The sequence below is a fragment of the Triticum urartu genome, chromosome 2A, assembly GCF_056163025.1.
Source record: "Triticum urartu cultivar PI428250 chromosome 2A, HENAU_Tu73, whole genome shotgun sequence".
NCBI lineage: Eukaryota > Viridiplantae > Streptophyta > Magnoliopsida > Poales > Poaceae > Triticum > Triticum urartu.
In genome coordinates this window covers 574724901-574795905 of record NC_141874.1, presented here as the reverse complement: position 1 = coordinate 574795905, position 71005 = coordinate 574724901, and the positions used below count along the sequence as shown (strand labels likewise).

Here is a 71005-nt window from a genome sequence, read left to right as displayed (position 1 = left end):
AATGCTAAGCTGACGGAATGGGTCAAGTCAATCACATCATTCTCTAATGATGTGATCCCGTTAATCAAATGACAACTCATGTCTATGGCTAGGAAACTAAACCATCTTTGATTTAAAGAGCTAGTCAGGTAGAGGCATACTAGTGACACTTTGTTTGTCTATGTATTCACACATGTACTAAGTTTCCGGTTAATACAATTCTAGCATCAATAATAAACATTTATCATGATATAAAGAAATATAAATAACAACTTTATTATTGCCTCTAGGGCATATTTCCTTCAGCACCATATTGTTGGATGAGCGCATCGAGACTGAGCTCTGATGTTGTCTCCTCTGCTCCTCGCACGGACGGGTACACAGGGCTTGTAGGCACATGGCCCTTTGCACATTTTGTGCCTGAGCCCCAGCAGATTACACAACCACCTCCATGAACTCATACATGATCTAAAGGTGGTATTTTTCCCTAAAGAATTAAGGATGGATACATTCTTTGGTTGATTTTTGGAGTACATGGGAACCTGAAAATTTGCAAGATTTCACGATGCAAAGTGAAAACATGCAATTGATGAAGAATTTCATGCTCTCATGAAGAATGACACATGAAATCTTGTACCTTGTTCAGAGGTGATGTAATATCACTGACAGTAAGTGGTTCTATTGACAGGTACAAAGCATGTCTCATTGCCAAATGGTTCAAGCAAAGGCATGGTATTGACTACGAGGACACTTTCAGTCCAGTAGTCAAGGCGACAACTATTAGAATAATTCTTTCAACTTTTGTATCAAATGGATGGTGTATGTCATAATTAGATGTGTCCTTCATGGTGTTCTGGAAGAGGAGGTTTATATGAGGCAACCACCATGATATGAGGTCCTAAGAAACCAACATTCTTGTGTACAAAGGGCGCCGCATCACTCTCAATGGCATTCAAGAGAATCATTCATGTTGTCCAATCTCCGTCCGTAAACTGCAAGAGTTGCTGAAAGGGGTGATGTTAGCCAAAATAGATATAGCATTATACTGGTTGAAACAAACACCACATGCATGGTACTCTCGTCTATCCACCAAACTCCAGACACTTGGCTTCACTCCCTCAAAGGTAGATACCTCTTTGTTATTTTATAGAAGAAATGAAATTACCATATTTATGATTATTTATATCGATGATATTATTGTCAAAAGCCCATGTTCGAAGGCAGTTGATGCACTACTCCATGATTTGCGTGGAGATTTCTCATAGAAAGATTGAGGAACTTGCATTACTTCTTGGGACTAGAAGTAACACCACCACACAATGGGATTATTTTGTCTCAAGAAAAATATATGGCAAACATAATAAAAAGAGTTGGCATGAAGGATTGTAAGCAAGTCACTCTTCAGAAAGATTATCCTTGACAAAGGGTGAAATACTTGGGGGAGAGACTCCACCAGGTACTAGCTCCTTATTGCCCTTTTGGACACTGACCAGACCTGATATATCTATCTCAGTAAATAAGGTGTGTCAGTTTCTGCATGCTCCTGCAACTGTTCAATGGTCAGCGGTAAAAAAGAATCATTAGATACCTTAGATATACATCTTTCTTAGGACTCAAACTTAGGAAGTCAGACCCATCTCTTGTAACACTAGTAGAAAACGGAGCTTTAAAACCGGTTCGTAAGGGCCTTTAGTGCCGGTTCTGTAACCGGCACTAAAGTGTGGGCACTAAAGCCCCCCCCTTTAGTACCGGTTCGGCACGAACCGCCACTAAAGGCCCACCACGTGGCGTGAGCTCGCGCCGTGGCATGGGGGACCTTTAGTACCAGTTGGTGTTACCAACCGGTACTAAAGGTTTTTTTGAAAAAAAAATTGAAAAATTTGAAAAAAAAAATTGATTTTTTTCTATTTTCAATTTTCTGAATTGAATTATTTGATGATTTAGTCTCTAATCACCCCTCTTAACTGCTCAAGTGTGGATCACTCATTCCAAATCGTCTAACTTACCGGTCGGTCACCCATCCTCTCACTCCCCCAGCCTGAGCACGCTTAACTTCGGAGTTCTATTCCCCCTACTTTCCAAGTCTGCACTTGTTATTTTCCTCACAAACGTAAGCTGTCAATCCTATTAACCCTCAGCAGTTTAGCTTGAGCATTAGGTCACTCGTTTCACCATTTGAGTTTGAAACTATTATTCTAAAAAGCAGTAATTATTTAGTAACACTAATATTTCTTGAATAAGTTTGACCAGATATGACCAAAATTCAAAAAATTGAAATAATTATTTAGTAACACTAATATTCTTGAATAATTATGTAGTAACATTAATACTTCATGAATAAGTAGTTTGACCAAAATTAAAAAAACTGAAATTTGAGCATATCTTTTTTTTCCTTTTGGAATTTGAGGATTCTAAAAAAATTGCAAACAGGTCGTAGGCCGTCAAAATTGGATGCGGATTTTCGTGCTGAATTTTTTGATATATTATATGTTTTTTTCCGACATCGTATGCAAAAGTTATAGCAGTTTTACATTTTCCCCACACTTTTTGCAAAACATGTCCAAATTTAAGTTTTCAAATTTTCATAACTAGTAGGTGTAGTAATATAACTACCTCTCGAAGATTTTATTTTCTGAAGTTTTTATCATTTTCTTTTGATTTTTTCAAAACTGAAATGGTGATACACGGGGGGGGGGGGGGGGGTAGAGTTTGAAAATTGCCCTATAGTCCTGGTTTGTGTCTCCAACCAGGACTATAGTCAGACCCCTTTAGTCCCGGTTCATGGCACGAACCGGTACTAAAGGTTAGCCCTTTAGTACCAGTTTGTGCCACGAACCGGTACTAAAGGTGATCATGGGGCCCCGACCTGATGCCAGCCTGCCACCACCCCTTTAGCACCGGTTCGTGGCACGAACCGGTACTAAAGGTTCAACACGAACCGGCATTAATGCATAGCCGTTCGAACCGGCACTAATGGTGCCATTAGTACCGGGCCAAAATTGAACTGGGACTAATGTGTCTCACATTTGGTCCTTTTTCTACTAGTGTAAGTGCATTTTCTGGTGTTGATTGGGCAGGTTATCCCGATGATAGAAAGTCCACTCGAGGTTTTGCCACATTTCTTGAGTGTAATCTTGCCTCATGGAGTACAAGAAAATAACTTATAGTATCAAGGCCCATCACTAAGATAGAGTACAGGTCTCTTGCAAATGCAACAACGGAAGTAATTTGGATACAATCGTTGTTACATGAACTTGGTATTAATCAATCACAGACAGCGACTTTATGGTCTGATAATCTTGGTGCCACTTATCTACCAGCAAATCCGTGCTTCATGTCGAACCAAACATACTGAAGTTTATTATCATTTTGTCCAAGAAAGAGTAGCAAATAATTTACTTAATATTCAGTTTATACCCACATGAGATCAAGTTGTGGACGGGTTTACTATGTTGGGGAACGCAGTAGTTTCAAAAAAATTCCTACACACACACAAGATCATGGTGATACATAGCAACGAGAGGGGAAGAGTGTTGTCCACATACCCTCGTAGACCGTAAGAGGAAGCGTTCTGACAACGCGGTTGATGTAGTCGTACGTCTTCACGATCGACCGATCCTAGTACTGAAAGTACGGCACTGATAACCCACAAGTATAGGGGATCGCAACAGCTTTCGAGGGTAGAGTATTCAACCCAAATTTATTGATTCGACACAAGGGGAGCCAAAGAATATTCTCAAGTATTAGCAGTTGAGTCGTCAATTCAACCACACCTGGAAACTTAGTATCTGCAGCAAAGTGTTTAGTAGCAAAGTAATATGATAGTGGTGGTAGCGGCAACAAAAGTAAAGACAGCAAAAGTAATGTTTTTGGTATTTTGTAGTGATTGTAACAGTAGCAGCGGAAAAGTAAATAAGCGAGAACCAGTATATGGAAAACTCGTAGGCACCGGATCAGTGATGGATAATTATGCCGGATGCGGTTCATCATGTAACAGTCATAACATAGGGTGACACAGAACTAGCTCCAATTCATCAATGTAATGTAGGCATGTATTCCGTATATAGTCATACGTGCTTATGGAAAAGAACTTGCATGACATCTTTTGTCCTACCCTCCCGTGGCAGCGGGGTCCTATTGGAAACTAAGGGATATTAAGGCCTCCTTTTAATAGAGAACCGGAACAAAGCATTAGCACATAGTGAATACATGAACTCCTCAAACTATGGTCATCACCGGGAGTGGTCCCGATTATTGTCACTTCGGGGTTGCCGGATCATAACACATAGTAGGTGACTATAGACTTGCAAGATTGGATCAAGAACTCACATATATTCATGAAAACATAATAGGTTCAGATCTAAAATCATGGCACTCGGGCCCTAGTGACAAGCATTAAGCATAGCAAAGTCATAGCAACATCAATCTCAGAACATAATGGATACTAGGGATCAAACCCTAACAAAACTAACTTGATTACATGATAAATCTCATCCAACCCATCACCGTCCAGCAAGCCTACGATGCAATTACTCACGCGCGGCGGTGAGCATCATGAAATTGGTGATGGAGGATGGTTGATGATGACGACGGCGACGAATCCCCCTCTCCGGAGTCCCGAACGGACTCCAGATCAGCCCTCCCGAGAGGTTTTAGGGCTTGGCGGCGGCTCCGTATCGTAAAACGTGATGATTTCTTCTCTCTTATTTTTTTCTCTCCAAAAGCAAATATATAGAGTTGGAGTTGGCGTCGGAGGGCATCCAGGGGGCCCACGAGGTAGGGGGGGCGCCCCCCACCCTCGTGAGAAGGGTGTGGGCCCCCAGGTCTTTATCTTTGGCGAGGATTTTTTATTGTTTTTTCTAAGATGTTCCGTGGAGTTTCAGGTCATTCCGAGAATATTTGTTTTCTGCACATAAAACAACACCATGGCAATTCTGCTGAAAACAACATCAGTCCGGGTTAGTTCCATTCAAATCATACAAGTTATAGTCCAAAACAAGGGCAAAAGTGTTTGGAGAAGTAGATACGACGGAGACGTATCAACTCCCCCAAGCTTAAACCCTTGCTTGTCCTCAAGCAATTCAGTTGACAAACTGAAAGAAAGAAAGAAAAACTTTTACAAACTCTGTGTGCTCTTGTTGTTGTAAATATGTCAAGCCAGCATTCAAGTTTTCAGCATAGATCATAACTAACCACATTTGCAATAATTCTCAGGTCTCACAATTACTCATATCAATAGCATAATCAACTAGCAAGCCATAATAATAAATCTCGGATGACAACACTTTCTCAAACCAATCATAATATGATATAACAAGATAGTATCTCGCTAGCCCTTTCTGAGACCGCAAAACATAAATGCAGAGCACCTTTGAAGATCAAGGACTGACTAGACATTGTAATTCATGGTAAAAGAGATCCAATCATAGTCATACCCAATATAAATTAATAGTGATGAATGCAAATGACGGCTGTGCTCTCCAGCTAGTGCTTTTTAATAAGAGGGTGATGACTCAACATAAAAGTAAATGGATAGGCCCTTCGCAGAGGGAAGCAGGGATTTGTAGAGCTGCCAGAGCTCGGTTTTGAAATAGAGATAAATTGTATTTTGAGCGATATACTTTCATTGTCAACGTAACAACTAAGAGATGGCGATATCTTCCATGCTAAACACGTTATAGGCGGTTCCCAAACAGAATGGTAAAGTTTATACTCCCCCTCCACCAACAAGCATCAATCCATGGCTTGCTCGAAACAACGAGTGCCTCCAACATACATCAGGTCCCAGGGGGAGTTTTGTTTGCAATTAATTTTGATTTAGTTTGCATAAAGCATGGGACTCGGCATCCCGGTGACCAGCCATTTTCTCGTGAGTGAGGAGCGGAGTCCACTTCTCTTGAGAATAACCCGCCTAACATGGAAGATACAGACAACCCTAGTTGATACATGAGCTATTCGAGCATACAAAACATGATAGTTAATTGAAGGTTTAGAGTTTGGCACATACAAATTTACTTGGAACGGTAGGTAGATACCGCATATAGGAAGGTATAGTGGACTCATCTGGAATAACTTTGGGGTTTAAGGGATTGGATGCACAAGCAGTATTCCCGCTTAGTACAAGTGAAGGCTAGCAAAAGACTGGGAAGCGGCCAACTAGAGAGCGACAACAGCCATATACATGCATTAAAATTAATAAACATTGGATGCAAGTATGAGTAGGATATAATCCACCATGAACATAAATATCGTGAAGGCTATGTTGATTTTGTTTCAACTACATGCGTGAACATGTGCCAAGTCAAGTCACTTAAATCATTCAAAAGAGGATACCACCCCATCATACCACATCATAATCATCTCAATAGCATGTTGGCATACAAGCTAAATCATTATAACTCATAGCTAATCAAGCATGGCACAAGCAACTACGATCTCTAATTGTCATTGCAAACATGTTTATTCATAATAAGCTGAATCAAGAACGAGTGACTCATCATATTTACAAAAACACAAGAGGTCGAGTTCATACCAGCTTTTCTCATCTCAGTCAGTCCATCATATATCATCATAATTGCCTTTCACTTGCATGACCGAACGGTGTGAATAATAATAAGAGTGCACGTGCATTGGACTAAGCTGGAATCTGCGAGCATTCAATAAATAGGAGAAGACAAGGCAATATGGGCTCTTGGTTAAATCAACAATAGTGCATGTAAGAGCCACTTCAACAATTTAATTATGGTCTTCTCCTACCGACCCCCAAAGAAAGAAAAGAAATAAACTATTTACATGGGAAAGCTCCCAACAAGCAAAAGAAGAACGGGAAATATTTTTGGGTTTTCTTTTTAATTATTACTACTACAGCAGAAAAATAAACTACTACTATTTTTTTTGGTTTTTCTTAAGGTTTAACAAACACACAAGAAGAAAACAGGAAAAAGAAAATAAACTAGCATGGATATTACAGTGAAAAAGTATGAGCACCGACATCTAGCAATGAGTGTGTGTGAGCATAAATGTAATGTCGGTGAGAAATACGTACTCCCCCAAGCTTAGGCTTTTGGCCTAAGTTGGTCTATGGCCACGGCTAGCCTGGCGGATATCCATAATAATAGTTGTTGGGGTCGTACTGTGATGAAGAAGAATAGTTGGGATCATACTGTAATGAAGAAGAAGACTCTGACTGCCACTGGCTGACAGTCATCTCTGGATCCCAAGAATAAATAGATTGTCGTGGAGGCTCATCTTGTGGTTCCTGTTCCGGGGCTGGTGCAGGATTCTTGTAAGCTTGGACGACAGCCCACGTAACGAGGTAGGGTCCTACAAAATTAAACAAAGAAGGAGCAGGCAGGGTAATAGTCTCAGGATGATGTTTGTTAAAGAACAATTGACATTTAAGCTCTCCTACCCTATTCTTAACAATAAAATCATGTGCCACCATACTTTTATGATATAGATAAACACGGGGCAGCACATTTTCTTCCTTCTCAGCATGCCTAATAGGTATGTTAAAATGTGCAGCTAGGCGTGTGGCATAGACGCCTCCAAAGATGGGCCCTTTAGTACGGTTCATACTTAACCGTCTAGCAATAATACCGCCCATACTAAAAGTGTTATCACTGTATAAACCGTGGTGAAAAATAATTATATCAGGGATACTAAGGTTTCCACTGTTTCCGCATCCAATTAAACAACGACTAGCAAATAATGCAAAGTAACGTAAAACAGGAAAATGTATGCTAGTGATTCGTGCATCGGAAACCTTTCTAGTTTCTCCTACAGTGATAGTATCAATAAACCCAGCCACATCATCGTGATGTGGTTCTTCTGTCTTGCCCTCAAAAGGGATTAAACAAATCCGACAAAAATCATAAAGTGACATCTCCTTATGCTCATCATATAAATGAAACTCCACCGTAGGTGGCGAGTTCCTAGAATGAAAATGAAAGTTTTGCACAAAAGTATTTGTGAGTAAGAGATACTGATCGCATTGGTCGTGGAGGAAAGCGGTGAGGCCTGCATTGTGAGCCAATTCATGAAAATCTTCATAGATACCGGCTGCTCTCAAGAAATCTTCAAAAGGCCATTCACACGCCCGAATCTCCGCGGTGCGCGGCAAATTATACTTAGGCTTCGGTGCCTTTTCCTTCGAGCTTTGGCTCGACGAGCCCCTCAAAACTATCCTCATTATTTTTCTGAAACAATCTGAAATTTTTAGTAACTTCAAACAAAAATGAACCAACTTTAATAAAACTGATAGCAACTACTCTTATAAGTGCCTAGAGCCTATATCAAGCATTAGAACTACTTAGAACCATATAAATTTGACATGCAAGCTCAAGAACATGGTCACCTATGCAGCACAAATTTTCAAAGAATAAAGCACTAGAACAAAAACTAATTGGACCAATAGAGGAGTCACATACCAAGGAACAATCTCCCCAAGCAGTTTTGCGAGAGGTGCTTTGAGCAAGGAGATCGAAAATCGCAGCAAAAGTGGCTGGAACTCGTGCTTGAGTTGGTTTTCGGGTTTGTGTGAGATAGAGGAAGAAGATGGGTGCTGGGATAAGTGGAGGAGGGCCACCGTGGGCCCACGAGGAAGGGGGCGCGCCCTATAGGGGGGGCGCCCACCACCCTCGTGGCCAGGTGGCAACTCCTCCCGCGATAATTTTTGCATAGTAAATCCTCAAATATTCCCGAAAAAATCATATTAAATTGGCATGGCATTCTGAGGACTTTTATTTTTGGGATATTTTTATATTGCACGGATAAGTCAGGAAACAAACAGAAAATACTATTTTTACTTTATTAAATATAAATAACAGAAAGTAAAAGTGGGGTACAGAAGTTTGTGCTTCTAGTTTCATGCATCTCATGCTCATTAAAAAGAATCCACTAACAAGGTTGATCAAGTCTTGTTAAAAAACTCATTCCGATAATCATGAAACCGGAGAGATTTCAAATAACACTAAGTTACCTCAACGGGGATATGCACATCCTCAATAATAAGAATATCATATTTCTTCTTGATAGTAGGAAGAGGAAATTCAAAACCTCCAAATATAATCGATGGAATTTTTCCAATAGAGTTGATACTATGAACTTGAGGTTGTCTCCTCGGAAAGTGTACCGTATGCTCATTACCATTAACATGAAAAGTGACATTGCCTTTGTTGCAATCAATAACAGCCCCTGCAGTATTAAGAAAAGGTCTTCCAAGAATAATAGACATACTATCATCCTCGGGAATATCAAGAATAACAAAGTCCATTAAAATAGTAACGTTTGCAACCACAACAGGCACATCCTCACAGATACCGACAGGTATAGCAGTTGATTTATCAGCCATTTGCAAAGATATTTCAGTAGGTGTCAACTTATTCAAGTCAAGTCTACGACATAAAGAGAGAGGCATAAAACTAACACCGGCTCCAAGATCACATAAAGCAGTTTTAATATAATTTCTTTTAATGGAGCAAGGTATAGTAGGTATTCCGGGGTCTCCAAGTTTCTTTGGTATTCCACCCTTAAAATTATAATTAGCAAGCATGGTGGAAATTTCAGCTTCCGGTATCTTTCTTTTATTAGTAATGATATCCTTCATATATTTAGCATAAGGATTTGTTTTGAGCACATCAGTTAATCTCATATGCAAAAAGATAGGCCTAATCATTTCAGCAAAGCGCTCAAAATCCTCATCATCCTTTTTCTTGGATGGTTTCGGAGGAAAAGGCATGGGTTTCTGAACCCAAGGTTCCCTTTCTTTAACATGTTTCCTCGCAACAAAGTCTCTTTTATCATAACGTTGATTCTGTGATTGTGGGTTATCAAGATCAACAGCAGGTTCAGTTTCTACATCATTATCATTACTAGGTTGAGCATCATCATTAATATTTTTACTAGGTTCATGTTCATTACCAGATTGTGTTTCAGCATCAGACATAGAAATATCATTTGGATTATCAGGTGGTTCAGCAATAGATTCACTAGAAGTTTTCACAGTTCTATCATTTTTCTTCTTCTTCTTTTTAGAAGAACTAGGAACATCAATATTATTTCTTTGAGAATCTTGCTCGATTCTCTTAGGGTGGCCTTCAGGATACAAAGGTTCCTGAGTCATTCTACCAGTTCTAGTAGCCACTCTAACAGCATAATCATTTTTCTTACTATTCATTTCATCAAGCACTTCTTTTTGAGCCTTAAGTACTTGTTCTACTTGAGTGGTAACCATAGAAGCATGTTTGCTAACAAGTTTACGTTCACCTTTAATATCAGCCATATAATCACCCAAGCGTCTAATCATATAAGCATTTTCTTTTAATTGTCTACCAAAATAAGCATTGAAGTCGTCTTGCTTAAACATAAAGTTATCGAACTCATCCAAGCACTGACTAGCAATTTTAGTAGGAGGAATTTCAGCTTTATCATATCTATAGAGAGAATTTACCTTTACTACCTGTGTCGGGATATCGGGATCAGGAGGTTCTACAGTAAATAAATAATTAAGATCATGTGTTTCTTCAACAGGCGGTGAATTAAGACCATGTATTTCTTCAGTAGGAGGTAAATTCTTAACGTCTTCAGCTTTAATACCTTTTTCTTTCATATATTTCTTTGCCTCTTGCATATCTTCGGGACTGAGAAATAGAACACCTCTCTTTTTCAGAGTTGGTTTAAGAATAGGCTTAGTAATTGGAGCAGGAGCTGGCTCAGGAGCTGGCTCAGGAGGTGCCCAATTATTTTCATTTGCCAACATATTATTCAATAGAATTTCAGCTTCATCCGGTGTTCTTTCCCTGAAAAGAGAACCAGCACAACTATCCAGGTAATCTCTGGAAGCATCGGTTAGTCCATTATAAAAGATATCAAGTATTTCAGGTTTCTTAAGAGGATGATCAGGAAAAGCATTAAGTAACTTGAGAAGCCTCCCCCAAGCTTGTGGGAGACTCTCTTCTTTAATTTGCACAAAGTTGTATATTTCCCTCAAAGCAGCTTGTTTCTTATGAGCAGGGAAATATTTAGCAGAGAAGTAATAAATCATATCCCCGGGACTACGCACACAACCAGGATCAAGAGAATTAAACCATATCTTAGCATCACCCTTTAATGAGAACAGAAATATTTTGAGTATATAAAAGTAACGCGATCTCTCATCATTAGTGAACAGGGCAGCTATATCATTTAACTTAGTAAGATGTGCCACAACAGTTTCAGATTCATAGCCATAAAACGGATCAGATTCAACCAAAGTAATTATATCAGGATCAACAGAGAATTCATAATCCTTATCAGGAACACATATAGGTGAAGTAGCAAAAGCAGGGTCGGGTTTCATTTTTTCTCTAAGTGATTCTTTGTTCCATTTAATTAATAACCTCTTAAGCTCATATCTATCTCTGCAAGCTAAAATAGCGGCAGAAGATTCTATATTAAAAAGATAACTCTCAGGAATAACAGGCATATTTTCATCATCACTATCATCATCGTATTGAGATTCAATAATTTCTTTTTCTCTAGCCCTAGCAATTTGTTCATCAAGAAATTCACTAAGGGGCATAGTAGTATCAGGCATAGAAGCGGTTTCATCATAAGTATCATGCATAGCAGAAGTGGCATCATCAATAACATGCGACATATCAGAACGAATAGCAGAAGCAGATGTAGGTGTCGCAAACTTACTCATAACAGAAGGTGAATCAAGTGCAGAGCTAGATGGCAGTTCCTTACCTCCCCTCGTAGTTGAGGGATAGATCTTGGTTTTTGGATCTCTCAAGTTCTTCATAGTGTCCAGCAGATATAAATCCCAGGTGACTCAAAGAATAGAGCTATGCTCCCCGGCAACGACGCCAGAAATTAGTCTTGATAACCCACAAGTATAGGGGATCGCAACAGCTTTCGAGGGTAGAGTATTCAACCCAAATTTATTGATTCGACACAAGGGGAGCCAAAGAATATTCTCAAGTATTAGCAGCTAAGTTGTCAATTCAACCACACCTGGAAACTTAGTATCTGCAGCAAAGTGTTTAGTAGCAAAGTAATATGATAGTGGTGGTAGCGGCAACAAAAGTAAAGACAGCAAAAGTAATGTTTTTGGTATTTTGTAGTGATTGTAACAGTAGCAGCGGAAAAGTAAATAAGCGAGAACCAGTATATGGAAAACTCGTAGGCACCGGATCAGTGATGGATAATTATGCCGGATGCGGTTCATCATGTAACAGTCATAACATAGGGTGACACAGAACTAGCTCAAATTCATCAATGTAATGTAGGCATGTATTCCGTATATAGTCATACGTGCTTATGGAAAAGAACTTGCATGACATCTTTTGTCCTACCCTCCCGTGGCAGCGGGGTCCTATTGGAAACTAAGGGATATTAAGGCCTCCTTTTAATAGAGAACCGGAACAAAGCATTAGCACATAGTGAATACATGAACTCCTCAAACTATGGTCATCACCGGGAGTGGTCCCGATTATTGTCACTTCGGGGTTGCCGGATCATAACACATAGTAGGTGACTATAGACTTGCAAGATTGGATCAAGAACTCACATATATTCATGAAAACATAATAGGTTCAGATCTAAAATCATGGCACTCGGGCCCTAGTGACAAGCATTAAGCATAGCAAAGTCATAGCAACATCAATCTCAGAACATAATGGATACTAGGGATCAAACCCTAACAAAACTAACTTGATTACATGATAAATCTCATCCAACCCATCACCGTCCAGCAAGCCTACGATGCAATTACTCACGCGCGGCGGTGAGCATCATGAAATTGGTGATGGAGGATGGTTGATGATGACGACGGCGACGAATCCCCCTCTCCGGAGTCCCGAACGGACTCCAGATCAGCCCTCCCGAGAGGTTTTAGGGCTTGGCGGCGGCTCCGTATAGTAAAACGCGATGATTTCTTCTCTCTTATTTTTTCTCTCCGAAAGCAAATATATAGAGTTGGAGTTGGCGTCGGAGGGCATCCAGTGGGCCCACGAGGTAGGGGGCGCGCCCCCCACCCTCGTGAGAAGGGTGTGGGTCCCCAGGTCTTCATCTTTGGCGAGGATTTTTTATTATTTTTTCTAAGATGTTTTGTGGAGTTTCAGGTCAGTCCGAGAATATTTGTTTTCTGCACATAAAACAACACCATGGCAATTCTGCTGAAAACAACGTCAGTCCGGGTTAGTTCCATTCAAATCATACAAGTTAGAGTCCAAAACAAGGGCAACAGTATTTGGAAAAGTAGATACGACAGAGACGTATCAGGCACCTCCATGATCTGCACACGTTCGGCTCGGTGACGTCCCACGAACTCACGATCCAGTAGAGTGTCGAGGGAGAGCTTGGTCAGCACGACGGCGTGATGAAAATGATGATGATGCTACCGGAATAGGGCTTCGCCTAAGTACCGCTATGATATGACCGAGGTGGATTATGGTGGAGGGGGTACCGCACACGGCTAAGAGATCAATGATCAACTTGTGTGTTTATGGGGTGCCCCCCTCCCCCGTATATGAAGGAGTGGAGGAGGGGAGGGCCGGCCCTCTACTATGGCGCGCCCTGGGGAGTCCTACTCCACCGGGAGTAGGATTCCCCCCCCCCCTCCATGTAGTAGGAGTAGGAGAGAAGGAAAGGGAAGAGAGAAGAGAAGGAAAGAGGGGGCGCCGCCCCTCCCCACTAGTCCAATTCAGACTAGGCCTTGGGGGGGCGCGGCCTGCCCTAGGCAGCCCCTCCCTCTCTCCACTAAAGCCCATTAGGGCCCATATACTCCGTGGGGGGGGTTCCCGTAACCCCCGGCACTCCGATTAATGCCCGAACTTACCTGGAACCATTCCGATGTCCAAACATAGTCATCCAATATATCGATCTTTATTTCTCGGCCATTTCGAGACTCCTCGTCATGTCTGTGATCATATACGGGACTCCGAACTACCTTCAATATATCAAAACACATAAACTCATAATACCGATCGTCACCGAACGTTAACCGTGTGGACCCTACGGGTTCGAGAACTATGTAGACATGACCGAGACATGTCTCTGGTCAATAACCAATAGCGGAACCTGGATGTTCATATTGGCTCCCACATATTCTACGAAGATCTTTATCGGTCAAACCGCCTAACGATATACGTTGTTCCCTTTGTCATCGGTATGTTACTTGTCCGAGATTTGGCCGTCTATATCTCAATACCTAGTTCAATCTCGTTACCGCCAAGTCTCTTTACTCGTTCCATAATGCATCATCCCGCAACTAACTCATTAGTCACATTGCTTGCAAGGCTTATATTGATGTGCATTACCGAGAGGGCCCAGAGATACCTCTCTGACAATCGGAGTGACAAATCCTAATCTCAATCTATGTCAACTCAACAAACACCATCAGAGACACCTATAGAGCACCTTTATAATCATCCAGTTACATGGTGACATTTGGTAGCACACAAAGTGTTCCTCCGGTATTCGGGAGTTGCATGATCTCATAGTCATAGGAACATGTATAAGTTATGGAGAAAGCAATAGCAACAAACTAAACGATCATCGTGCTAAGCTAATGGATGGGTCAAGTCAATCACATCATTCTCTAATGATGTGATCCCGTTAATCAAATGACAACTCATGTCTATGGTTAGGAAACATAACCATCATTGATTCAACGAGCTAGTCAAGTAGAGGCATACTAGTGACATTCTGTTTGTCTATGTATTCACACATGTACTAAGTTTCTAGTTAATACAATTCTAGCATGAATAATAAACATTTATCATGATATAAGGAAATATAAATAACAACTTTATTATTGCCTCTAGGGCATATTTCCTTCAGTCTCCCACTTGCACTAGAGTCAATAATCTAGATTACATTGTAATGAGTCTAACACCCATGGAGTCTTGGTGTTGATCATGTTTTGCTCGTGAGAGAGGCTTAGTCAACGGATCTGCAACATTCAGATCCGTATGTATGTTGCAAATCTCTATGTCTCCCTCCTTGACTTGATCGTGGATGGAATTGAAGCGTCTCTTGATGTGCTTGGTTCTCTTGTGAAATCTGGATTCCTTTGCCAAGGCAATTGCACCAGTATTGTCACAAAAGATTTTCAGTGGACCCGATGCACTAGGTATTACACCTTGATCGGAAATGAACTCCTTCATCCAGAATCCTTCATTTGCTGTTTCCGAAGTAGCTATGTATTCCTCTTCACACATAGATCCCGCCACGACGCTTTTCTTGGAACTGCACCAACTGACAGCTCCACCATTTAATAAAAACACGTATCCGGTTTGTGACTTAGAGTCATCCGGATCAGTGTCAAAGCTTGCATCGACGTAACCATTTACGACGAGCTCTTTGTCACCTCCATATACGAGAAACATATCCTTAGTCCTTTTCAGGTATTTCAGGATGTTCTTGACCGCTGTCCAGTGATCCACTCTTGGATTATTTTGGTACCTCCCTGCTAAACTGATAGCAAGGCACACATCAGGTCTGGTACATAGCATTGCATACATGATAGAGCCTATGGCTGAAGCATAGGGAAAACCTTCCATTTTTCTCTCTATCTTCTGCAGTGGTCGGGCATTGAGTCTGACTCAACTTCACAACTTGTAACATAGGCAAGAACCCTTTCTTTGCCTAATCCATTTTGAACTTCTTCAAAACTTTATCAAGGTAAGTGCTTTGTGAAAGTCCAATTAAGCGTATTGATCTATCCCTATAGATCTTGATGCCCAATATATAAGCAGCTTCACCGAGGTCTTTCATTGAAAAATTCTTATTCAAGTATCCTTTTATGCTATTCAGAAATTCAGTATCATTTACGATCAACAATATGTCATCTACATATAATATCAGAAATGCTACATAGCTCCCGCTCACTTTCTTGTAAATACATGCTTCTCCAAAAGTCCGTATAAAACCATATGCTTTGATCACACTATCAAAGCGTATATTCCAACTCCAAGAGGCTTGCACCAGTCCATAAATGGATCGCTGGAGCTTGTACACTTTGTTAGCACCTTTTGGATCGACAAAACCTTCTGGTTGAATCATATACAACTCTTCTTTAAGATATCCATTAAGGAATGCAGTTTTGACATGCATTTACCAAATTTCATAATCATAAAATGCGGCAATTGCTAACATGATTCGGATGGACTTAAGCATCGCTACAGGTGAGAAGGTCTCATCGTAGTCAACTCCTTGAACTTGTCGAAAACCTTTCGCAACAAGTCGAGCTTTGTAGATAGTAATATTACCGTCAGCGTTAGTCTTCTTCTTGAAGATCCATTTATTCTCTATGGCCTGCCGATCAACGGGCAAGACAACCAAAGTCCATACTTCGTTCTCATACATGGATCCCATCTCAGATTTCATGGCCTCAAGCCATTTTGCGGAATCTGGGCTCATCATCGCTTCCTCATAGTTCGTAGGATCGTCATGGTCAAGTAACATGACTTCCAAAACAGGATTACCATACCACTCTGGTGCGGATCTCACTTTGGTTGACCTACGTGGTTCGGTAGTAACTTGATCAGAAGTTTCATGATCATTATCATCAGCTTCCTCACTTACTGGTGTAGGAATCACTTGAACTGTTTTCAGTGATGAACTATTTTCCAATAAGGGAGCAGGTACAATTACCTCATAAAGTTCTACTTTCCTCCCACTCACTTCTTTCGAGAGAAACTCCTTCTCTAGAAAGGATCCATTCTTAGCAACGAATATCTTGACTTCGGATCTATGATAGAAGGTGTACCCAACAGTCTCCTTTGGGTATCCTATGAAGACACATTTCTCTGACTTGGGTTCGAGCTTATCAGGTTGAAGCTTTTTCACATAAGCATCGCAGCCCCAAACTGTAAGAAACGACAAGTTGGGTTTCTTGCCATACCACAGTTCATAAGGTGTCATCTCAACGGATTTAGATGGTGCCCTATTTAACGTGAATGCAACCGTCTCTAAAGCATAACCCCAAAACGATAGCGGTAAATCAGTAAGAGACATCATAGATCACACCATATCTAGTAAAGTACGATTACGACGTTCGGACACACCATTACGCTGTGGTGTTCCGAGTGGCGGGAGTTGTGAAACTATTCCGCATTGTTTCAAATGAAGACAAAACTCGTAACTCAAATATTCTCCTCCACGATCAGATCGTAGAAACTTTATTTTCTTGTTACGATGATTTTCCACTTCAATCTGAAATTCTTTGAACTTTTCAAATGTTTCAGACTTATGTTTCATTAAGTAGATATACCCATATCTTCTCAAATCATCTGTGAAGGTGAGAAAATAACAATATCCGCCGCGAGCCTCAATGTTCATTGGACCACATACATCAGTATGTATAATTTCCAATAACTCTGTTGCTCGCTCCATTGTTCCGGAGAACGGAGTTTTAGACATCTTGCCCATGAGGCATGGTTCGCAAGTACCAAGTGATTCATAATCAAGTGATTCCAGAAGTCCATCAGAATGGAGTTTCTTCATGCGCTTTACACCAATATGACCCAAACGGCGGTGCCACAAATAAGTTGCACTATCATTATCAAGTCTGCATCTTTTGGCTTCAATACTATGAACATGTGTATCACTACTAGTAAAAATAGACCACTCATCAAGGGTGCATGACCATAAAAGATATTACTCATATAAATAGAACAACCATTATTCTCTGATTTAAATGAATAACCATCTCGCATCAAACAAGATCCGGTTATAATGTTCATGCTCAACACTGGCACCAAACAATTATTTAGGTCTAAAACTAATCCCGAAGGTAGATGTAGAGGTAGCGTGCCGACGGCGATCACATCAACTTTGGAACCATTTCCCATGCGCATCGTCACCTCGTCCTTAGCCAATCTTCACTTAATCCATAGCCCCTGTTTCGAGTTGCAAATGTTAGCAACTGAACCAGTATCAAATACCCAAGCACTACTGCAAGCATTAGTAAGGTACACATCAATAACATGTATATCAAATATACCTTTCACTTTGCCATCCTTCTTCTCCGCCAAATACTTGGGGCAGTTCCGCTTCCAGTGACCGGTCCCTTTGCAGTAGAAGCACTCAGTCTCAGGCTTAGGTCCAGACTTGGGTTTCTTCACTTGAGCAGCAACTGGCTTGTTGTTCTTCTTCAAGTTCCCTTTCTTCCCTTTACCCTTTTTTTGAAACTGGTGGTCTTGTTGACCATCAACACTTGATGCTCCTTCTTGATTTCTACCTCCGCGGCTTTTAGCATTGCAAAGAGCTCGGGAATCGTCTTATCCATTCCTTGCATATTATAGTTCATCATGAAGCTCTTGTAGCTTGGTGGCAGTGATTGAAGAACTCTGTCAATGACACTATCATCTGGAATATTAACTCCCAGCTGAGTCAAGTGGTTGTGGTACCCAGACATTCTGAGTATATGTTCATTGACAGAACTATTCTCCTCCATCTTGCAGCTGTAGAACTTATTGGAGACTTCATATCTCTCAATCCGGGCATTTGCTTGAAATATTAACTTCAACTCCTGGAACATCTCATATGCTCCATGACGTTCAAAACATCGTTGAAGTCTCGGTTCTAAGCCGTAAAGCATGGCACACTAAACTATCGAGTAGTCATCAGCTTTGCTCTGCCAGGTGTTCACAACATCTGGCGTTGCTCCTGTAGCGGGTTTGTCACCTAGCGGTGCTTCCAGAATGTAATTCTTCTGTGCAGCAATGAGGATAATCCTCAAGTTACGGACCCAGTCCGTGTAGTTTCTACCATCATCTTTCAACCTAGCTTTCTCTAGGAATGCATTAAAATTCAACGAAACAACAGCACAGGCCATCTATCTACAACAACATAGAGATGCAAAATACTATCAGGTACTAAGTTCATGATAAATTAAAGTTCAACTAATCAAATTACTTAAGAACTCCCACTTAGATAGACATCCCTCTAATCATCTAAGTGATCACGCGATCCATATCAACTAAACCATGTCCGATCATCACGTGAGATGGAGTAGTTTTCAATGGTGAACATCGCTATGTTGATCATATCTACTATATGATTCATGCTCGACCTTTCGGTCTCAGTGTTCCGAGGCCATATCTGCATATGCTAGGCTCGTCAAGTTTAACCCGAGTATTTTGCATGTGCAAAACTGGCTTGCACCCGTTGTATCTGAACGTAGAGCTTATCACACCCGATCATCACGTGGTGTCTCGGCACGACGAACTGTAGCAACGGTGCATACTCAGGGAGAACACTTATACCTTAAAATTTAGTGAGAGATCATCTTATAATGCTACTGTCGAACTAAGTAAAATAAGATGCATAAAGGATAAACATCACATGCCATCAATATAAGTGATATGATATGGCCATCATCATCTTGTGCCTTTGATCTCCATCTCCAAAGCACTGTCATGATCACCATCGTCACCGGCTTGACACATTGATCTCCATCAAAGCATCATTGTCGTCTCGCCAACTATTGCTTCTACAACTATCGCTACCACTTAGTGATAAAGTAAAGCAATTACATGGCGATTGCATTTCATACAATAAAGCGACAACCATATGGCTCCTGCCAGTTGCCGATAACTGTGTTTACAAAACATGATCATCTCATACAATAAAATTTAGCATCATATCTTGACCATATCACATCACAACATGCCCTGCAAAAACAAGTTAGACGTCCTCTACTTTGTTGTTGCAAGTTTTATGTGGCTGCTACGGGTTGAGCAAGAACCGTTCTTACCTACACATCAAAAACCACAACGCGTTATAGTGATTGCATTTTGATCTTCAGAAAGAACCCTGTTCATTGAATCCGATTCATATAAAGTTGGAGAAACTGACACCCACTAGCCACCTATGTGCGAAGCACGTCGGTAGAACCAGTCTCGCGTAATGTCGGTCTGGGTCGCTTCATCCAACAATACCGCCGAATCAAGAAACAACTAGTGACGGCAAGCAATATGTATATACCCACGCCCACAACTCCTTTGTGTTCTACTCGTGCATATAACATCTACACATAAACTTGGCTCTGATGCCACTGTTGGGGAACGCAGTAATTTCAAAAAAATTCCTACGCACAGACAAGATCATGGTGATGCATAGCAATGAGAGGGGAAGAGTGTTGTCCACATACCCTCATAGACCGTAGGCAGAAGCGTTATGATAACGCGGTTGATGTAGTCGTACGTCTTCACGGTCGACCGTTCCTAGTACCGAAAGTATGGCACCTCTGCGATCTGCACACGTTCGGCTCGGTGACGTCCCACGAACTCACGATCCAGTAGAGTGTTGAGGGAGAGCTTCGTCAGCACGACGGCATGATGATGATGATGATGATGATGGTGATGATGATGCTATCGGAACAGGGCTTCGCCTAAGCACCGCTACGATATGACCGAGGTGGATTATGGTGGAGGGGGGCACCGCACACGGCTAGGAGATCAATGATCAACTTGTGTGTCTATGGGGTTCCCCCCTCCCTCGTATATTAAGGAGTGGAGGAGGGGAGGGCCGGACCTCTACTATGGCGCGCCCTGGGGAGTCCTACTCCCACCGGGAGTAGGATTCCCCCTTCCATGTAGTAGGAGTAGGAGAGAAGGAAAGGGAAGAGAGAAGAGAAGGAAGGAGGGGGCACCGTGAAGGAAATATGCCCTAGAGGCAATAATAAAGTTATTATTTATTTCCTTATATCATGATAAATGTTTATTATTCATGCTAGAATTGTATTAACTGGAAACATAATACATATGTGAATACATAGACAAACAGTATGTCACTAGTATGCCTCTACTTGACTAGCTCGTTGAATCAAAGATGGTTAAGTTTCCTAGCCATAGACATGAGTTGTCATTTGATTAACAGGATCATATCATTAGGAGAATGATGTGATTTACTTGACCCATTCTGTTAGCATAGCACTTGATCGTTTAGTTTGTTGCTATTGCTTTCTTCATGACTTATACATGTTCCTATGACTATGAGATTATGCAACTCCCGTTTACCAGAGGAACACTTTGTGTGCTACCAAACGTCACAATGTAACTGGGTGATTATAAAGGTGCTCTACAGGTGTCTCCGAAGGTACTTGTTGGGTCGGCGTATTTCGAGATTAGGATTTGTCACTCCGATTGTCGGAGAGGTATCTCTGGGCCCTCTCGGTAATGCACATCCCCTAAAGCCTTGCAAGCATTGCAACTAATGAGTTAGTTGCAAGATGATGTATTACGAAACGAGTAAAGAGACTTGCCGGTAACGAGATTGAACTAGGTATTGAGATACCGACGATCGAATCTCGGGCAAGTAACATACCGATGACAAAGGGAACAACGTATGTTGTTATGCGGTTTGACCGATAAAGATCTTCGTAGAATATGTGGGAGCCAATATGAGCATCCAGGTTCCGCTATTGGTTATTGACCGGAGACATGTCTCGGTCATGTCTACATTGTTCTCGAACCCGTAGGGTCTGCACGCTTAAGGTTTCGATGACAGTTATATTATGAGTTTATGAGTTTTGATGTACCGAAGGAGTTCGGAGTCCCGGATGAGATCGGGGACATGACGACGAGTCTCGAAATGGTCAAGATGTAAAGATCGATATATTGGACGACTATATTCGGACATCGGAAAGGTTCCGAGTGATTTGGGTATTTTTCGGAGTACCGGAGAGTTACAGTAATTCGTCGGGGAGTATATGGGCCTTATTGGGCCATACGGGAATAGAGGAGAGAGGCCAAAATGAAGGAGGCGCGCGCCCCTCCTCTGGTCCGAATTGGACAAGGGGTGCAGCCCCCTTTTTCTTGTTCCCCTCCCCCTCTTTCCTTCTCTCCTACTCCAACAAGGGAAGGAGGAGTCCTACTCCCGGTGGGAGTAGGACTCCCCCCTTGGCGCGCCCTCCTCCTAGGCCGGCCGCCTCCCCCCTTGCTCCTTTATATACAGGGGCAGGGGGCACCCCATAGACACAACAATTGATCTCTTGATCTCTTAGCCGTGTGCGGTGCCCCCCTCCACCATAATCCTCCTCGATCATATCATAGTGGTGCTTAGGCGAAGCCCTGCGTCGGTAGAACATCATCATCGTCACCACGCCGTCGTGCTGACAAAACTCTCCCTCAACACTCGGCTGGATCGGAGTTCGAGGGACGTCATCGAGTTGAATGTGTGCAGAACTCGGAGGTGTCGTGTGTTCGGTACTTGATCGGTCGGATCGTGAAGACGCACGACTACATCAACCGCGTTGTTATAACGCTTCCGCTTTCGGTCTACGAGGGTACGTAGACAACACTCTCCCCTCTCGTTGCTATGCATCACCATGATCTTGCGTGTGCGTAGGAATTTTTTTGAAATTACTACGTTCCCCAACAGTGGCATCCGAGCCTAGGTTTTATGCGTTGATGTAATATGCACGAGTAGAACACAAGTGAGTTGTGGGCGATATAAGTCATACTACTTACCAGCATGTCATACTTTGGTTCGGCGGTATTGTTGGATGAAGCGGCCTGGACCGACATTACGCGTACGCTTACGCGAGACTGGTTTTACCGCCGTGCTATGCACATAGGTGACTAGCGGGTGTCAGTTTCTCCAACTTTAGTTGAACCGAGTGTGGCTACGCCCGGTCCTTGAGAAGGTTAAAACAGCACTAACTTGACAAACTATCGTTGTGGTTTTGATGCGTAGGTAAGAACGGTTCTTGCTCAGCCCGTAGCAGCCACGTAAAACTTGCAACAACAAAGTAGAGGACGTCTAACTTGTTTTTGCAGGGCATGTTGTGATATGATATGGTCAAGACATGATGAGATATAAGTTGTTGTATAAGATGATCATGTTTTGTTGAAGTTATCGGCAACTGGCAGAAGCCTTATGGTTGTCTCTTTATTGCATAAGATGCAAGCGCCAAATAATTGCTTTACAATTATCGCTATGCGATAGCAATAGTTGCAAGAGCAATAGTTGGTGAGACGACCATGTGACGACACATTGATATAGATCAAGATGATTCCTCGTGCCCAGACACCACGTGATGATCGGGTGTGATAAGCTCTACGTCCATCTACAACGGGTGCAAGCCAGCTTTGCACACGCAGAATACTCAGGTTAAACTTGACGAGCCTAGCATATGCAGATATGGCCTCGGAACACTGAGACCGAAAGGGCGAGCGTGAATCATATAGTAGATATGATCAACATAGTGATGTTCACCATTGAAAATTACTCCATTTCATGTGATGATCGGTTATGGTTTAGTTGATTTGGATCACGTGATCACTTAGAAGATTAGAGGGATGTCTTTCTAAGTGGGAGTTCTTAAGTAATATGATTAATTGAACTTTAATTTATCATGAACTTAGTCCTGATAGTATTTGCATATCTATGTTGTAGATCAATAGCTCGCGTTATTGCTTCCCTATGTTTTATATGTGTTCCTAGAGAAAACTAAGTTGAAAGATGATAGTAGCAATGATGCGGACTGGGTCCGTGATCTGAGGTTTATCCTCATTGCTGCACAGAAGAATTATGTCCTTGATGCACCGCTAGGTGACTGACCTATTGCAGGAGCAGATGCAGACGTTATGAACGTTTGGCTAGCTCAATATGATGACTACTTGATAGTTTAGTGCACCATGCTTAACAGCTTAGAATCGGGATTTCAAAGACGTTTTGAACGTCATGGACCATATGAGATGTTCCAGGAGTTGAACTTCATATTTCAAGTAAATACCCGAGTTGAGAGATATGAAGTCTCCAACAAGTTTTATAGCTAAAATATGGAGGAGAATAGCTCAAGTAGTGAGCATGTGCTCAGATTGTCTGGGTAGTACAATCGCTTGAATCAAGTGGGAGTTAATCTTCCAGATAAAATAGTGATTGACAGAATTCTCTAGTCACCATCACCAAGTTAGTAGAACTTCGTGATGAACAATAATATGCAAGGGATAACGGAAACGATTCCCAAGCTCTTCGTGATGCTGAAATCGACGAAGGTAGAAATCAAGTAAAGCATCAAGTGTTGATGGTAAAACCACTAGTTTCAAGTAAAGGGACAAAGGGAAGAAAGGGGAACTTCAAGAAGAACGGCAAACAAGTTGCTGCTCAAGTGAAAAAAACCCAAGTCTAGACCTAAGCCTGAAACTGAGTGCTTCTACTGCAAAGGGACTGGTCATTGGAAGCGGAACTACCCCAAGTAATTGGCGGATAAGAAGGATGGCAAAGTGAACATAGGTATATTTGATATACATGTTATTGATTTGTACTTTACTAGTGTTTATAGCAACCCCTCGGTATTTGATACTGGTTCAGTTGCTAAGAGTAGTAACTCGAAATGGGAGTTGCAAAATAAATAGAGACTAGTTAAGGGTGAAGTGACGATGTGTGTTGGAAGTGGTTCCAAGACTGATATGATCATCATCGCACACTCCCTATACTTTCGGGATTAGTGTTGAACCTAAATAAATGTTATTTGGTGTTTGCGTTGAGCATAAATATGATTGGATCATGTTTCTGCAATACGGTTATTCATGTAAGTTAGAGAATAATTGTTGTTCTGTTTACATGAATAAAACCTTCTATGGTCATACACCCAATGAAAATGGTTTGTTGGATCTCGATCGTGGTGATACACATTTTCATAATATTGAAGCCAAAAGATGCAAAGTTAATAATGATAGTGCAACTTATTTGTGGCACTGCCGTTTAGGTCATATTAGTGTAAAGCGCATGAAGAAAATCCATGCTGATGGGCTTTTGGGATCATTTGATTATGAATCAGTTGATGCTTGCGAACCATGCCTCATGGGCAAGATGACTAAGACTCCGTTCTCCGGAACAATGGAGCGAGCAACAGATTTGTTGGAAATCATACATATACTGACGTATGTGGTCCGATGAATATTGAGGCTCGCAGCAGGTATCATTATTTTCTGATCTTCACAGATGATTTGAGCAGATATAAGTATATCTACTTGATGAAACACAAGTCTGAAATATTTGAAAAGTTCAAAGAATTTCAGAGTGAAGTGGAGAATCATCGTAACAAAAATAAAAGTTTCTACGATATGATCGCAGAAGTAAAATATTTGAGTTACGAGTTTGGCCTTCAGTTAAAACAATGGGAAATAGTTTCACTACTCACGCCACCTGGAACACCACAGTGTAATGGTGTGTCCGAACGTCGTAACCGTGCTTTATTAGATATGGTGCGATCTATGATGTCTCTTACCGATTACCACTATCGTTTTGGGGTTATGCATTAGAGACAGCTACATTCACGTTAAATAGGGCACCATCTAAATCCGTTGAGATGACACAGTATGAACTGTGGTTTGGCGAGAAACCTAAGCTGTCGTTTCTTAAAGTTTGGGACTGCGATGCTTATGTGAAAAAGTTTCAACATGATAAGCTCGAACCCAAATCGGAGAAGTAAATCTTCATAGGATACCCAAAAGAAAATGTTGGGTACACCTTCTATCACAGATCCGAAGGCAAGATATTCATTGCTGAGAATGGATCCTTTCTAGAGAAGGAGTTTCTCTCGAAAGAAGTGAGTGGGAGGAAAGTAGAACTTGATGAGGTAACTATACCTGCTCCCTTATTGGAAAGTAGTTCATCACAGAAATCTGTTCCTGTGACTACTACACCAATTAGTGAGGAAGCTAATGATGATGATCATGTAACTTCAGATCAAGTTACTACCGAACCTTGTAGGTAAACCAGAGTGAGATCCGCTCCAGAGTGGTACGGTAATCCTGTTTTGGAGGTCATGTTACTTGACGACGACGAACCTACGAACTATGAGGAAGCGATGATGAGCCCAGATTCCGCGAAATGGCTTGAGGCCATGAAATCTGAGATGAGATCCATGTATGAGAGCAAAGTATGGACTTTGATTGACTTGCCCAATGATCGGCAAGCCATTGAGATTAAATGGATCTTCAAGAGGAAGACGGATGCTGATAGTAGTGTTACCATCTACAAAGCTAGAATTTTCGCAAAAAGGTTTTCGACAAGTTCAAGGTGTTGACTATGATGAGAGTTTCTCACTTGTATCTATGCTTAAGTCTGTCCGAATCATGTTAGCAATTGCCGCTTTTTATGATTATGAAATTTGGCAGATGGATGTCAAAACTGCATTCCTGAATGGATTTCTGGAAGAAGAGTTGTATATGATGCAACCGGAAGGTTTTGTCGATCCAAAGGGAGCTAACAAAGTGTGCAAGCTCCAGCGATCCATTTATGGACTGGTGCAAGCCTCTCGGAGTTGGAATAAACGCTTTGATAAGTTGATCAAAGCATATAGTTTTATACAGACTTGCGGTGAAGCCTGTATTTACAAGAAAGTGAGTGGGAGCACTACAGCATTTCTGATAAGTATATGTGTATGACATATTGTTGATCGGAAATAATGTAGAATTATTCTGCAAAGCATAAAGGAGTGTTTGAAAGGAGTTTTTCAAAGAAAGACCTCGCTGAAGTTGCTTACATATTGAGCATCAAGATCTATAGAGATAGATCAAGATGCTTGATAAGTTTTTCAATGAGTACATAACTTGACAAGATTTTGAAGTAGTTCAAAATGGAACAGTCAAAGAAAGAGTTCTTGCCTGTGTTACAAGGTGTGAAACTGAGTAAGACTCAAAGCCCGACCACGGCAGAACATAGAGAGAGAATGAAAGTCATTCCCTATGCCCCAGCCATAGATTCTATAAAGTATGTCATGCTGTGTACCAGACCTATTGTATACCCTGCCCTGAGTTTGGCAAAGGAGTACAGTAGTGATCTAGGATTAGATCACTAGACATTGGTCAAAATTATCCTTAGTGGAATAAGGATATGTTTCTCGATTATGGAGGTGACAAAAGGTTCGTTGTAAAGGGTTACGTCGATGCAAATTTTGACACTGATCCAGATGACTCTAAATCTCAATCTGGATACATATTGAAAGTGGGAGCAATTAGCTAGAGTAGCTCTGTGCAGAGCATTGTTGACATAGAAATTTGCAAAATACTTACGGATCTGAATGTGGCAGACCCGTTGACTAAAATTCTCTCACAAGCAAAACATGATCACACCTCAGTACTCTTTGGGTGTTAATCACATAGCGATGTGAACTAGATTATTGACTCTAGTAAACCCTTTGGGTGTTGGTCACATGTCGATGTGAACTATGGGTGTTAATCACATGGTGATGTGAACTATTGATGTTAAATCACATGGCGATGTGAACTAGATTATTGACTCTAGTGCAAGTGGGAGACTGAAGGAAATATGCCCTAGAGGCAATAATAAAGTTATTATTTATTTCCTTATATCATGATAAATGTTTATTATTCATGCTAGAATTGTATTAACCGGAAACATAATACATGTGTGAATACATAGACAAACAGTATGTCACTAGTATGCCTCTACTTGACTAGCTCGTTGAATCAAAGATGGTTAAGTTTCCTAGCCATAGACATGAGTTGTCATTTGATTAACGGGATCACATCATTAGGAGAATAATGTGATTTACTTGACCCATTCTGTTAGCATAGCACTTGATCGTTTAGTTTGTTGCTATTGCTTTCTTCATGACTTATACATGTTCCTATGACTATGAGATTATGCAACTCCCGTTTACCAGAGGAACACTTTGTGTGCTACCAAACGTCACAACGTAACTGGGTGATTATAAAGGTGCTCTACAGGTGTCTCCGAAGGTACTTGTTGGGTCGGCATATTTCGAGATTAGGATTTGTCACTCCGATTGTCGGAGAGGTATCTCTGGGCCCTCTCGGTAATGCACATCACCTAAAGCCTTGCAAGCATTGCAACTAATGAGTTAGTTGCGAGATGATGTATTACGGAACGAGTAAAGAGACTTGCGGGTAACGAGATTGAACTAGGTATTGAGATACCGACGATCGAATCTCGGGCAAGTAACATACCGATGACAAAGGGAACAACGTATGTTGTTATGCGGTTTGACCGATAAAGATCTTCGTAGAATATGTGGGAGCCAATATGAGCATCCAGGTTCCGCTATTGGTTATTGACCGGAGACGTGTCTCGGTCATGTCTACATTGTTCTCGAACCCGTAGGGTCCGCACGCTTAAGGTTTCGATGACAGTTATATTATGAGTTTATGAGTTTTGATGTACCGAAGGAGTTTGGAGTCCCGGATGAGATCGGGGACATGACGAGGAGTCTCGAAATGGTCGAGATGTAAAGATCGATATATTGGATGACTATATTCGGACATCGGAAAGGTTCCGAGTGATTTGGGTATTTTTCGGAGTACCGGAGAGTTACGAGAATTCGCCGGGGAGTATATGGGCCTTATTGGGCCATACGGGAATAGAGGAGAGAGGCCAAAAGGAAGGAGGCACACGCCCCCCCTCTGGTCCGAATTGGACAAGGGGTGCAGCCCCCTTTTCCTTGTTCCTCTCCCCCTCTTTCCTTCCCTCCTACTCAAACAAGGGAAGGAGGAGTCCTACTCCCGGTGGGAGTAGGACTCCCCACTTGGCGCGCCCTCCTCCTAGGCCGGCCGCCTCCCCCCTTGCTCCTTTATATACGGGGGCAGGGGGCACGCCATAGACACAACAATTGATCTCTTGATCTCTTAGCCGTGTGCGGTGCCCCCCTCCACCATAATCCATCTCGATCATATTGTAGCGGTGCTTAGGCGAAGCCCTACGTCGGTAGAACATCATCATCGTCACCACGCCGTCGTGTTGGTGAAACTCTCCCTCAACACTCGGCTGGATCGGAGTTCGTGAGACGTCATCGAGTTGAACGTGTGCAGAACTCGGAGGTGTCGTGTGTTCGGTACTTGATCGGTCGGATCGTGAAGACGTACGACTACATAAACCACGTTGTTATAACGCTTCGGCTTTCGGTCTACGAGGGTACGTAGACAACACTCTCCCCTCTTGTTGCTATGCATCACCATGATCTTGCGTGTGCGTAGGAAAATTTTTGAAATTACTACGTTCCCCAACACTCCGCCCCTCCCCCTAGTCCAATTCGGACTAGGCCTTTGGGGGCGCGCAGCCTGCCCTAGGCAGCCCCTCCCTCTCTCCCCTAAAGCCCATTAGGGCCCATATACTCCCAGGGGGGTTCCGGTAACCCCCGACACTCCGGTTAATGCCCGAACTTACCCGGAACCATTCCGGTGTCCAAACATAGTCATCCAATATATCGATCTTTATGTCTCGACCATTTCAAGACTCCTCGTCATGTCCGTGATCATATCCGGGACTCCGAACTACCTTCGGTACATCAAAACACAAAAACTCATAATACCGATCGTCACCGAACATTAAGCGTGCGGACCCTACAGGTTAGAGAACTATGTAGACATGACCGAGACATGTCTCCGGTCAATAACCAATAGCGGAACCTGGATGTTCATATTGGCTCCCACATATTCTACGAAGATCTTTATCGGTCAAACCGCATAACGATATACATTGTTCCCTTTGTCATCGGTATGTTACTTGCCCGAGATTCGATCGTCGGTATCTCAATACCTAGTTCAATCTCATTACCGGCAAGTCTCTTTACTCGTTCCATAATGCATCATCCCGCAACTAACTCATTAGTCACATTGCTTGCAAGGCTTATATTGATGTGTATTACCGAGAGGGCCCAGAGATACCTCTCCGACAATCGGAGTGACAAATCCTAATCTTGATCTATGCCAACTCAACAAACACCATCGGAGACACCTATAGAGCACCTTTATAATCACCCAGTTACATTGTGATGTTTGGTAGCACACAAAGTGTTCCTCCGGTATTCGGGAGTTGCATGATCTCACAGTCATAGGAACATGTATAAGTTATGGAGAAAGCAATAGCAACAAACTAAACGATCATCGTGCTAAGCTAATGGATGGGTCAAGTCAATCACATCATTCTCTAATGATGTGATCCTGTTAATCAAATGACAACTCATGTCTATGGTCAGGAAACATAACCATCATTGATTCAACGAGCTAATCAAGTAGAGGCATACTAGTGACATTCTGTTTGTCTATGTATTTACACATGTACTAAGTTTCCGGTTAATACAATTCTAGCATGAATAATAAACATTTATCATGATATAAGGAAATATAAGTAACAACTTTATTATTGCCTCTAGGGCATATTTCCTTCGTACTAAGCCCCTGACACTACGACAACAAGAAGCTTTTCGGCACAATCTTAACTTAGACAAGTTGTGGTTGAAAGGGCATGTTGAAATACATATGCATTTCATGTGTGTACCACAACGTTTGTTAAGACAGTTGTTATAATCTGGTCACGAAGTTGTACATATTTGATCCTATCTCTTGTATAGCCATCGTAGGGATCAAGTACTGGTACACAACCCGAACCGACCCTTGTAATCCCATCTATTATATATACATGCACGAGTCTCATCACGTGACACATGTGATAAACAGTCCAAACTATTCAAAAAATATATACGCATGAGTCCCTGTACCGGAATAGCAAACACTTCCACCATCATAAATATTACATCCAGGAGCAGCCTCGTCTCAGGAACATCATCCGACCATCCAACTCGTTGACTGTTGGCCGCTAACAGCACAAACTCGAACTTGAAGACTCGGAATGCAGTCCTCCGTTAGTCGATGTAGATATACTTCATGATGACGCCGAGGAAGCCGGGAAAGTGATGGCCACACGGCTTCACTGGAGCTCTTCGGGCGGGCTTCATCAGCTAATTGGAGAGGGCTCAAGGTCAGGGACCTTTGGGGGTGCTCTGTGGTGGAAGAAATTCAACCCTGACACCGCGCATAGTTGTTACAGTTGCAACACTGCTTCCTCTTCGAGGGTGCCTAACATTGGGTCCGAACTCCGGCGCTTGTTGCAACACGCTAGGCGACGTCACGGCAACAGGTTGGGCAGGGGTGGGGCGGGCGAGCAGAGGCCAGCATGCATGAAGACCGTGTGAAGGTGCCACCCGTTCCTGATCGCCGGTGTCGCACAGGGAGGGAGAGGGGTTGGTTAGGCGTCGGGATGGAAGGGACTAGGTGAGGGTTCGGGGAGGATGGTGGGAAAATGAGCGCGGGAGGAAGGGGGGCTAGGTGTATATGCCAAGGTGACGTGGCTACCAAGTTGGTTGCTGACTAGCTGTAGGCGGTCAACTCTCCAAAACCGATAAAAATAGTCTGGTGCCCACGAAATTGGCTTGAGGAGAGGAAATTGATATATGTCTGGTTTTGTGAGTTTGTAAAATAGAAGGTTTTGAAGTTTGGTCCTTATTTCTTAGACTTAGTGACAATTCAAGGTTGAAATATGGACTTCTCCAAAACCTAAAGTTAAGCCAAATTTACAAGGTTGAACTGAATCTCTGCCAAATCTAAGATACACCTGTGACCTGTGATATGAACGGAGATTCTGCGTTTCTGCTTGCTGCTTGAACTCAGACCACTTCGAGGACCGCACCTTTCTACAGGCCCAACTGAAGGGAACCGTTTGGGAATTATTTCCCTCCTCTCATACGCGATAAGAAAGCCACCACGGCGAAAAAGTGGCGGGTAGATAAGCAGCCATTCTCGAACCATTCGCGCCTATTCCGTTACCATCTCCTGATCTCCGTTCGCATCTCCGATGCCTTCCATGGGCATGGCGTCCACTTCCCTTCTCGCCCCCACCTCCTTCGCCCCGGCCGCCGTCGCCGCCACGGCTCGCCGCAGCTTCTTCAGCCACCGCGGCCCACCTTCCAGTCTCCCCGCGGTCCGCCTCCGCCTCCCCCGCACGTCCTCGCTCGTCGTCTCCGCCTCGGCTTCCCCGCCGCGGTCGCTCGACGCCCTGATCTTCGACTGCGACGGCGTCATACTGGAGTCGGAGCACCTCCACCGGCAGGCCTACAACGACGCCTTCGCGCACTTCGGGGTCCGCTGCCCGCCCGCGGCCGACGCCGACGCGCCGCTGTTCTGGGACGAGGCCTTCTATGACGACCTCCAGAACCGCATCGGCGGCGGGAAGCCCAAGATGCGATGGTACGTCACGCCCGCAAGCTCGAGGCTTCCTTTCGCCTTTCGCGTGTGGCAGTCTGCCTTTTGCGCAATTCCTTCGTGTGCCCTGTGATTGCTTGCTTGGTATTTTGCCTCAGTAATTGCGCTGTGATTGAGTGTTTCTGGCATTTCGATTTCACAATCTGAATTCTTGCTTATCTGCATTGTACGCAGGATGCAGTTGGTCATTAGAATGGTGTGCAAAGTTTAATGTGGCAAGTAGTTACCATTCGAAAAAAAATGGGGCAAGTAGTCTGAATGGGAATAACTGATTTTGCAGGGCAGGGCATGCTAGGGTCCACATGCTGTTTAAGTAGTTGATGATTAGCGTGTGGATATTGGTTCTGAATTGGTTTGAATCTGTTACAGGTACTTTGGAGAAAATGGGTGGCCTTCTTCAAAGATATTGGAGACAGCACCTTCAAGCGACGAAGACAAGGAGAAGTTAGTTGACGTTATTCAGGTCAGATTCTTTATGTCCTTGGTTCTAAATCAAATGCATTAGCTCCTTATTGTCCTTTTTCAAGAGGTACAAATGCTTCGAACCATGTCTAAGAATCCATGAATTTTACAGAAGTACTCTTTTGCAGGACTGGAAAACAGAGAGGTACAAAGCAATAATCAAATCTGGAACTGTAAGTGAAATGTATACATTGAGAAATTCTTACTCATCATCTCATACTGATTTTCAGCTCTGTATGCTAGGTGGAGCCTAGACCTGGTGTTTTGCGGCTGATGGACGAAGTTAAGGGTGCGGTAATACTTATTGCAAGATCTATTTTGCTTTGTGCTAGTGTTTTCCTCATACTGTAAACTGATTTCCAACATAGTATATTTCATTTAATCCTTTTTGTAATGTACACTAGGTGAATTCTTATTTAATGTTCCTATTGAATTACAATAGTATGGGGCTATTTTGAAAGAAATGAGGTGACTTTGGTATATTGGTGTAGGGCATCAAGCTTGCAGTTTGCTCTGCGGCAACTAAAAGTTCAGTGGTGTTGTGTCTTGAAAATCTTCTTGGACTTGTAAGTTGCATTTGACTTAAGGTTGTGTTTCTTATATTTCTGACATGAATTTTATTTCCTCGGTTGAGATTCCATTTCTTTACCATTGTATGGTTTTATAGGAAAGATTCAATGGTCTGGACTGCTTCCTCGCTGGTATAGTTCTGGTTGTTTTTGCTTGTTTCTGATCATGTTTACCATGGCTGTTTTGGGGTTAACTGGCAACAATCACCAAAATGTAAATCAGCGTGCAGGATTGTCCTTACAAAGTTTTCGTACCAGTCATCCTAGTTGTTTTCTTGTTTTATAATTGTGCATTAGTAAAAGTAAAATATGGGTGTGGCTAGGTGTCAGTCGACTGAGACTTAACCAAGTCTCAGTCAAGTGGCATAACATGTAAGAAAGAAAGAAACTTTTTTTTGCATGGATCTCGATTCAAGATCTCAGGAATATAGCATCGATTGAGGCATAACCAAGTCTCGGTCGACTGAGATCTAGCAAGACTGATAAAATATTACAATGGCTAGTGACAAGATCGAGAAAAAGAAGAAATCAGTGAAATGAATAATATGAAGTCTAGTAACAAGTTGAGATGTGTTTTAGCTTACGTTTTTCACCCGGCTAAGGCCAGATCCTATTTAAATGCACTTGCAATTATTTGTTGTTTGGTAGGTGGTTATATTCTGAAAGCTATGATAAGTGATTCCACGGCATTCAAAATTCTTGATCGTTTCATGTTGCAGGCGATGATGTTAAAATGAAAAAACCCGATCCATCGATATATATTACAGCAGCAAAGGTAGTGAGCACAATTGGAGCAGATCATGTCAAACTTTACTTGAGAATTATTTATTTTTTAAATTCGTTGTGTTAAAGACTTAATTGTTCGATGCAGAAATTAGGATTAGAAAGCAAGAACTGCCTTGTGGTAGAAGACAGTGTCATTGGACTACAGGTAGGTCTTCCAAGTTTTTATTTATCAACTAAACTTATACTCCCTCCGTACTAAAATATAAGACTTTTTTGTAGTTCAATTTGAACTGCAAAAATGTCTTATATTTTGGTACAGAGGTACTAGTACTTTTGAACTCGAGAGATGACTTTCTTTTGACAGGCAGCAAAAGGAGCAGGGATGTCATGTATAATAACATACACACCTTCAACTTCTAACCAAGTAAGATAGAGCTTAGCTACAAAATATTGTTCAGTCTAACAGTCCACATGCTGATCTTCTGAATTTTCTGTAGGATTTCAAGGATGCAATTGCAACCTATCCTGATCTCAGTAATGTGAGGTATGTAATGTCTTATAGTACATTTTAGTTTGTTTCATCTGGTAAAAAAAAACCACACCTGTTAATTCTTTACAGGCTTGAGGACCTGAAGCTACTGCTCCAAGAATCTCTCGTCACTGGATAGTGGAATTTCCTGCTACCTGTTAAACAACACCTGTTAATTCAATCCACCCAGGGGTTGGGTGATCCCCACCCGTCACCCAATCCCCACTAATTCCTTCACCCCCACAATCCCTCTACTAAATCACTGCTCGGTTAAACCTCTTGCCCCTCGGGGAGATTTAAATTGTGCATTGCTGTCACAGTGTAGCGGCAACGGTGAAACATTTGGAGTTACAACAACGGCATGCCCAACTGAATTTACAGTAGAACACATGTACTGAACAGGGGCACATATTCAGCATTTCATACGCAGAGAAGCGATTTGAAAAGGAGAAGTGTGAAAACGTAACATTCCAGCTGATTACAGTGATACTGTTGCAGTGAATTATGATCAATTTGATTTGTTCGAAGGAAGCATCAACAAAGCACAATGTTAAGCCTGTTGTCACGCAACTACTATCATTCTCAGCAGTCATTTTCCACTACGGGACGCATCAGCGGAGCAACCGGCGAGCATGCGGGTGCGAAACGCTGACGAGCGAGACGTCGTCGACGACGGGCCCGCAGAGCGTGCCGCTGCTGTCGGACGTGGTGTGGTAGCCGGTGCTGTAGAACACCACCCGGGTGCTGTTCCCCTCGGCCTTGAAGTCGAGCTTGTCGCGCACGAACCCGCCGGTGCCGCGGGACTCGTACGAGACGCGCTTGCCCCCGTACGCCGTGGCCACCTGCACGCTCATGGGCGACGCCGCGCACCTGTTTCCCGCGTCGCCCACCGAGAACTGCAGCCTGTAGGACCTGCCGGGCACGGTGGCCACCTCCTGCACCAGCGCCACCTCCACGCCGGCCACCAGCTCCACGGCGCGGGAGCCGTGCGGCACCCGGAAGTGCGCCGCGTCGATGTACTTGACCACCTTGGAGTAGGACATGATCGCCCACCCCGGCAGCGGCGACGTGGCGTCCTCGTCCATGGGCGGCACCAGCACCCCCCACGGCGACCCCGGCGTCATGTACGGCCCCTCCTCGAAGTCCCCGTTGATCAGCATGTTCTCTGCAGCACAGGTGCAGAGTAGAGTAAGAACTCCGTAACGTGATGAGATTTCGTGGGCGCGGTTAACGACGAGATCGTGTGTGTCTTACGGTGGGTGGCGTGGGGAGGGTTGAGCGTTCTAATGGCGACGGCGTCGACGATGGGGCCGCAGGCGGGGTCGTCCACCTGGTCGTCGCCGTGGTGGATGACGAGCGACACCACGCCCTGCCGGGCCTTGAAGGCCCAGGCGTACGAGTCCCAGCCGCTGCTGGTGTACACCGTCTGGACGGGGAGCTCGCCGCCGGAGGCGTCGCCGGGGACGATGGACACGCTCAGCCTCTCGGACTGGGCGCAGGTGCGCGCCGCGCTGAAGGTGACGGAGTAGTACTTGCCCCGCGTCACGCTGAGCTGGTGCTCGATGGAGGAGTCGGTGCCCAGCCGCACGGCGTGCCTGCCCTCCGGCACCACGAGGACCATGTGGTCCTGCTTCGCCCCGCACTCGATGTACTCCACGAACCCGGTGGCCTTCCAGTGCGGGATCGCGTACTTCCCCGTCACCCTCGAGCCGTTCATCTGGGACCTGTTCGGCGCCTGCTCGAAGTTGCCGTTCAGCAGCGGGCCTGCAGCTTGCATGACAGCACGTATGTCAGGTTAGACGACAATGTAGTAGCTAGCGAGATCCGTAAGAAGATCAAGGAGTAACAATGGCTCTCACCGTCTCCGCCGGAAGCGGCAGCTCGAGCAGCCGCGCAGACGATCAAGAACAGAACGCCGTTGAGCACCATCTCTCCAGCTGCGAGCCTAACCGGCGTACAGCTCTCTTCTCGGCTACGGGGCAGGTGCTCTCGATCACGGAGTTGCTTAACCGGGAAGGTGCCATCTGGCTCCACTTATAGGCCGACCGTTGAGGCTTCCGGTCAGTTGGGCTGGCGCCGCGAAATGCGGCGGAGCACGAGCGGAGGGGGCTTCGCCTCGCTGGTCCGTCGGCGACGCGCGTGGTGAAATCTGCAGCTGCGGCGGCATTCCCCCTACGTGCGACCACGTGGACTTGAGCGGCGTCTGTGATGATGTTCTGGTTGCCGCGATCACTGCCGCATATGGACGTCGGAGCGGAAGGTTCCGTTTATTCGCTTGGTCGGCCGGCCGGTGCACGCTGGCTCGCCCACGCGCAAGATCGAGGAGGCTGTCAGTGGTGTGGCGCTGCCGCGGGCATCTTGCCAGAGGCGAAACGGGGAGACCGATGCAGCTCGTTCTGGGCAGGATCTCAACTGGGAACCATGGCGACTGGGGAGGGCACACCTGCGCGGACTCTGCTCACATGGCCATTCCGTTCCTTTGTCAACGCTCCTCCGTGCCGCGTGTCGAACAGGGTCGGCCGGGGATCAGCCTCAACTGGCTGGTGGCTACTATTTTTTTTTTTTGAGAAAAGGAAACAAATAACCCTAAACAAGCACAGTTTACATTGTGGTGATAGCCGCCAAGCCGCCAACTGCTTCTTGAGTAATGTCTTCGTTTACAGGGTCGGACGAGATCAGGCTCAGAGAAGGCCGGCTTCCTTCTTTCTTTAAGTCAAAGAGAGGCCGATTTCATAAAAATTAAGGAAAAATTGAAATACGTACAGTGGTTATCTACAAAGAAAAAGAAACGATTAATAAATAGCCCTAAACAAGACACGCTTCAGATTGGGGTGCTAGCCACCAGCCGCTTTTTGAGTAATGTCTTCTTTCACCCATGAAAGCAACATTAAAATATAGGAGTTTTGAAAATGGGGTGGTTTCTGATCCACATTTTGATCTGGATATCAGACTCATCGGACCCTAGAAAGATTTTCTTTTTCAAAATGGAGGCAAATTTTTTAAAATGAACCCATGGCAACAAAGACAGATCGATGAACGCTCCCAATACACTAGGTCTCAACATCGCAGAGGTAGCCCCATTGGTTGGCTACAATGGTCTTCTTTGGTTTAGAGGAATTTCATAGGAAATCTATAGGATAGGAATTTCGTAGGAAAAATTCTTTTGGAGTCCTTTGATTTGTAGGAATGGATTCTTATTCCTATAGGATATGAATCCATCCCTCACATTTCAAATGAAACAAAATGGCCTAGACTCAATGGAAAAATTCCTAGCATATGCATCAAATGTCGTCTCTTTCTTTATAGGAATTGAGATACATGTCATCTCAGGCCTCTTTTGGTTCATAGGATAGGATTATCGTAGGAATAGGAAATTTGTAGGAAATGAGATTACGGTCTCCTTTGGTTTAGAGGAATCTTGTAGGAATTTCATAGGATATGATTTATATAGCTCATTCGGTTTGGAGGAAATCTAAACGTAGGAATTTGAAGTAGTATAGGAATTTGACAGGATGACACTTGCCACCCTAAGGAATTGACTTGCCTCGTTCCTACGCATAAAATGAGCTTTGAGTGGATGTGTAGTTTCCTCCAAAAGCATAGGAAATGAATAGTATTCCTACGAAATTCCTTTACGCATTTCCTACAAACCGAATGCATATATAGGAAATTTTCCTCCGGAATCCTTGTTCCCATATTTTTCCTATAAAAATCCTCCAAACTGAATGAGGCCCGGAAAAATTCCTTTAGGCCTCTTTTGGTTCATAGGATAGGATTATCATAAGAATAAGAATCTTGTAGGAAATGAGATGACATGTATGTCAAATCCTATGAGTAGGAATAGGAAACAAGATGTCATTTGGTTGACACCAAAGGAATTTTTCCATTGAGTCTAGGCTCTTTTTTATTTTCCTATGAAATGTGGAGGATAGGAACCAATCCTATGTAGGAATAGGAATCCATTCCTATGAACCAAAGGATTCTAAAGGAAAAAAATCCTATAAGAATCCTATCCTCTAGAATTCCTATGAAATTCCTCTAAACCAAAGGAGGCCTTAGAGCCCTTTGGTTTGTAGGAATGGAATCCTATTTCTGTGGAGGAATTCTTCCTATCCTCCACATTTCATAGGAAAATAAAGGCTCCTTTGATTCAAAGGATTTGCATAGGAATTTTGGAGGATTAAAATCCTTAGGAATTTTTCCTATGTTGGTTATTTGATTCATAGGTTTGAATCCTATAGGAATTTTTCCTAAGGAATTTTTTGTACTACTTCCATAGGATTTCTAGCATCCACTCAAACCTCTTTGAAAGAATCTTTTGTTTTTCCTGTGATGCAATCAAACAACCGAAAATCATATAGGATTGAGATGAGCATGACATTCCAATCCTATACCTTCTTTGGTTCATAGGATAGGAATTTTATAGGAATAGGAAAATCATAGGAAGTGAGATGACATGCATGTCAATTCCTATAGAGAAAGAGATGTCATTTGGTGCATAGGATAGGATTTTTTTCCATTGAGTCTAGGCTAATGTTTTTTTCCTCCAAGATGTGAAGGATTGATTCCTATCCTACATAGAAATAGGAATCCATTCCTACAAACCAAAGGGCTTCAAAGGAATTTTTCCTTTGCAAATCCTATCCTATAGAATTCCTACAAAAATCCTACAAACCAAAGGAGGCCCTATATTTTTCATATTCCCATGTTTTTACAATCCCACGAATCAAAGAGGCCCTTAGCCTAGACTCAATGGAAAAAAAATTATGATGTGAATCAAAGAGCATCTCCTTTCCTATTCCTACTCATAAGATTTGAGATAGATGTCATATCATTTCCTATGATTTTCCTACAGTATGAACCAAAAGAGGCCTACATGTATCTCAAATCCTATGAGCAGGAATAGAAAACGAGATGTCATTTGATTCACACCAAAGAAATTTTTTCATTGAGTCTAGGCTCATTTTTATTTTCCTATGAAATGTGAAGGATAGGAACCAATCCTATATAGGAATAGGAATCCATTCGTATGAACCAAAGGGCTTTTAAGGAAAAAAAATCCTATGAGAATCCTATCCTCTAGAATTCTTATGAAATTCCTCCAAACCAAAGAAAGCCTCACTTCCTATGATTGTCCTATTCCTACGATATTCCTCTCCTATGAACCAAAGGAGGCCATAGAAAGAAAAGAAAAAAAAAGTAGTACAAGATTACATGCTATCTTGATCAAACACGACTAAAAAGGAATTAAATGCATTCGCTGAAATATCAAATGAGTTCTAATTCTATGAAAATGCACATCCCCTCCCGAAATCCCTTGTAACTTGTTCATCAGAAGTCCTATTGACCCCTGACCCGCGCTGACCGGCCTACGCGCTTTGACCACAGCCACGTCGATAGGGGGCCCACTAAGGCGTAATGGCCGGACGTGCATCTTTGCAAAAGAAAAGAAAACAGCAAAGCTGCTACACACCAGAGTAAACAAAAATGTTTTGCCCCTTATTATTATTTTGCTCTTATAAACGAAGCTGGGCAATATGCCAAAGGGTGAAAGGGACTATTTCTTTTGAGCGTATGTATTGGTAGTCGTGACAAATGAGCTAGCTAGAGAGTGTAGGCGACGATTGCTGGTATCGGTTGAGGTCATCCCAGACCAAGTGCTCGACCTCCTCCCACGACGTTGCATTCCTCAGCTCCTTCCACAGGCCAAATATAGCTGCCAAGACGTTGTCGTCGTGCAGTATGCAGTAGCACCTGTAAGCAAGCAGCGCACATCAGAACCAACACACATGTTTCTCCCTTGGACATTCACAACCCAACAAGGATCGATCACAGCTCGCATTGCTTATCATTGTTTGTTTATGTATGTACTTACATCGCGCGATATGATGCGGTGCTGAATTTTGAATTTTGCACCGACTTGTAGATGTCGTCGTTTGATTTCCCTCTGAGGAAAGGAAGCTGATAGCTTCCAAGGTACTCCCTCAGAAGATCAATATCACCACGGAAAACATCCAAGTGCAGCGGAATTAGGTCGCACAGAGGATCCCCTGTTACGATAAACAATATTTGATCGCAATCAAATAAATAGATATAAACTCTTTCTAACAATCTTACATACTCCCTCCGTTCTGAATTACTTGTCTTACATTTGTCTAGATACGAAGGTATCTAGCACTAAAATGAGTCTAGATACATCCGTATCTAGACAAATCCAAGACAAGTAATTCGGAACGGAGGGAGTAGCTTCTAAGACTGCAAACCGGTAGATTTGAGCAGCTCAACTTAAGCATTTTTAAAGATAGTTATCCCATCTCCGATTCAGATGTCAGTGATACATACAAAATTGGTATTTTGTTAAATGTTCACATGACAATAACTTGAACAATGTCAGATTTCCAGGAAACAAAGTAAACCGGCTGCTTACCAACGGACAGATCACTGAAGTCAATAATATGGATTTCATTCAGTTTCTCCAGATCTCCGTCACCAGTGCTTTTGGTATCAGTGAGGGAACCCATTTCGGGAGCCCTCTGAGTAAGAATGTTATCGTCCATAATATCTGAATGTATCCAAGAAGGGAATGTGTACACCGAGTCACCGTCGCCATCCTAATTGTTCAATCATACCATTAAACACAATGCTCGACCAAGATGCATACAGAGTAGATGAGATTGAAAAATTACCTTAACAAACTTGATTAGAGAACTCATATCAGGAGGGAGATATTCTTCAGCCTTCTCAATTAAAACTGTTGGTACGGTACCACCCCTTCACAAATATGCAAGCAATGTTGAGGTATCAGGCAGTGTATGGAATTTTGTATCAATATAATATAGAACAGGTCAATACCAAATCAATGTATAGTCATTGCAATTTATATTTTGATTATGTTGAAATGTTAGAATATTAAAGAATGTAATGGTTATTTATTGAATGCCTGCCTCTGCAATGTTTTTGGAACCTAAGTACACTTTCGTAGAGGATTTTAAGTTGCAACTCTATAAGACAATATTCTTCTTAGTCACGTCACATGATTGCAGACACAAAATTGACTTGCAAACTCACAATGTTTCTGGATAAAATAAACTGAGCAACAATGTCCTGTTTTAGTAAAACTTCAAAAATCTGTGCCGAACAAACCTGCTTTAGAAAAAAAAATCACTTACCAGTTAGCTAGGTGCTTCTTTATATTATTCTTTCTTCTGTTTAGAGTAGAAATTACTTGTTTCCATTCAGGTGGATCACTGTCTTTCACATTATTGTCCTCTGGTTCGGGTAATGATTCCTCATGTGGAAGGGGTAATAAATGGATATTTCGCATTTGAACTCCCAAGGATGATGCAAGATTCAATAGGTCAGCCTTGGACAATGTATCACGGCTAAGAAAAATGAAGAGTAGAGTAAGCACGTATTTACATAATTAATCAAGCAATTATTCTCATTTTCACCTGAGAAATGAATAAAACTTACACGTGAGCAAAGATATCCCCTTTGCATTTTCTGGTAACCATGTAAGGCCAAATAGGTCTGTTTGAAGATTCAGCTGAACCATCCATTCCAAACTGTTGTTTGCTCCATAACCCAAGAGGAAAACAGCTGTTTGCATAAGAAAGCTCCAGAGGATAGTATTTAGCCAAAACATCTGGCATTCCTTTTCCATTCCATGGGACTGTTCTGTAGACGCCATCTTCGTACACAAGAAAGCCACTTGCAATGATCTCAGGGATGTGGTTGACCAAAGGCGAGCCAACTTTTCGCAGAAGATCATAGAACTCAAGCTGCATCAAGAAAGGGATCAAAATCGTGAGTGATGCACTCAATTTTATTAAGTTGCAGAACCAATGCAACAATACCTCTGTGCCTAAACCATGGGCAGAATAACCCAAGCCTCCTTCAGCATTGATTTTAATCACATTGTCAGAGACAATGAAGACCTGAAAATTGTGGTACATGTTATATTCACATACCATGCAGCGATGAGTGTATATGAACTGCAATTTGACACTAACTGGCATCACAGAATACATCTTAGAATCTCAGATATGTTTAATGTCTTGGGGATTGGCGCATAGCAGTGAGCAATTATGTATACAGTAACAAGTAAACCAAGATATTCTGTATGAATCAGTTACTGTGAGTGATATTTATGGAGTAAGTATTTCGAACCAACACGAATTACATGATACTAACATGCCAGAATTGTTTATCGACAGTTCTAAATCTGAGACAGCTAGTAAAAGTAAGTGTATACTTACTGGGTTGCTACCTGTCCCAACAGGAAGCTTCTCATCCTCTGACGGTGCCGGTAAACTATGGCATGCCCTTATTTCCTCTAAGCATGCATACCATTTGTCCACATTTATTGCTAGGCATGCACCCTACACAAATAAACATATATATTGGCAGAAGGAACAGACCATTATCAAGAAATAGATACATAAACCACATGGTAATTTCATAAAAAAGATTGACATAGTAAAATTTTATGTAAATGATGGAACAAAGCTCACCTTCCATATTAGTCCTCTCAGTTCAGGTTTAAGAACCCATAGCCTACGCAGCCATTCTCTTGCTTCTCTCTGGCCAATTGGATTAGTAGGACTCCAGACAGAAGTATAGTGATCTTTTTCTTTCTCAAGGAATTGAGATAAGAAACCTATATCATATGAGAAAACTTGGTTCTCCAAACTTTTGTCGACGTCTGAGAACTCAAATGAAGAACACTGACTTTCACTGTTTGAATCTCTTACAGACCCTGAACCTTTCAGTCTTTCTTCTGTACAGGTCATGTCATTGTGGTTCGATGTAATTGTTCCAGGTGGATGATTTTCTATATCTCTAACAGATTTTCCCGGAACAGCAAGTAAGCCAGCACGACAAACTCCTTTGTGACAGTGACCAGGTGCCATGTCTAGACATACATGATCAAAATTTGATTGATTGACAAAATTCTGTGTAACTGCAACTGTCGTCTCAAGGTTTAAAACACAATGCCACCATCCACTAGGAACAAATATAGTCTCTCCTGGCAATTGTGTGCATTCCAGTGGCTTCTCATGTTCGGCAAGATGAGGATAGATATCAAGCCACCACTGCAAAGGATCAAAATAATGTGAAACGATATGGGGTAAAGTTTGGAGAAAAGCAAAAACAGTAATAAGTTCATTACCTGCAAAGATGTTGGAGTCTCAATGTCAACATCACCATCTTCAGCACTTACATGTACTGTGACACCACCAGGCACTCTTCCTGGAGGGTACAGTGCCCATCTATGAAATAAGGTGGAAATCATTAGTGGAAACACAAATTCTTGCTCCTTCCAAATTTTCAGCATTGTACAACATAGGACAGTCAGCTTTAACAAGTCAAGAGGAGTACAAGTTAAGGTTGTATAGCATATCCTCGCACAGTTCACAGTATAGGTCTATGGTTCTAAAGTTCCAATTCAAAATACAAAGCATGCACCCAAGTTGAATCACATCTCTCTATTGCCCTTGGTTATCTTCCGTCTCTGTTCAACATATATGACATGATTCTCTCTCACTCCCAAGACATAACTATGGGCATCCTGACTAAATTTGTCAATCGTTAATTCAACTCGCCCAGTTGGCTGATTATTTCTGCACGACTGTTTTTTCACATCTGACTTTAAAATAAGCAACACACAGAACAGCACCCAGTCACCCACAAGCTGCACCAAAATAGAAGCACTGCAATGACCGTAAGGATCCAATAGGCCAGAAATGCTGCACAAGATCCATGCACATTTGTTTAACTACTACTAGATTTCAAATATACAACTACGTGGTGAGTACCACAGCTTGAGTGCACTATCGAGTAACACCTACGCACACGTATATAAAACAAACGGTCCAACCTTTTTCGGCCACAAAGAAGAGTATTCCACGCACTGGTTAATCCTGGATCAACATGCCAAGAGGCACCTGATCTTTCTGGTCCAATGATGAACCATCTGAAAGCTGGTCTTTGTTCATAATCCAAGACATCAAAAAGATCTTCTTGAAATAAATGAGGGACTCTGTAATCTTCCAATAGTGCTGGTGCTGACTCTCCAAACTGTAACAATTTTCTGAACTAAGTTTCTTCTTTATTTTCATAACTTCAGTAGTAAATGAAATGAAGTGATGATTACCTTATCATCAAATATGTAAAGAGGGTCTTCATCATGCTGGAGTTCCATGTAAGAAACGTAGTCTTTCAGTTTCATTATTATCTTCTTAGGGCTTCTTTGTGATATCCTAAATGTAACTTCACCATAATCATGTACCAGTTGCTGCATCGACCATTTCGTTCTCGCTGGCCAGGATTCAGCCAGCTTACCAAGCAAAACCTAGTTGTGCAATACCACCAATATATTTCAGAGAAAAATCATTGCAAAACAATAATGTAGAAAATCCACATGTTATAAATCTGAATTAAAAGCAAAAGCTAACTCAATTCTTACTGGGCCTTTTCCATCATACTGAGAACGGAAATGATCCAAAGAAAGATCATCCTTTCTTTCCACATGGCCATTGTCAAAGGAATAACTACTCAAAGTAGTAAAACATCTATACCATCTCCTGTATAAGTACAATGAGTTGAATCCTGCATGAAAATAAGTATGAATAGGGAAATAAAAAAGGCAAACACAACAAACATAAAGTAGATGTACCATACCATCAAAATGACGAGCCTTCTGCTCAAGCTCACTATTTTCGGAGCAAAGATTAAGCCTGAAAATGAAGCAATCCAACCTTTTCAGTGGTAATCATTGGTCAACTTAGGATTGTTTTCAAAATACAGAAGGTTACACGACAGATAGAATGGTGATATACCTAGACAACATTGTTTTCTTCCAAGAACCTTTGTACTCAAAATGACCACCAACGGAAAGATATTTACTCATCCAGAGAGGTTCCTCGTTGCAAAGTATGTACATGACACTGCAAAGTGCAAAATGATTTCAGATACTGCGTCATCCTACCACCGTTTTAAGGTAGAAACACAGACATGATGTCTTAGCTCATGATCTCTAGATAATGACAATGTCAAACATCAGGAACTACCCTCTGGTCCCCTAAAACCTGTTGTTTTGGACACGGACACGGTCTTTAAAATACAGTTTTGACCTTTAGTGTCTTTAAAGTACATCCATAAAATCCAAAAGAATCATACATCATGGAAATACTTCTCAAGATCAATTCAGTGATGTTCAGGTATCTAATATAAATATTCATGAAGATATTGGCAGCCAAAATTTCCGAAAAATTGGCTCTACCTTTGTCTAAAACGTCCGCTTTTACAGGACCGCAGGAGTACGATTCTGTGCTCGTCCAGTCTAAAATAGGTGACTGTTTAGTGTCCTGCACACAGAAACATGAAAGAAATGTGTGCTTCATGATTTCTGTCTATCTAGCCGTATACTCTCTCCGTTCCTAAATATTTGTCTTTTTAGAAATTTCAAATGGACTACCACATACGGATGTATATAGACATATTTTAGAGTGTAGATTCACTCATTTTGCTCCGTATGTAGGGCCTGTTTGGTTCACACCTAGGTCAGCCCCGCCAAAATCGGGCTCGCCAAATTATTGGCAAAGGATTTCGCCGCCTCCGTCTCGCCAGCATGCAGGCATTAAAGTTGAACGAATGACCAAAAAATTGGCGTGGGCAGGAAACTTTCGCTACGAACCAAACGGACACCGTTACTTATGGTCAACGCCAAAAGTTTGGTAAGGCAGCCTCGGGCTGCAATCCAAACAGCCCCATAGTCACTTCTTGAAATCTCTAGAAAGACAAATATTTAGGAACGGAGGGAGTAGTTATGTTTTAACTGCTACTACCAGTCTAGTATAAACGATTACTAATACCAATAAGCATTTAGCATAAACATGTGGTGGATTGTTATTTGATAAGAAAAGGAAGCATTTGAGAAACAAAACAACTTGCTAACATCTACTTCGGCCCAGAGACAATACTCTGTCTCTGGTAGTAGCTTCAATTTCCACTCGAGTTGAGTGACCACCATTAAAATCAAAAATCAAACCTCAGCACCCACATTCTTAACTAATACATGGAGCTAACTGCAAAACAGAGGAGAAATGAACAGAACAGAACAGAGAGAGAGAGAGAGAGAGAGAGAGAGAGAGAGAGAGAGACGCGGCGACCTGCTGACGCATGCGAGGCGGCCGATGTCGGTGGGCTGGAGGAGGTCGACGACGGCGCAGAGCAGCTCGTCGGGGAGCACCGCCAGGCCCCCCAGCGCGGCGCCCCTCCGGTCGTTCCCCGCCGATTCCATTGCCGCGCCGGCGACCGGGCCGGGTCGGTGGGCCTGCTTTGCTGGGTATGGGTGCGTGCCGGGGTCAGAATAGTAGTATCATCGGTGGGATGCGGTGGGCTGGAAGAATTCGTTTATTTATAGTGGCGAGCTTTTTTGAAAAGCGTGGACGCGTATTGGATTCGCCGATACGGCCTGTCGACCCCATCATTTTGGGTCGCGTAACACAGAAATCCTGTAAACTGGGCGGGAAAGCATGGTTCATCTGAGGCGTGCGCCGGCACCGTACGCGTGTCCCGAGTGACATGCAATTGATGCTCCGATTCTATTCCGTTTTATTCAGCTTATTTTATTTTCTTTTGGTTAGTGACCGCCGAATCTTGCACCACTTTGCATTCTATTCTTTTCACACGCACGAAAAATGTCATATGCAGCTACGGACGAAGGCATGGGTAGAAGAAGGTTTTTTCTATTACACCATTCCATGATTAAACTAGCACAATAGCTAAATGTAAGTCGCCTGAAAATAAAATTTAGGTCGGTCATGATAGATCACTGGATCGGTTAGGGTTAGGAATTCTCCGGTAGACCTACCTTCTGCTTGAGTTGACGAGCTCGATCCAGCGCCGGCCATGGTGAAGTAGGGCAAGGTGACGATGTGGACAGGGAGTGGATGGCGGCGGTGGCGGAGCTTCCCGTGAGCGCCGCGCTAACCCTAAATCAGAAGGGATTGTCGATGGGGGTTGTGGCAGCGATTAACCTCGTAAGTCGTGCCCCGGCCCTCACCTCTGTTTATATAGCATGGGTTACAGGGGCCCACCAACCATGGTTTGGTTGGGCGCCCCCGATCAGGGCGCGAGTCTAGGGCCCGTTCGACCCGTTGGGTTCGAACGGGATAGAGATCAACCTAACATTCTCCCCCTTGATCTCAACTTTACTTTTAACTTTATACTTTCTAGTTTATTTGATTCATCACATATTGGTACATAGAGCATGTTTCATCGTCACGGCTTAATTGCCGTTAGAATCATACAGCTACAACATACATTATGTTCAAAAGCAAATTCTGTTCCTTTTGGGCCTATCCAGAAATCATAAGGCTTTCCCTTAAACCCATGCCGGCTAAGTGTTCCTTGAACACATTGGGTGGTAAGTCTTTCGTTAGCGGATCCGCAAGCATATTCTTTGTCCTTATATGCTCGAGACTTATAGTTTGATCTTGGATTTTATCTTTCACAACATAATACCTTATCTCTTAGAAAGGCTCGCCGGTGATCTATTAGGGTGGCAGGCTCGCCGGCGATCTGTATATTTTAGGGTCGCAAGCTCGCCGATGATCCATCTTAGGGGGGTGGGTGGGTGCAGGTTTGCCGGAAAATTTTGATCATGACCGGGATTAGAGGAATGGTTGGGGACGGCGGCAACATGACAGTACGGGGCAGTTGAGGGGAGGGCGTGATGGCGAAGCTGGTGCAGGAGCGCTGCCGCCGCGGGCGTCGGCAGGTGGTTTGGCCGGGGGTACGTCGGGCGGATTAGGGAAGAAGATGAACAAGAGGTTTGGCAGGAGGTTGAAAAAAAAAATCATCTGGCCTTCATTTTGCATCTGACGGCTTTCAATCGACTGACCCAAAAACCATTTTCAGCTACTGTCATCTTGCATCCCTCCGCATAAGTAAACCCGTTCCTAAAACTTTTTCGATAAAGGGAAACCCGTTCCTAAAAAAATAAGTAACGAATAAAATGTGTAGTGGTACAATTGCCAAGCCAGCACGGCCACGGATGATACACTGTGTTCCAGACGCAATGTAACAGCCGTGTCAGCCTCGGGAACGAACGAACGCATCAGCGAAGCAACCGGCGGGCAGGCGTCGGCGGAACGCAGACGAGCGAGGCGTCGTCGACGACGGGCCCGCAGCGGGTGCCGCTGCTGTCGGACTTGGTGTGGTAGCTGGAGCCGGAGAACACCACCTTGGTCCGGCTATGGATCGCCGTGAACTCGAGCGAGGCGCGCGTGGTGCCCCCGCCGTAGCCGTCGGAGCGGTGCACCACGGTCTTGCTCCCGCCCGCCGTGGAGACCAGCACGCGCATGGGCTGTTCGTCGCTCGACTCGCACCGGTTGCCGGCGTTCCCGACCGAGAACTCCAGCCTGCACGCGCTCCCCGGCACGGTCTCCACCTCCTGCACCAGCGCGGCCTCCCCGCCGGACACCAGCTCCACGGCGTAGGAGCCGTGCGGCACCGCGTAGTGCGGCGAGTCCACGTACTTGATGACCTTGGAGTAGGACATGATCATCCACCCCGAGATCGGCGAGATGTGGGTCTCGTCCCTGTTGGGCACCAGCACCCCGAATGGTGACCCCGGCGCGATGTACGGCCCATGCTCGAAGTCCCCGTTCCTCAGCAAGTTATCTGGACAAAATCGCACAGAGAGAGTCAGGTAAATGGCTGATCTGACATCTCGAAAGTTCATGCATGAGATTGTGTCTTACCGCCGGTGGCCTGAGGAGGGTAGAGCGTCTTGATGGCGACGGAGTCGATCATGGGGCCGCAGGCGGGGTCGTCCTCGTGGACGGGGTTGTGGATGGTGAGCGTCATGACGTCGTTCGTGGCCTGGAAAGCCCAGCAGTAGGAGTCCCAGCCGCTGCTGGTGTACACCGTCTGGATGGAGATCTCGTCGGACGCGTCGCCGGGGACGACCGACACGGTCAGCTTCTCGTACTGGGCGCACGTGCGCGCCGCGCTGAAGGTGACGGAGTACTGCGTGCCCGGCGCCACGCTGAGCTGCTGGTGGATGGAGCCGTCCTCGCCCAGCCGCACGGCGTGCGAGCCCTCCGGCACCGTCAGGATCATGTCGCCCTGCGTCTGCCCGGACTCGATGTACTCAACGTGCCCGGTGATCTTCCACTGTGGGATGGCGTTCGCCCCCGTCACCCTCGAGCCGTCCATTTGGAACCTGTCCGGCGAGTCCTCGAAGTTGCCGTTCGGGAGTGGGCCTGTAGCGTAACATGACAGTGTTAGAGACAGAATCATGTGCTGCATGTAAGGGCATCTCTAGCCGCGCCACAGGAAGACCTTTCAGTCGTTTTTTTTTGCACCGGCGTTAAAAAATCGGCCCAGTCATGTCCCAGGAGCCGAAAACAGCACCGCGGACCCAGGCCGAACCCGGCGCGCTGGGGGTGCCCGGGGGCGCCGGGGCGAACTGTTTTGCGCGGAACAGCCGCGGGCTCGCCGCGTCAGCGACTCTACCATCTTCTCGCCCCTTCGTCGTCCTCATCGCCTCGTTTCCCGCGGCGAATCAATGCCAAAGATGCCGCGCTACCGCGCCGGTCAGTCTGCGCCATTGATGCCTCACGGGCGGCGCAGTGAAAACCGGATGACGCGCGTCCCTCGCCGTCCCTCGCCCGCCACGCGTACTCACGGCGACTCGCGCACGGGCGGCGCCTCGGCCTATATAAGACGCGCCCCAACGCACTCGGCGACTTGCACTTTCTCGCCGTCGTTGTTCCTCCCTCTCCTCTCTCTCGCCGTCTCCAGTTCATCACACCCATGGCCGAGCGCTTCCCAGGCGACGGCGCGGCGGCGAACGGCTTCGGCCGCCGCCATCTTCACGAGAACGAGGCTCGCCTCCTTTTCGAGGCCGAGTACCCGGTCCTGCCGGACATGCGGGTGCCCGGGGCGTGGAGGATCAGCGCCAGCGGCGTGCCGGTGCCCCCGATACCCACCGGCGCGGCGCGGCGTGCGGAGATTGCACGCATCCGCTCGTCCCTGCCGCGTGCGGCGAGGGAGGGGCCACGGTACGTCCCTGACATCCCGCTCTGGGAGCCTTATTTCCCCCGCCGTCACGCCGAGCAGCTCGAGGCCACCAACGGCATCGAGCCCTCCGGCAGGCTCAACGCCGTCGGTGGTGGGGCGTGCCCGGGCGCACGTTGGAGGCCGTCCTCGAATACATCGAGGGCGGCAACATGCCGCGCCTCGAGTACCCCGCTCCCCCGTCCTTCCCACGCCGCCGGGGAAGCTCCTGGACCCCGAGGCGCATGGAGACCGGGGGGTCCTCCTCCTCGTCCGGCGGCTCCCCCTGCCTCCACCTCCGCCCCGTCAAGCCGGAGCCCCAGGGCACGCCTGTCAGCGCGCGCACCCGCAGCTCCGGCGTCCGCATCGGCGACAACGCCTCCCCCACCGGCCGCTTCGTCCTCGTCGAGCCCAAGCCGGAGCCCGGCCTCCCCGTGGAGTACGAGGAGATAGCCCGGCGTGGCTTCTCCGACGAGGACGCCCTGCGGTGGGCGCGGGACGACTACCTCCGCGACGAGATGGTCCGGCAGCGCCTGGCCCTGGAGGAGATCGTCGCCCGCAAGCGTGGGCGCGAGGACGAGCACGGCGTCGTGGTCCTCGACAGCGACGACGACGCCGCCGCCCCCGGACCGTCCAACCCGCCGCGCCAACCGGGGGAGGGATGCAGCAGGAACGGCGGAGGCGTCGGCGGGGGCGACGATGACGACGGCGGTGACTACACGTGGTTCTACAGCCTCCTCGGCATGTAGAACCGCGTGGGCGGGCGGCGAGGCGGGCGGCAAGGAAGACGACGGGGGTAGCCCGCGGTAGTTTTTCCTTTTTTTTGTAAAATATGTTTAAATTTGAACGAACTCGAACATGTTTGCGTTGTGTTTGCGCCGAATTTAAACATTTTAAAAACCCATGGAGGGCCGCGACTGGGGGCATCACGTCCCCAGTGCGCGGTTTAGCGCCGGTGCACCCCCAGGAGGCGATTTTTTGCCCCTCCTGAAGGGCCAACGGCTGAAGATGCCCTAAGAAAACTACCAATATAACATAAACAGTCAACGCCAGCATTTTGGGAGAAGCCACGCTCTGTCTTCTAGCGTAGCTGATGCTTAAAAAGTTCGCTAATCTTAGTAGCCCCTCTAAATCTAAGCTGAGCGATTACACGTTTCTACGTAACAAATTATAGTGACACTACTCCTGTGCAATCGCGCGACAATTAACACTAAACTTTCTTACAGTGAGTTAACCGACACTAGTTTCATTGACAACCTAGCTAGCAGGCTGGCATGATCATTAGTATTCACTAAGAACATCGAGAAGACGACAACAATGACAAGTTAGCAAATTAGACTCCCAGTATGAATCCGGCAGTCCATTCCACTCCACTAAATTATGAACCAAGCTACTAGTAGCATGCATGGAACATGTAAGTAACTTTTGTGCGTGTGGCTCTCACCATCGCCGGCAGAAGCAGCTCGAGCAGCCGCGCAGACGACCAAGAACAGCAGCGCGCCCTTGATCGCCATCTTCTCCCGCTCTTCACCTCCTAGATCGGCTAATGTACCTCGCAATCTTCCTTCCTCGCGCTTTGGAGTAGTTCTCTCGAGCTTCTACGTGTCGGGGAGAGAGCTTATCTGGGAAGTCACCGTTGCACTTGCGGTCCACTTATAGGGGGCGCGACGAGGAGGAATAATAACGGGCCGATCGATCGGCTGGGCGCCGCGGAACGCGCCGGGGTCGTCGCGCGCTGCACGAGGCCACGAGAAGGGCACCGCCCTCCTCTCCACCTGGCCACTGATTCGATCCGTCGGATGCGGCCACGGGCGGTGAAAAATGGCCTCGATCGCCGGCCGGCGCTTATTATCAGTTGGTGGTACGACGTAGTACGTGTGGCTGCAGGCGCAACGGCGTGCGTTCACGTGGACTTGTGCGGCATCTGCAGGCCGATGGAATGGAAGGATCCCGCTGTCTCCTCGATCGATCGATCGATTGGCTGGGCGCCAGGTATCCGGGCGATCACGTAGCGTTCATGTGGATTTTGATCTGCAGCAGTGGCATCATTTACGAGTCGTCGCAGCTTGAGCTCCCTCCAAGGACAGCTTATAAGATGCTTGACGCTGGAGTCAACTTTGGGCCCTGTCAGAAGGGCGCGTGCATATCTGAATCGAAACAGTACGCACTGATGGTCCACTAGTATCATTTAAAAACAAGGACCATAATAATATTACCACCGTTCCAAAATTAAAGGACTCGGATTTGCCTAAATATGAATGCATCTTCTTTTTTGCAATGGAATTGGAAGCTTTATTAGTGAAGGATCGTAAGGTTACAGTCTGCCCGTAGGCTAGATAAAAGGAAATCTAGGCTTGCATCAAGCCAGCTCTCAGTGCCATCAGGTGAACAAGCAAAGCGAGCACACTGATAGGCTGGAACATTTAAATCCCTACCAACATGAGTAACCGTGAGAGAAGCAAAACTAGCACCGATCTTCTCTAATTCCTTCAAGACAAACGCCCCAATTCACCGTGAATTATTGTGTGATTTTCATAGATTGACTAACTCCAAGCAGTCAATCTCCAAGATCACATGTGAGAAGCCATGAAGTTGAGCAAAGACCATTCCTTCACGGAGGGCGAGAAGTTCAGCAGTAAAAGGATCAGTAACACCCTGCAATGGTTTACTCCAGGCTCATAGGAACGCCAAGTGTGAGCGAGCCAAACCTCCGGCCCCTCCTTTTCATGGCTTCGACACTCATGGCCCCATTAGTGTTTATAGTTACCCAACCTACTTCGCGTGGTCGCCAACACTGAGCAGCCGCTGCTATCTTGTGCTATGGAGGAAGATCCAGAATCGCCAATGTCTCATGAACCCATTTTATAGCTTGTGCTGGGTCATAACCTTCACAATCGCGAGTCCAACAATTACGTGATGTCCAAATGTTGTGCATGATCGTGATAACTTTGCAGCGCTCATCTTCTGTTAACAAAGAGTCCAGCAAGATGTCTCGCGCCCATGTATCTGGATGCAGATGAGGCGAGTGGAGCAGAAATATGTCCTTGTTGCTATCCAAAACTTTTTTGCATGAGTGCAATGTATCATCACATGTTGCATGTTCTCGTTGAGGGAGTCCTGGATTAGGGGGTCTCCGAAAAGTCGGACTATATCCTTTGGCCGGACTGTTGGACTATGAAGATACAAGATTGAAGACTTCGTCCCGTGTCCGGATGGGACTCTACTTGACGTGAAAGGCAAACTAGGCAATACGGATATGCATATCTCCTCCTTTGTAACCGACCTTGTGTAACCCTAGCCCCCTCCGGTGTCTATATAAACCGGAGGGTTTTAGTCCGTAGGACAACATACAATCATACCATAGGCTAGCTTCTAGGATTTAGCCTCTCTGATCTCGTGGTAGATCAACTCTTGTAATACTCATATCATCAAGAACAATCAAGCAGGACGTAGGGTTTTACCTCCATCAAGAGGGCCCGAACCTGGGTAAACATCGTGTCCCTTGCCTCCTGTTACCATCCGTCTTAGACGCACAGTTCGGGACCCCCTACCCGAGATCCGCCGGTTTTGACACCGACATTGGTGCTTTCATTGAGAGTTGGTGCTTTCATTGAGAGTTCCACTGTGTCGTCACCATAAGGCTTGATGGCTCCTTCGATCATCGCTAGCGATGCGGTCCAGGGTGAGGCTTTCCTCCCCGGACAGATCTTCATATTCGGCGGCTTTGCACTGCGGGCCAATTCGCTTGGCCATCTGGAGCAGATTGAGAGCTACACCCCTGACCATCAGGTCAGGTTTGAAAACTTGAACTACACGGCCGACATCCGCGGAGACTTGATCTTCGACGATTTCGGGCCCATGTCGGACGCGCCGTACAGTCCCGACGAGCATGACGTAACTCTGCCGTCGGACAGTGTTCGGGAGATCGCGTCCGCAGCTACTCCGTCCATCAATCCGGAGCAAGTCGCGCCATCCGAGAGCAGAGGGATGGACCCCGCCATGGAGGCCGCACTCTCAGTGGCGATAGAGCCGGATACTGACTTCACCCCTTACGAGAGCCGTGTCACCGAACCACTGGATTCATCTCCGGCCATGGACTCCGAGTTGCTCATATCCGTGCCCGTCGAGTCCGACTGGGCGCCGATCATGGAGTTCACCTCCGCGGACATCTTTCAGCACTCACCCTTCGGGGATGTGCTAAACTCATTAAGGTCTCTCTCCCCGTCAGGAGAACCTTGGACGAACTATGTCCGGCTAGAATGGGATGCGGACGACGAAGAAATTCGCGGCCCACCCACCACCCACTTAGTAGCCACTATCGACGACTTAACCGACATGCTCGACTTCGGCTCCGAAGACTTCGACGGTATGGACGACGAAGCCGGAGACGAACAGGATCCACCGCCCTCGGGGCACTGGACCGCCACCTCATCATATGATATATACATGGTGGGCACCCCCAAAGAAGCCAACGGCGACAAGACAGCGGAGGATGACCCCTCCAAGAAGCAACTCAAGCGCCGACGTCAGCGGCGCCGCTCTAAGTCCCGCCACAACAAGAGCAGTGATACCGGCACAGGAGATAATAACACTCCGGATAGCGCCGAAGACAACAACAATCCCCTCCAGCACGGTGCAGAGCTAGAGGTAGCCCTCCAGAGCAGGCAACAAATGGAGAACCGGAGGGGGACAATTACATGCCTCTCTCTGAAGACGAGGCGAGCCTCGGCGACGACGAGTTTATCGTGCCTGAGGACCCCGTCGAACAAGAGCGCTTCAAGCGCCGGCTTATGGCCACGGCAAGTAGCCAAAAAAAGAAACAGCAACAGCTTCAAGCTGATCAAGACTTGCTAGCAGACAGATGGACCGAAGTCCTTGCGGCCAAGGAGCATGAACTCGAGCGCCCGTCCAAAAGTTACCCAAAACGCAGGTTGCTACCTCACCTCGAGGAGGAAGTATTAAAACCTCATTCACCAGTGTACGTTGTGGCTGACCTGCCACTACGCGACCGAGCCAGAGAGGCGTTTCAGCCTAAAGTTCAGACCGCACCCCATCGCCACTCAGTCAAAAATACTAAGGCCTGGGGCAACACAGAGGACCTGCGAGACATCTTGGACAGTAAGGCAAAAATCGCAAGGTCAATATACGGGACACGAGCACGTGCGCCCACACGGGACGATGATCGTCGCGTCGGATACACCAAGAGTAAATCCGGTCGGGCCGAATACAACAGACAAGACTCATACGAGCTACGTCGGGATATAGCCTGGCACAGAGGCGCCGCACACCCCCTATGCTTCACTGATGAAGTTATGAATCATGAATTCCCGGAGGGTTTCAAACCCGTGAATATCGAATCATACGACGGCACAACAGATCCCGCTGTATGGATTGAGGATTTCCTCCTTCACATCCACATGGCTCGCGGTGACGATCTACATGCCATCAAGTACCTCCCACTAAAACTCAAAGGACCAGCTCGGCATTGGCTGAATAGCTTGCTAGCAGATTCCGTTGGCAGTTGGGAGGATTTGGAAGATGCATTTCTTGACAACTTCCAGGGCACTTATGTGCGGCCACCGGATGCTGATGACTTGAGCCACATAACCCAGCAGCCAGGTGAATCGGCCAGACAATTCTAGACACGGTTCCTGACTAAGAAAAATCAAATTGTAGACTGTCCGGATGCAGAAGCTCTAGCGGCATTCAAGCATAACATCCGCGACGAGTGGCTCGCCCGCCACCTCGGCTAGGAGAAGCCGAAATCTATGTCAGCCCTCACAACACTCATGACCCGCTTTTGCGCGGGCGAGGACAGCTGGCTGGTTCGCAGCAACAACACATCTAGGAATCCGGATACCTCGGATACCAAAGACGTTAACGGTAGGCAGCGTCGTAATAGACCAAAGCGCCGCAATAATGGCAATAACACCAAAGATACGACAGTCAATTCCGGATTCAGAGGCTCTAGATCCGGTCAGCGGAAAAAGCCATTCAAAAGAAATACTCCGGCTCCGTCCGGTCTGGATCGCATACTGGATCGCTCGTGTCAAATCCACGGCACCCCTGACAAGCCAGCCAATCACACCAACAGAGAATGCTGGGTGTTCAAGCAGGACGACAAGTTAAATGCCGAAAACAAGGACAAGGGGCTGCATAGCGATGATGAGGAGGAGCCCCGGCCGCCGAACCCAGGAGGACAGAAGGGGTTTCCCCCACAAGTGAAGACAGTGAACATGATATATGCAACCCACATTCCCAAGAGGGAGGGGAAGCGTGCACTAAGGGACGTCTACGCGATGGAGCCCGTCGTCCCGAAGTTCAACTCATGGTCCGCTTGTCCGATCACCTTCGATCGCAGGGATCACCCCACTAGCATCCGTCATGGCGGATCCGCCGCACTGGTCCTAGACCCCATCATTGACGGATTTCACCTCACTCGAGTCCTTATGGACGGCGGCAGCAGCCTGAACCTGCTTTATCAGGATACAGTGTGAAAAATGGGTATCGATCCCTCAAGGATAAAACCCAGCAAAACCACCTTTAAGGGCGTCATCCCAGGTGTAGAGGCCCATTGTACAGGCTCAATCACACTGGAAGTGGTGTTTGGATCACCGGATAACTTCCGAAGCGAAGAGTTAATCTTCGACATCGTCCCGTTTCGCAGTGGCTATCATGCACTGCTCGGACGCACAACATTTGCAAAATTCAATGCAGTGCCGCATTACGCATACCTCAAGCTCAAGATACCAGGACCCCGCGGGGTCATAATAGTAAATGGAAACACAGAACGCTCGCTCCGTACGGAAGATCACACTGCGGCCCTTGCAGCAGAGGCACAAAGCAGCCTGTTCAGGCAGACCACTCGGCGTTACAGCCCCCGGACACCTTCAAGCAAGTCCGAAACAATCTGCAACAGGATCGCCTGGCGCGACCAGCGCTCGCCTAGCAATCCGGCCCCCGTCCCAGTCCTAGTGCAGCGACGAAATTCGTGCCACGCGTACATAACTACGCATTGAAAATACCATGGACATAGGCGGGGGCACAATCAGGACACGCCCCGCATTGTGGCTTAACCACACCAGGGGCTGTGTACCTTTGACATTCATTTTCTCTTTTAGGGCCTAACTCTTCGGAAGCCCTTTCCGGCAGTTCGATTGCCGGACACATTCTGGAAGCAACAACCAAGGCGGCAAGAAGCTAAGATGAACACGGGAACCGCCAGGTGGTCTCTAGTAATACTTGATATACCCGCTTTTCACTTTTTATGCGTAGCTTGCCTTGGGATAGGACATTTCGAATTGTCCTACTTTATGCTTATTGCACTACTTGTACCAGTACACTTCGACGTATTATTCAAATAACAATGCATATTATTAATCTGTCATTGCATTATTTAAGTTTTTCTCTTTCTCTTATATGTCCATTTACGACATTCCGCACATGCACGCTCGGGTACGGTCAGTACGCCAGGGGCTCTCGTTTACCCCATAATAAGGCGCAAGAAGTCCGAACACTTTCGACAGTGTGGCACCCCAAACTTATAGCATTATATGCATCAGCTCCGAATCATGTCTTGGGTCAAATGTTGGGTTGCCCGGCTCCCATGCTTTGGTACCTTATGTTCCGCTATATCGGCTAAGGTAGCGGTGGGAGAACTACTGCGATTGTGTCCCGGTTCTTCCGGACGAGCACCTCAGTAAAGAAAGCCAAAAACTGACTGTCATGATAAGGCGAGAGACTGGTCGCTGTTCGAGAGGTCTCAAGTCCTTAAAGACTTTTTCCACTTCGGGCGAGGAGTCGGCCTTGTCCGGCTTAGGCGTGTATAGCGCCCCAAATTCGGCCCTCCAAATACAAGGGGCTTCGCCAAAAATTTAAAATCATAGACTTCTATGGCTAAGTGAGAGTGATAAAGCATTATAGTCCGATTGCCTGGTTCGTTGCGCTGAACACCTCCCTTGAAGGACCCAAAATTGGGGTAAAGAGTGTTCAGATTTACCCCGAACACCCCAGTACTAGTTACATGGGGGCAGAAGCCGACGACTGGCCAACTCTCAGATTTTATAAACGGCCGCACAGAAGGTAATATTTTAAATTAAGAAAGCACCGCATGGCGCAAAAGAACTCGTTTCATATTACAGGATCACATGGGCATGTTCATTCAAAAATTACATCCTTGGCACACTCATCTGCCACTAAGCGGGAACCCTTCAGGACGCTCTCATAGTAATTCTCGGGGTAGCGATGCTCCTTGCCCTCAGGTGGCCCCTCCTTCACAAGCTTCACGGCGTCCAGCTTCACCCAGTGCACCTTCACCCGGGCAAAAGCTCTGCGTGCACCTTTGATGCAGACGGATCGCTTGATGACTTCAAGCCGTGGGCAGGCTTCCACCAGCCGCCTCACCAGACTGAAGTAGCTGCCGGACAGGGGCTCGCCAGGCCACATTTGGACTATAAGGCCCCTCATGGCATGTTCGGCCGCCTTGTGAAGTTCGACCAACTGCTTCAGCTGGTCGCTCAAGGACATGGGGTGTTCGGTCCTGGTATACTGAGACCAGAAAAAAATTCTCCGTTGAGCTCCCCTCCTCAGCTCGGTAAAACTCCGCGGCATCCAGCACACTGCGGGGAAGATCTGCTGTAACGCCCCGAGACCGTTGCGCCAGGTGTCTTCCAGTTATTCGCTGTTGGTGCCTTGTCATTTGCTTGCGTGTCACATCTTGTCATGTCATCATCCGCATTGCATCTGCATGTTTTCAAAACTTGCATTCGTCCCGGTCTCCTCGTTCTCTCCGTTGTCCGTTCTGAGCCCAACCACACTCGCACGCGCCCGCGGCACGTTCGAAATATTATTTTATAAGTGGCCAGAAAATGTTCTCGGATTGGGTTGAAAGTTGGCGTGTGGTCTTATTATAGTGTATATAGACCGCCTATCAAGTTTCATCGCATTCGGAGTTCGTTTGATAGCCCAACCGTTAAACTATAGCGGCAGTATAGCCGGTCTAGCGTCGGACGTTTTCGGTCTCCGGAAACTGCCGTCGGGCCCTCTCTCTCTCTCTTCTCTCCTCTCAGCCTCGCCACAGTCCACCTAGGCCCATGCCTACCCCTCTTTGCACAGTGCATCGGCCCCTCTCGCACGTCTGAAAGTTGTCCCGAACCCGACCCAGACTGTCGCCACCGTTGTGTCCGGATCATCCCCAAACATCTACAAAACGTCTCTGTTTTCTTATTTGGGCTCCCTAGCCTATTTTTCCCGAGCGTCCAATTACGATTGGAGGGACCGAGGTAGCCCCTAACCTAATCTGTGAGGTATATATAGTCCACCCTTAGTCATTTTGGACAAACCCTAAAATCTAGGAGATGTGTCCCGTCGCCCGCCGCCGTTTTCCAAATCCTCCTCGGGATCTCCCCTGTTTGATCCACCCAACCAACCTCCTCCTTTTCCCCGATCCAGCGCGCCCGAGCTCCACCTTGCGTGCCCTCCTCCTCGTCCTTCCGGCCGAAGCAGACAAATAGGAGGCCTCGCGCCTGCCTCCTCCTCGTTGCCTCGCTCGAGCCCAACAGGAGAGGAGCCCCGGCCACCGAAGCTCTCACCGCCGACGAGCCTTGCCAATCCCCCCGCCAGGTCAAGTGCTCCCCATTGCTCCTCTTACTCGCCTGTTTCTTCTCCCTCCATTTCTCCCTCTCTCTGCTCCTCACCAGTGACGCCGCCCTACAGGAACCACCGCCGCCATGGGAGTTCGCCGGAGTGGAGCTCCTTCCTCGACGCCGAGCTCTCCAAGCCCCACCGCTAGGGACCTCCTCCGCGCCCTGTTGACCCACGCCCATCCGCCTCGAAGCCAACCTCCTCTGCATCTGCATCGCGCATGAACCACTCGAAACTCCAAGCTCCCCTGCCGGTGCATCCCGCCTCCATTCCGGCGCCGAGAATGGAACCCCCGCCATCGGATCCGCACCCGCTCCCTGTTCCTGGTCGCCTCCACCTGGATCCGCCCCATCCTCGTCGCCGGGAGACGCCAGCGCCAGGTCCTCCGCTGCCTGCGTCCTCTGCTTCCAGGACGAGAGCAGCGCGCCTCGTCCCGCCCGTGTTGACCGCGCCTCCAGGCTGGCATGCCCTTCGCGGCCTGCCTCCTCCACTGAACTGGGCCGTGGCCCATGTGAGCAGCCACCCCCAAACCCTCTGTGCTCTGTTGGGCCAACAGAGACGACCTGTTTCATGTTTTTTCCATATAATGTTTTTTCCTATTTTCCAGAGACAACAGTTTTTACAGAAAAACCCTCCTGTTTCATGCATTTAATATCTCACAAACTAAGCATCACATGTAAAAACTTTGTATATGAAACTTGCTTAAAATTATGTGTAGATTAATAATATGCCACTTTATTGCCATGTTTAAAAAGTTTAAAATGCTGTTTGTTTAAATTTGCTCAAATAATATGCTAAAATGATTTAATTCATAACTAAATAACCGTAGCTCCAAACGTAACAAACTTTATATGTAAATGGGGTGGAAAAATGTCTAGTTTAACATGGTGGCATCACTTTGCATGTTTAACAACCCTAAAATTGTGTCTAGGGCAGGGCAGTACTAAACCTTAAAACATGTACATGGGGATTTACCGGAATTGTTGTTCGTTGTTTCCGGCCTCATTTAAACTTGCCTAGATAGGTAGTTTTACTTTGCTTCACCCCTTGCCATGCTAAACAACATTTAATATTGCTGAGTTCATAAACGAGATCGAACTAAATAAGTCATGTGGTGTTTCGTCAATATGCAACTCGTTGCATATTGAGCTCCAATTAATTTGTAGGATTGCTTGTGCACTTTGCCATGCCATGCTTCATTAAACCGGACATGCATAATACTTGATTGTGCATCATGCCATGTTCATGTGGTGGTTGTTTACTATGTGTTTTGCTTCTTTCCGGTGTTGCTTCTTCGGGTTGGTTCCGATAACGTCGCGTTTGTGAGGATTCGTTCGACTACGTCTGTTTGTCTTCTTCATGGACTCGTTCTTCTTCCTTGCGGGATCTCAGGCAAGATGACCATACCCTCGAAATCACTTCTATCTTTGCTTGCTAGTTGCTCGCTTTATTGCTATGCCTATGCTGCGATACTTACCACTTTCTTATCATGCCTCCCATATTGCCATGAGCCTCTAACCCACCTTGTCCTAGAAAACCATTGTTTGGCTATGTTACCGCTTTGTTCAGCCCCTCTTATAGCGTTGCTAGTTGCAGGTGAAGATTGAAGTTTGTTCCTTGTTGGAACATGGATATTTTGTTGGGATATCACAATATCTCTTATTTAATTAATGCACCTATATACTTGGTAAAGGGTGGAAGGCTCGGCCTTATGCCTGGTGTTTTGTTCCACTCTTGCCGCCCTAGTTTCTGTCATACCGGTGTTATGTCCCTTGATTTTGCGTTCCTTACACAGTCGGGTTATAATGGGAACCCCTTGACAGTTTGCTTTGAATAAAACTCCTCCAGCAAGGCCCAACCTTGGTTTTACCATTTGCACCAACAACCTACCACCTTCCCTTGGGTTCTGCAGACTCAAGGGTCATCTTATTTTAACCCCCCTGGGCTAGTGCTTGTCCAAGTGTTGGTCCGAACTAGAGTCCTTCGCAGCGCCACCTCGGGGAGACTCGAGGGATGGTTTTAGTTGTACGGAGCACTCATCCGGTGTTGCCCCGAGAACGAGATATGTGCAGCTCCTATCAGGATGTCAGCGCATCGGGCGGCTTTGCTGGTTTAGTTTTACCATTGTCGAGATGTCTTGTAACCGGGATTCCGAGTCTGATCGGGTTGTCTTGGGAGAAGGAATATCCTTCATTGACCGCGAGAGCTTGTGATGGGCTAAGTTGGGACACCCCTGCAGGGTTTTGAACTTTCGAAAGCCGTGCCCGCGGTTATGGGCAGATGGGAATTTTTTAATGTCCGGTTGTAGAAAACCTGAAACTTAACTTAATTAAAATGCATCAACCGCGTGTGTAGCCATGATGGTCTCTTTCCGGCGGAGTTCGGGAAGTGAACACGGTGTTGGAGTTATGCTTGACGTAGGTTGTTCTAGGATCACTTCTTGATCATAGTTTCTCGACCGTTCCTTGCCTTCTCTTCTCGCTCTCGTTTGCGTATGTTAGCCACCATATATGCTAGTGCTTGCTGTAGCTCCACCTCATACCTTTTACGTACCCATAAGCTTAAATAGTCTTGATCGCGAGGGTGTGAGATTTTTGAGTCCCCGTGACTCACAGATACTTCCAAAACCAGTCTGCAGGTGCCGATGATATCGTGCAGGTGACGCAACCGAGCTCAAGGAGGAGCTTGATGAAGATCATGTTTGTTATGTTGTTCCGTTTCCAGTTGATCAGTAGTGGAGCCCAGTTGGGACGATCGGGGATCTGTAGCTTTTGAGGTAGTCTTCTTTTATTTTGGTTCCATGGTCGGACCTTGATTGTATCTGGATGATGTAATGCTTTATTCATGTATTGTGTGAAGTGGTGATTGTAAGCCAACTATGTATCCCTTTCCTTATTCATTACATGGGTTGTGTGAAGATTACCTCTCTTGCGACATTGCTTACAATGCGGTTATGCCTCTAAGTCGTGCTTCGACACGTGGGAGATATAGCCGCATCGTGGGTGTTACATCTGCAAACGCTCCTGGAGAGCTCCGAACTCGGGTAAGAAAAAGGAAAGTCTCCTTCATATGCTTGCTTTGCATATTGAATGCCTTACCCACTGCTATCTTCTTCGCCGCATCAATCTCCTGGAGGGCCTTGTGGGCTTCGGCCTTGGCGCTCCGGACGCTTTCAAGCGCCTGCGCGAACTCGGACTCTCGCCTCTTGGAGTCAAGCTCCAAGGACTCGTGCTTTTTGGCGAGAGCCTCGAGCTCTTGCTGCACCTCGCCCACTCGGGCTTCTTGTTTCTCCTGTTCAATGCGTTCTTTGGCCGCTTTGTCTTCGGCCGCGGACAACGCCTTCCTCAGGGTCTCCACCTCGGTCGTGGCCCCTGACAAATTCATGATGATCCTATTACTTTACACCGAACTTCTTTTTAACTATATGAACTGGGGTATATCTTACCTTTGCTCTCTTCGAGCTGCCCCTTGGTAAGGCCGAGCTCGTCCCCGGACCGCTTCAGGGCCTGCTTCAGCGCAAAGACCTCCGCAGTACGTGCGACAGTGGCCAGCAGGGAAGCCTGCACATACACATAGACATACTCTAATCAGACTCCTGAGTTATCATTTGATACTCTATTCGGCTTTTCTTCACGAACGCCGAATAGAGCATCAGGGGCTACTATCTATGCGGTAATATTTTTATATTTTGAATGCTTACCTCAAAGTCTGTTAGGAGGCTGGCGCAAGCTTCGGCCAGTCCGTTTTTGGCAGACTGAACCTTCCTGACCACCGCACTCATGATAGTGCGGTGTTCTCAACAAGTTGTCCGGTGCCTCTGGTTGTACAGAGGACACCGCACGGATGGTTGGCCCCCCTTAATGGGGGACCGCCTGCCGGAGTCTGGAACCATTGAAGGTTCCGGCACAGTGTCCGGCTGGGGCCCGAACTCGAAGCCCATAGGAGCCTCGCTCCCTTGGAACCCAGGGTCCGGGAGGTCGCCGTGAGGCGCCCCTAGGATCGCCTCCCCTTGGGTCGGTGCCTTTTGAGACACCACCTCGGCGTTGTCCGTAGGGCGAGGGGTGGAAGCCGTCGGACGAGCCTAAAGAGCCGCTCGACAAGGGTATGTCGAGACGAGCTCGGGCCGGACTGCGTAATCAGGTTCGGCATGAGCAAAGGCAGTACAATAAAACATACCATGAAGTACTATGGTGTCCGGACACTTACGACTTCGCCATGGGCTTGTCCTTGAGTAGCCACTCATCGACGCTGTCGGCGGCCGTCGTGGCATAGTCCGAAGGGAGGGTCTTTCCCTTCTTGGACCCTTCGGCCTCCCCGGATGGGTCGGCCTTCCTTTTCTTGTCTCCTCGGCTGGGGGAGGGGAGAACTTTTCTCCTCCTCCTCGTTTCCGTGGGAGGAGTGCGCGTTGGACTCATCGGATGATGAGTCCGATAGAACCTTGCGCCGGAGACCCTTTCGGGTCCCCGCGGCCTTCTTCTTGGCCGTCTTTTCCGGCACCTCGTAAGGTGTCGGAGTCAGCAACTTCGTTAGAAGAGCGTTTGCAGGATCTTCGGGCAGGGGGGCTGGGCAATCTAGCTGCTCTGCTGTCTTTATCCAGTCCTGTTAATGACATGAAAGCTTAGATCCAGCACATAACTAAACCAGGGCACATAAATACCCTGAGAGATATAAAAGCCTACCGGATGGGCACGGCGCTTTGCGCTGAGTCCGCGGTCCTCGGTGAGGGAGGGAGGCATCTCGGCGCCCTCGAACAGCACCCTCCAGACGTCCTCGTGCGTCGTGTCATAGAGCTCTCGCAGCGTCTGGTGCTGGGCCGAGTCGAACTCCCACAAAACAAATGCCCGTTGTTGGCACGGAAGGATCCGGCGGAAGAGCATAACCTGGACCATGTTGACGAGCTTGATTTTCTTGTTCATCATGTTCTGGATGCAGGTTTGGAGTCCGGTCAGCTCTACCGAAGAACCCCAGGACATGCCCTTCTTTTTACAGGAGGTGAGCCGCGTGGGGATTCCGGATCGATATTTGGGGGCCGCCGCCTAGTTGGAGTAGCGCGGCTCGGTGATGTAGAACCACCCCGATTGCCACCCCTTTATGGTATCCACGTAGGTACCCTCGAGCCAGGTTACATTAGGCATCTTGCCCACCATGGCGCCTCCGCATTCTGCTTGCTGGCCTCCCACCACCTTCGGTTTGACATTGAAGGTTTTCAGCCATAAGCAGAAGTGGGGCCTGATGCGGAGGAAGGCCTCGCACATGATGATAAACGCCGAGATGTTGAGGATGAAGTTGTGGGCCAGATCATGAAAATCCAACCCGTAGTAGAACTTGAGCCCGCGGACAAACGGGTGGAGAGGAAATCCCAGTCCACAGACGAAATGGGTAAGAAAAACTACCCTCTCATGGGGTTCAGGCGTTGGGACGATCTGCCCCGCATTCGGCAGCCGGTGCGCGATATTCGCAGGTAGGTATCCGGCCTCCCGTAACTTTTTGATGTTTTCCTCCGTGACGGAGGAAACCATCCACTTGCCTCCTGCTCTAGACATGCTTGGAGTGGTTTGAGAAGAAGAACGCAAGCTTGGGCGCTTGAGCTCGAGTGTGCGGGAATGGGTAAGCGAGAAGGAAGAAGGCGTGGGTGAAAAAGTAAATCTTTGTCCCTTTATAAGGGCAGAGGAGGCGATGAGTCTCCCCACTTGCCTGGCAAAACCGCTTATTCCCCAGGCGCCGTAATTGATGGCGCGGTTGGGTTACCCACGTCCGTATTGATGAGAATCCCGTGATAAAGGGAACACGATCTCTGCTTTGACAAGACGTATCAAGAAAAACGCCTCGCGATATGTGCGGAGCTGGTTGAGAAAAGCGGTTCGAATAATAACCGGGTCATGAAGTGATGTCATACTATCGAAACGTGTCAGCAGATTAGATTTGTGGAAGTATTATTCTCTCTACAGTGGTATGTGGAACTTATTTTGCAGGGTCGGACACTATCCTTGTATTCAAACTCTTCCGTGGTGTATTCGGAGGAGGAACCCGCCTTGCAATGCCGAAGACAACACTGCACGCCGGACTCGTCGTCATTGAAGCCTGGTTCAGGGGCTACTGAGGGAGTCCTGGATTAGGGGGTCTCCGGACAGCCGGACTATATCCTTTGGCCGGATGTAGGATCAAGAAGTAGATGTGTCTAGAGGGGGGTGATTAGACACTTCATCCTAAAGTTGCAATTATTTAAGCTTTTTAGGTTTAAGTGGAGTTTAGGCACAATTTCAACACACACAATACATATCAAGAAAGCATGCAAAGAGTATATAGGCAGCGGAAAGTAAAGCATGCAACTTGCAAGAATGTAAAGGGAAGGGTTTGGATAATTCAAACGCAATTGGAGACATGGATGTTTTTCCCGTGGTTCGGATAGGTGGTGCTATCCTACATCCACGTTGATGGAGACTTCAACCCACGAAGGGTAACGGTTGCGCGAGTCCACACAGGGCTCCACCCAAGGTAACGGTTGCGCGAGTCCACACAGGGCTCCACCCACGGAGGGTCCATGAAGAAGCAACCACCCACAAAGGGTCCACGAAGAAGCAACCTTGTCTATCCCACCATGGCCATCGCCCACACAGGACTTGCCTCACTAGCGGTAGATCTTCACGAAGTAGGCGATCTCCTTGCCCTTACAAACTCCTTGGTTCAACTCCACAATCTTGTCGGAGGCTCCCAAGTGACACCTAGCCAATCTAGGAGACACCACTCTCCAAGAAGTAACAAATGGTGTGTAGGTAATGAACTCCTTGCTCTTGTGCTTCAAATGATAGTCTCCCCAACACTCAACTCTCTCTCATAGGATTTGGATTTGGTGGAAAGAGGGTTTGAGTGGAAAGCAACTTGGGAAGGCTAGAGATCAAGATTCATATGGTAGGAATGGAATGTCTTGGTCTCAACACATGAGTAGGTGGTTCTCTCTCAGAACATATGAGTTGGAATGGTGTGTGTGTTCTGATGGCTCTCTCACTGAATGAGAAGGAGGTGGAGGGGTATATATAGCCTCCACACAAAATCCAACCGTTACACACAGTTTTCCAATCTCGGTGGGACCGAATTAATAAACTCGGTCGGACCGAAAATGCAAACCTAGTGACCGTTAGAGATTTCGGTGGGACCGACTGGATCAACTCGGTGAGACCGATGTGCTAGGGTTAGGGTAAATCCAAAACTCGGTTTGACCGATTACTCAAACTCGGTGGGACCGATTTGGGTAATAAGTGAAACTGAGATTTGATCAAGCAAACTCGGTGGGACCGATTGCATATCTCGGTGGGACCGAGAATATTGCAATGGGTAACAGAGAGTTTGCAAGCCCATCTCGGTGAGACCGAGATCCCATCGGTGAGACCGAACTGATTAGGGTTTGGCAGTGGCTTATGACAAGTAAAACTCGGTGGCGCCGGATATGAAGAATCAGTAGGACCGAGTTTGGCTTAGGGTTTAGGTCATATGTGGAAGTGGGAAAGTGGTTGAGGGTTTTGGAGCATATCACTAAGCACATGAAGCAAGAGGCTCATTAAGCAACACCTCATCCCTCCTTGATAGTATTGGCTTTTCCGAAGGACTCAATGTGATCTTGGATCACTAAAATATAAAATGAAGAGTCTTGAGCTTGAAGCTTTGGCCAATCCTTTGTCCTTAGCATCTTGAAGGAGTTCCCACAACCTTTAGTCCATGCCACTCCATTGTTGAACTTATCTGAAACATGCTAGATCGAAATGTTAGTCCAACAAGAGATATGTTGTCATCAATTATCAAAACCACCTAGGGAGCACTTGTGCTTTCACCGGACTGTTGGACTGTGAACATACAAGATTGAAGACTTCGTCCCGTGTCCGGATGGGACTCTACTTGGCGTGGAAGGCAAGCTAGGCAATACAGATATGCATATCTCCTTCTTTGTAACCGACCTTGTGTAACCCTAGCCCCCTCTGGTGTCTATATAAACCGGAGGGTTTTAGTCCATAGGACAACACACAGTCATACCATAGGCTAGCTTCTAGGGTTTAGCCTCTCTGATCTCGTGGTAGATCAACTCTTGTAATACTCATATCATCAAGAACAATCAAGCAGGACGTAGGGTTTTACCTCCATCAAGAGGGCCCGAACCTGGGTAAACATCGTGTCCCCTGCCTCCTGTTCCATCCGCCTTAGACGCACATTTCGGGACCCCCTACCCAAGATCCGCCGGTTTTGACACCGACACTCGTCCATAGCCTTGTAGATCTCACACCGACTGAGAGGTTTAATGTGTCAACGTTGCAAGTTGATAGAGTTGGGAAGGATCCCCCGAAGAACTCTCCAAAGACTCGAACCTTGGGAACAATGGATGTATCTGACACTAAAATGTGACATACATCCGTATCTACACAAATCTAAAACAAGAATTTTGGAACGGAGAAAATATGTAGGAAACGTCAGATGTTTGGCATCTTCGCAAGTTGCAACGAACGAACCGTTCGCCAGCAGATGATCGTCCCATCATCAAACAAAAAGTTTTGATATTTTTTCAAGTGGAACAAAAGTTTCAATCTAGGGGGCGAGTTGGAATGGACGATTCTTGGGAGCAACTAGTTAACGAGCACTCCTTTGGAGTGCTCGTAACGAGCGGTTCGGGAGCGCTCCGCGCGTGACAAGTATCGCGCGCGGAGCGCTCCCGCAAGGGAAAACCAGTTGGGCGGTTGGTTCCCGGTTTTCCCTTTCCGGTTTGTGGTTTGGTGCATTTTGTAGTTTGACCCTCGAACTACCAGAATTTTCCATTTTCCCTTTCCACGCGAAAACACAAAAAAATACCGGCTCGCGCGGTTGGTTCCCTGTTTCCCTTTTTGTTCCCATTATATTTCTGGGTAATGGAGATTTATGGGGTAGTTACAGGCGGGGACTACCAACACTATCAAATGTCACCTTTCAAGTAAAGAAAAAACAACTTTTTAATGTAAAACAACAGTATCCAGAATCATTCAATCGTGTGACTTCTTTATAGGCACAACTGAACACTAGGAGAGGCACGGGTGTATAATAACTTTACTAAATTGAAGAAAAGCACCTCCGGCTCGCCTTCGGCTCGTTCAATTTTTCATAGACATCTTGAAGGGGGGGCATAGGTCGAAGTGTGTGTTGGTCATGCGGTGTGTTGGTCGTGCGGCGTGCTGGTTCGTGCGGCGCGTTGTACGTTGTCATGTGACACGGTGCCTCCGGAGCGAGGGAACCTCCGGCTCGCCTTCGGCTCGTTTAATTTTCATAAACATCTTGAAGGGGGGGCATAGGTCGAAGTGTGTGTTGGTCGTGCGGCTACTGGTTCGTGCGACGCGTTGTACGTCGTCATGTGACACGGCGCCTCCGGCGCGAGGGAACCTCCGGCTCGCCTTCGGCTCGTTTAATTTTCATAAACATCTTGAGGGGGGGGGCATAGGTCGAAGTGTGTGTTGGTCGTGCGGTGTGTTGGTCGTGCTGCGTGCTGGTTCGTGCGGCGCATTGTACGTCGTCGTGTGGCACGGCACCTCCGGCGTGAGGGAACCTCTGGCTTGCCTTCGGCTCGTTCAATTTTTCATAAACATCTTGAAGGGGGGGCATAGGTCGAAGTGTGTGTTGGTCGTGGTGTGGCACGGCGCCTCCGGCGCGAGGGAACCTGCTTGTTTAATTTTTATATAGCAGGTTGTGCTAAAGGCACGGGTTTGAAGCATGTGCTGAAGGCACGGGTTTGAAGTAATTGTAGTCACGTCTGTTTACGAGCTAGGTTTGTGCGTGCATTCACATGTGTGTATACTACGAAGGTATTGGTATGTTGCCTGCGGAGGCACGGGTTTGAAGCATGTGAAGTCACGTGTGGGTAGGAGCTAGCCACAGTTGAGGCGTTCTTGGTATGTGTGTGTGTGGATATTGCCCGGAGGCATGGTGACCCAGGGTTTGGTGGCACAAAGGCCATTTCACCTCTGGAGGCACGGGTGGGTGGTCTCCAGAGTCATGCGTAAGGCTATGTGTGTGTGTGTGGATATTGCCCGGGGGCATGGTGACCCAGGGTTTGGTGGCACAAAGGCCTTGTGACCTCTGGAGGCACGGGAGGGTGGTCTCCAGAGTCATGCGTAAGGGTTCGTTTTGGGAGTCAGTGTTGTCGTACAAATAAGAAGAGGCATTGTTGTTTATAGTTTACTGGCACTCTCTGATGATGTAATAGGCATTGTTGTCGAAATAGTTCTCTTTTCAACATGAACACGCAATTTCTAACTACATTACATAGAAATGTGAGTTATTGATAATTTTTTTGTCACATCTAGATAGAATTAGCCGCGTGGGCTAAATCAAAAGTTTTAGTCTTCATTTTTTCTCAAGATCTTGCTAATCTCGTCACCCATTTCACTAGCTTTGACTTGATTCATCTTGCTACTTAAGAGAATGCACATTGCCTCTGCCCTCCAATCTTCGACCTCATCCTGTGAAATTTTGCCGAGAAGAGAAGTATATTATTAGAGTTTGTGCATATAAGTTGTTTATAAGTAAATCTATATAAACTTACTGTAAAATCTTCCAGGTCTTGGACAAACTTTTCACCATTGTAGATGAATGCAAGCTTTAAAACAGCAAATGTTGATTCTCCCTTTTCTACCACTGGAACATCTTGCACGGTATGAATCTGCCATCTTGTACCCTTGGGAGTCATTGTTTGTCCTAGTATGGTGTTGAAGACTTCTTTAAACCTAGGTACCTGGGAATATTGTATTTTGTACTTAATTGTTTTTATATTGCAACTTGTAAAACTGAAAAAATTGTTATGTATAAATGCTTACGATTGCCAACTTATGAACATGATATTCCTGAAACTGTCTTTCTCTTTCTTTTTCAGCATCTTCATTTTCCTAAAGAACTCAACTTGCTTCTTTTTCATCCAATTTATCTACGTCTATCTTTTCTTTCTCAAATTCCTCTGGAGTCATTTCTCGAGGATCAATAATGTGAACTTTGTTTTTGTA

General features: G+C 45.9%; 4 protein-coding genes across 5 annotated transcripts; 1 reads left to right on the top strand and 3 right to left on the bottom strand.

Annotated features, from left to right (window-relative positions):
* Positions 1-31519: 31519 nt before the first annotated feature.
* Positions 31520-34843, top strand: LOC125538920 (Haloacid dehalogenase-like hydrolase (HAD) superfamily protein). The gene is made up of 11 exons (XM_048702237.2): positions 31520-31985; positions 32370-32463; positions 32591-32635; positions 32706-32756; positions 32954-33028; positions 33130-33163; positions 33751-33806; positions 33903-33962; positions 34122-34181; positions 34255-34301; positions 34377-34843. Exons 1-11 carry the CDS (start codon positions 31594-31596, stop codon positions 34423-34425), a joined length of 963 nt encoding a protein of 320 aa, XP_048558194.1. The 5' UTR covers positions 31520-31593; the 3' UTR covers positions 34426-34843.
* Positions 34725-36565, bottom strand: LOC125538919 (protein DUF642 L-GALACTONO-1,4-LACTONE-RESPONSIVE GENE 2-like). The gene is made up of 3 exons (XM_048702236.2): positions 36146-36565; positions 35541-36050; positions 34725-35451 (listed from the first exon to the last, which is right to left on the bottom strand). The coding sequence occupies exons 1-3, from the start codon at positions 36213-36215 to the stop codon at positions 34898-34900; spliced, it is 1134 nt and encodes a 377-aa protein (XP_048558193.2). The 5' UTR covers positions 36216-36565; the 3' UTR covers positions 34725-34897.
* Positions 36566-39764: 3199 nt separating this feature from the next.
* LOC125538918 (lysine-specific demethylase JMJ21) lies at positions 39765-46693 on the bottom strand. Of its 2 annotated transcripts, XM_048702235.1 has the most exons (16): positions 46460-46693; positions 45128-45235; positions 44970-45025; positions 44755-44897; positions 44443-44640; positions 44167-44366; positions 43459-43558; positions 42800-43381; positions 42545-42667; positions 42143-42223; positions 41760-42067; positions 41456-41668; positions 40973-41057; positions 40714-40897; positions 40162-40336; positions 39765-40040 (listed from the first exon to the last, which is right to left on the bottom strand). In XM_048702235.1, the coding sequence occupies exons 1-16, from the start codon at positions 46588-46590 to the stop codon at positions 39887-39889; spliced, it is 2841 nt and encodes a 946-aa protein (XP_048558192.1). In that variant the 5' UTR covers positions 46591-46693; the 3' UTR covers positions 39765-39886. The 2 variants fall into 2 exon arrangements, with proteins under 2 accessions (XP_048558192.1, XP_087400527.1); XM_087544401.1 differs by having other exon boundaries at positions 41760-42223.
* Positions 46694-48165: 1472 nt separating this feature from the next.
* Positions 48166-52139, bottom strand: LOC125533692 (BIIDXI-like protein At5g11420). Its single transcript, XM_048697060.2, has 3 exons — positions 51802-52139; positions 49058-49561; positions 48166-48977 (listed from the first exon to the last, which is right to left on the bottom strand). The coding sequence occupies exons 1-3, from the start codon at positions 51869-51871 to the stop codon at positions 48412-48414; spliced, it is 1140 nt and encodes a 379-aa protein (XP_048553017.1). The 5' UTR covers positions 51872-52139; the 3' UTR covers positions 48166-48411.
* Between the last annotated feature and the right edge of the window lie 18866 nt (positions 52140-71005).

What these genes read in the sequence shown, in the direction of transcription:
- LOC125538919 (XM_048702236.2), bottom strand. Translation starts at nt 36,215, where the DNA reads ATGGTGCTCAACGGCGTTCTGTTCTTGATCGTCTGCGCGGCTGCTCGA. An exon ending in TGCCGCTTCCGGCGGAGACG is followed by an intron (nt 36,051 to 36,145) that starts GTGAGAGCCATT and finishes TGCAAGCTGCAG; the next exon opens with GCCCGCTGCTGAACGGCAAC. An exon ending in CCCTCCCCACGCCACCCACC is followed by an intron (nt 35,452 to 35,540) that starts GTAAGACACACA and finishes CCTGTGCTGCAG; the next exon opens with AGAACATGCTGATCAACGGG.
- LOC125538918 (XM_087544401.1), bottom strand. Translation starts at nt 46,590, where the DNA reads ATGGAATCGGCGGGGAACGACCGGAGGGGCGCCGCGCTGGGGGGCCTG. An exon ending in AAGAAGCACCTAGCTAACTG is followed by an intron (nt 41,058 to 41,455) that starts GTAAGTGATTTT and finishes ATATTTGTGAAG; the next exon opens with GGGTGGTACCGTACCAACAG. An exon ending in CTTCAGTGATCTGTCCGTTG is followed by an intron (nt 40,337 to 40,713) that starts GTAAGCAGCCGG and finishes TTATCGTAACAG; the next exon opens with GGGATCCTCTGTGCGACCTA.
- LOC125538920 (XM_048702237.2), top strand. Translation starts at nt 31,594, where the DNA reads ATGCCTTCCATGGGCATGGCGTCCACTTCCCTTCTCGCCCCCACCTCC. An exon ending in TGGACGAAGTTAAGGGTGCG is followed by an intron (nt 32,757 to 32,953) that starts GTAATACTTATT and finishes ATATTGGTGTAG; the next exon opens with GGCATCAAGCTTGCAGTTTG. An exon ending in CCTGATCTCAGTAATGTGAG is followed by an intron (nt 34,302 to 34,376) that starts GTATGTAATGTC and finishes AATTCTTTACAG; the next exon opens with GCTTGAGGACCTGAAGCTAC.
- LOC125533692 (XM_048697060.2), bottom strand. Translation starts at nt 51,871, where the DNA reads ATGGCGATCAAGGGCGCGCTGCTGTTCTTGGTCGTCTGCGCGGCTGCT. An exon ending in AGCTGCTTCTGCCGGCGATG is followed by an intron (nt 49,562 to 51,801) that starts GTGAGAGCCACA and finishes GTTACGCTACAG; the next exon opens with GCCCACTCCCGAACGGCAAC. An exon ending in CCCTCCTCAGGCCACCGGCG is followed by an intron (nt 48,978 to 49,057) that starts GTAAGACACAAT and finishes GATTTTGTCCAG; the next exon opens with ATAACTTGCTGAGGAACGGG.